We start from the raw sequence: 72089 nt of genomic DNA, 5'->3' as shown, positions 1-72089 counted from the left end.
AATTGAATTTATAACTGTTTTTCTTTTAACTGTTGCATATCTTTAATGTCTTTCTTAGAACACACTTTCCTCTTAGAACACACTTTCCTCTTCTAAGGAGATATTCATATTCTCCTACACTATCTTTTACTGCCTTTTAAATTTTTATTCACTAACATCTAAAGCTTTTAAAGAGTTGCATTTTACATTTAAATTCCTTTTCCATATCAGAGCTTCTCAATAATGATAATATTGACATTTTGCACTTTCAAATCTTTTATTCTGGGGGATGTCCTTTGCATTATTGACTTCTACTCAGTAGTTGCCCCTCAGCCCTTCTCCCCCAATTGTGAAAACCTCTAGAAATTACCATCACATCTTATGGATGAAGAGTTGCCAGACATAGCACATAAAATGTAAGACTCCTTGTTAAATTTAAATTTCACAAAACAACACATAATTTTCAGTACAAGTAAGCCCAATGCAATACATCATATGAACAAATCATTCATTGTTTGTCTGACATAACTGACATCTAGTATGTTATGTGAGTATATCCACTTTCTTACATATACCTTTGATGAGGTAGGGACTTCATACCCTGTGATAGTGGGGCTGGTCACACACCACGCCCAGCACTGAAAGGATGAGACCAACATTAGTTTATTATTCACATACACACACAGCCCAGGCAGGAGGCTACGGGTTGCATGGAGCCCATCAGGGTCTCCATGGGAGTATGAATTTGGCTGAAATAATTCCACAGGCTGAGAGGGAAGGAATCCTTAGATTCAGGGAGTGGTAGAAATTGTGCCTGCTCCCTTAGGTAAAGTTTGCCCATAAAACATCCATGGGGGCAAGGGGAGAGGCGAATGTGTACTTTAATCATTCTAGATCCTTCTGGTATCACCAAATGTCAAAGCAACCCATAATCTTGAGTTCATTTTAAGCTGTGAACTATGGCGGGGAACAAGATTGCTCTCCCACCATCAGAGAAACACTGAACTGATCCATCTGAAATGATTTCTGAGCATAACGTCATGTAAATATCCAGTTTCATTTTCTTTACATGTAAATAATGAATTGTCCTAGGATAACATATTTACTTGTACTTCTCCCTCCTCCTTTATAAGTCAGGTCTCTCATACTCATATATCCATAGTCATTTTCTCCATCATATTTGTTCTGCTATTCACTTTGTAACAGGGTGATATCCAGGTTTCTTGTCCCACCCAAGGAAGGATGAAGCGGAGTGGGGAGAGCTGAGAAAAGAGAGGAGAGTTAGAGTAAGTACCAGGGGCGTGGGAAGAGACACTTGAAAGAGACAGAGATGTGAGGAGGCTGACACTGGCAGCCTTTTTTCTTAACTTGCATTTTGATTTTGCTCTTTACCTTCAGACTTGCCTGGAAGTCCCTTCTGCCTCTTTCCTATGGGTCTCCATCTGAATGTGCCTCAGATATGTGGCAGGATTTTGGGCCTCAGTGGCCTGGATTTGGGCCAAACCTGTTTGGCTGGGCATTTATCCATGAGGGGATGGGTAACTTTGAGTGTTTAATGGGAGAAACGATTTTAGCTCTATTCTTTTCTCTTTCTTCTATTGCACAATAGAAGAATTCCAGTATTAATTATTAATATTAATTTTTTTTTCTGTTGAAGGTCTTACACACTAGAGTATATTTTGTCTTGATGAGGTGGATGGCAAAGCTTATTGAGAGTGGGCATGTTTGGGGGTGCTGGGGGTACCCCTCACCCTGTCTGCTAACAAATTGGTTTTTTTCCCCAACACTTGAAAGGTGTTTCTCACTTTGAAGACAACTCCCTCTGAATGAATATAAATAGCCCCTACCCTCAGCCACAAGGGAAACATTCCAAGACCCCAGAGGATGCCTGAAAGGAGAGCATATAAAACCTTACCTGCAATATTGTTTTTCCTACACATGCATTCCGCCACTGTTTTGAGATGCCCACCTTCAATCTAATCCATCTAATTGTCTTCCCTTGTTAGGCAATGTGTCTCTTTTCATTTTTGGTACTTTAAGATATTTTTGTCTTGGGTATTAGTTAGACTTGAAAGCTAAACTTCTTTAATTTAACTAAAAATTTGGAGACAAATGGGATATGGGCACTGGTGGGTTAGTGGAGGTTGAGTGGAATGCATGCATCTATGAAAGAGCAAAAATGTAATTCCAAAAGTTAAAATCAAAATGTCTAAAAATTTAAAATGAAAAAAAAATCTAAATTTAATCTAATTTTGAAAATTCCAAAATTAAAGAAAAACTCTATAATTCAAAATCAGGAAGCTCTGGTAATCCCAATAAAGGATTCAGTCAATATTTATGCTTAGATGTATTTCAAATATCTTTACTTGAAATTATAGGAACACGGACATTTGTATCTGCATGTGATTTTATTTTTCCTACTTTGTATTAGTTGAGCTTTTTGATTTTGATATTTGGTGTTTTTCTTCAAATTCCCTGTTATGTCCTTTCACTCCCTGTTATTTCTTTCAAATATTGCCTCTCACCCATTCTTTCTCTCCCTCCGGAACTCCAACTAGATCTACATAAAGTTCCTTAGTTTCCAGCTTCGACAACTCTCAAATTCTCTACTGTTTTACATTTGCTCTCCTGGTATATTTGTGCTACATTATGTACAATTCACTCATATTTATCCTGAGTTTTAATTAATTAGGCATCACCTGTATAAAATGTATGGCTCATTTAATTCACTTGCTTCTCTGTTCAAATACTGTCTGACAACCACACCTTCCTGAGCATCCTACAGAAAAGAGAAAGCCGCCCACCCACTGGCAGATCGCATCACCTTTACCCTCTGTTTTTCTCTGCATCACCTTCTTCTAGCTGTCATCCACATTAATTTAGATGTCTATTGTTTTTTCCTCTAATGTTAGCATTAGAACGCTAGAACTTTTATTTATTCCTTTTATATTCCTAACACGTAGAAAAACACCTAACTTGTAAAGAAAATGTGCAAATAACATTTGTTGAATAAATTAAATCTATTGAATTTCTAAATTCAATAGAAATGCATTTACCTTTTGAAAAAGTTCTTTGCTATCATTGTTATTAGCTTTTATTACATAAATGTCTGGACATTTTTGATAACATAGCTTTCATCAAACCTTTGACTGAGCATTCTGTAACACACTATAACTACATATGTATTATGTTCTTATAAATAATAATCTGTTATCTTTGTATGAATGTTTCTGCAAATTGACTTGTTTCTGTCATTTGCTCATTATGGCTTATTTTCCAGGTGTTAGTATTTAATTGCCAGTTGATGCCCTTTGAATCTAACTATGGGAACATTTTGAAACCTTTAAAATGACTTCCTTTAGTCATGCTTTTGCTTTCCAAGTTTCATTTCATTTATCATGATTTCTGGAAATGGTGTAGCTAATAAGATATTTTGAGAGCACGATGACATTCATGTGAGTTTTATTAGGATATTGTAAGTTGTTTCATGTTATTATTAGTTATTCCTGTAATAATAAACATGGAGCATTCACATAAGGCAATTTGACAATGCACACAGCACTTTCACAGCTAGTTGGAGTCAACAAACGTCCTGAGGACAGTGAGGGTAAGAGGCAGTGGGAAGGGAAAGGGACAAGGGGTGAAAAAGTAGAGGAAAGATAAAGAAACATCTAGAGAAATGAAAGCAAGGAAGAGGGATGAAGAGCCTCCAAATTAAAATTTAATTGAAACTGGGTTAAGATTAGCAGAAGCAAAGGCAACTCATTCTGAGTGAATATAATCAGCCCCCGACTTCACCCACAGGGAAACATTTCAGGACCCCCAGTGGATGCCTGAAAGGAGAGAGTACCAAGCCGGACCTGCAATGTTGTTTTTCCTACACATGCATCCCTCTGATAAAGTTTAACTTATAAATTAAGCACAGAAAGATGTCTATTTAATCATCCTGTATTTTATTTTGCTATATAGAAGCTTGAGGGCATTCCAATTTTTTTTTTGCTTGTTTTTACTTACCTTTTTATAGGGATTGAGTCAACAAAAAAATATATTTATTGTGGAATGTATTTATTACATTGTGTAATGTATGGCCAGTGTTTTCTTCAATATATTATTCAATATATTTTCTTCAGTATATTATTGAATAATATTATTCAATATATTATTGTTGATCTTATAGCTAAAACATTGGCCCATTTGGAATATGTTTTTGTATATAATGTTAGAATGTAATCCAACTTCATGTTTTTATGTGTGGCTTCTCAATTTTCCCTGCACCCAGTTTTCCCAGATAGTCTCTTATTGAAGAGACTATATTTTCCCTATTTTATGGTCATGGATATTTTATCATAAATTAAATGCTATGTTTTATTTCTGGACTTTCAATTCTGTTATATGTTCTGTATTCGTGTCAATGCCCTATTTTTAATATTGCTGCTTTATAGTAAAGTTTAAAGTCAGGTAATGCATTTTTTTTTCCCATTTCTCTTCTTTTCCTTAAGGTTGCTTTTGCAATTTGAGGCCTTCTGTGGTTGCATATGAATTTCAGTATTTCTTGTTCCATTGCTGGGATCTTGCTGGAGGTAACATTAAATCTGTATATCATTTTAGGTAAGGTCGTCATTTTGATTGATCTGTACTGTTCTTCTGTCTTATCATTTCTGATTTTGTGTGGGTTTTGTAGGAATAGATTTTCAGCTGTTGTTTATGCACCTGTTGGGGGCTGGGAGCAGTGAGGCAGAGTAGCATGAAAGAGGACCACACTTCTGCTGCACGTGGGAGCTTGAACTTCCTGAGGTGAGGTAGCCTTTGAGGCAGCTGCTCCAGTGCCTTCGCTGTAGCCTTTTCTATGAGAACTTGAGGTCCTCTGTGGGGATTCCCGACAGCTGTCCAGCATCAGGAGCCTTTGCTGCTCTCAACTCTGCTGCCCTGGGTGCCTGTGGGTGTACCTCTTTGCTACACCTGGGTCTTAGAACTATATACACCCATGTCGGTGTGTACCCCAGTCAATAGCTGAGGGTGGGGGTTCGCACTGAAGTCACCTTCCCTCTTATGTATTGCTCTAAACAAAACTTTTCCTACCTTTTTTTGCTTTTTGCAGAACTGATGCTAGTAGCCTGTGTGCTGATAATCAATTTTTCCTCAGGGGTTTTGGGCCCAGTTTGCACCAGTTCTGTGGTATAAGTCTGGAAAGGTCTCATTGACCCAATCAATACCCCAGGTCTCTTCCCCCTCCTCCTCCTTCCCACCAGACTCAAGGTTGAAAGTGTCTTTAGATTCAAGGTTTTCTCCACAGGAACAGACTTACTTTTTCCTACTTTGCCTATTTGAGGTTATGGCACTTTGACGATTCTGGCTTTAGCAGGAGTCTTTAACTCCACTTCCGGCCCCATTAAGGCCTGGAGTTTAGAGTGTCCTGTGCGCTGGTCTGTTATAACTCTGCCTGACAGTTTATTTTATCTACTCTGGATTCACACTTTGGAATTTTACTTTTGTTTGCCTGTGAGGATTTCCTTCATTTCCTGTCAAGCTCAGTCATCTGTTTTAAAAAATTCTACTTTCAGTCAGTCTATTTGTTGTTGTTTTTGTAGTCTTCATTTCAGAAATTATTTTAAAGCAGCTAGTCTGTCTTATTATTAGAAATAAAAATCTTTAGCTTTAATATATGTATTTTCTTACTAAAGAGAACCTGAATTGGGCTCTGTATGCAAAGATTGGCTCCTGCAAGGTCAGTCATGTAGATTATTAGGGCTGTAGGCTATAGTCAAAGAAAAGCCTTTTTTCCCCATTTGGAGGCCCCAGACAGTGGACACTGTGGGGATACCATTACTGATGTTAAAAACTAAGCCATACTCTTTGCCAAGCAAATTTGGGAGACTCGAATAGAAGAAGGACATTGATAAGGTTGCTATGAGAATCCAGCCCAAGGACCCTTTGACCAGGAGAGCTGAAGCATCACCAGGACCGTTGTGTATCAAAGACCAGTGCCCAAGACCAGACATCCCGGCAAAGAACTGGCTAAACAGGCATCCGAAGTAAGAAAACCTGGGAAAACAGTGTGAAAGAGCACCTCAAATTCTTTGTTCTGCTCAGACTTCTCCCATCTTGCCCCCTACTCCCTTGCAGGGTATTTCCATAAATTCATCTTTTCTTTTCTCCACTGTTTCTGGTGGGTTCTTTCATACCTCCTCATCCCCTTTCATCTCCCTTCCTTACACCTCTGGCTTCACCCTGATATTTAACTACCACAAACATTTCTGTTTTTGAAGATGATACTTTTGACAGAAGATTATGATAGGTCAGTGGTCAAATAAATTCGTGTAAAGCCTTTTTGTCCACTTCTTGAACTTGTGACCATGAACCTGCAAATTGACTCCTATTATTTCATATAATTCCTCTATACATAGGAACACTTATCTCATAAGGATTTTATCAAGAATGAATGAAATAATGGAATATAAAGGGTCTTCCAAATAACAGTTACTTAACATAAGGTAAATAATAGTAACAACACCAGATGATTCCCCTGCTATATTAGGTAGACCAGATGATCCTGTGCAGGGCCACCTAGAGAATGGCTAAAGATGCCTTTCTTAGCTCCATTGCAAGTCTGTTCAGATTTACACTGATGAAACTAAAGCAGCATATTAAATTGAACTGAAATATTAACTCATGAGATTATGATCTTTATCATATCTATTGCTGATTTTCCAGCACATAGTAAGTTCTCACTAAATATTTCTTGAATTAATGGAAGGTAGAACAATTTAAATCAGCAATTACCCAACTGTCATTAAAAAAATTCCCACAGATGACTTCTGCTGTTGGAGACACCCAATCTTAGAATTACAGTATTATCAGCAAGACTGTATTTTTTAGTCAGTATATATATTTCCTTTGTATTTATTTTATTTATTAATGTTTGTTTCTATATTTTTACGTCATTATTCATTTGTGTACAATGCATGCATGTTCATCTTGGTTATTATAGTCCCCATGAAATTCCTACCAGTAGTTCACTTGTGCACCATCACCATAGTCCCTTGTGCTCTTCCCCCCCCCCTTTGTTTTGATATTCGTCCCTGGCTCCCACTGCAGAATGTCTCTGGTTTATGGTTATATGTTGATTTTGATATTTACTTTATTATAATTACATTTTCCCCTCTAATTCCTTATTTGCACCCTTTACATTCCTCCTAAGAGCAAAAAAGCAAAACCACCTGGTGTTTCTCTTTCTTTCTTTCTTTTTTACTGGCTTATTTTACTTAGCATAATCCCTTCCAGTTCCATCCATGTTACTGTGAATGGCATGAGTTTATCTTTTTTGATTGCTGAGTAATATTCCATTGTGTATCTGTACCACATCTTCTTGATTCAGTCATCTATTTTTGGCATTTGGGTTGTGTCCATAGCTTACCTATTGTAAATAGTGCTTCAATAAACATAGGCATGTGGGTGCCCATTTGAATTAATGTGTCCTTTGGGACACACAGATTCCTAGGAATGCAAAATGGTCTAACCACTATGGAAAGCTGTTTGGAGTTTCCTCAAACGGCCAAAAATAAATCATCTGTGTGATCCAGCAAAGCCTGAATTTTTAAAGTAAGAAATAATGAAAGAATTGAATTCCAGTTTTAAAATAATGCTGAACTCTACTGTGACATTCTGTTTAGGAGGAAGAGCCAGTGCAGATCAAACACCATCTCGATGCCCTCATTGGCAAGCACAGTCTTATTTCAGGAACTTGACTCTTTTCATTAGATCCTTGTAAAAATAAAATTTGCCCAAGGCCTTCTTTATATTTGCAAAATCGAATATGCTTTCTATAACGAAATCTCACCAACTTTCACCCACCAAATAGTTTTCTTATAATCAGTGATTCTCAATGTAAAGCTGATATAGAATGCTTTCTTGTCACATGTAGGCAAGGTCTAAGTCACTTTCTGGTCTATTAGTCACATCTGTGTACCACTCCATAGACTAGCTGGCAGAAGTTCAGAAAATGTAGAGCAGTACATTCACAGCCCAAGGAGAGATGTGCATTCAGGGTATGGAGAGGCACAAACATTAGGGATGTGTCCGTTCATTAAATGGGTGAGAGAATCAAACACCCAGAGATGAGTCAGTCCAGAGGCTGGAGTCTTGTGATACTGTGATTTAATAAGATGAGGTATATATGTGATCTCCATTCTCATTTCTGTTACAGAGCTTCTAAGGAACTGGAATTCCCTAAAGGATGGGATTGGCAATAGTATCTTTAGTTCTGTGAAGGAAGCAACTTTTGTGCCACTCCTAAGAGTGGGGATTGATTGCCAGAAAAACCAATGCTGCATTAGGGGGTTGAAACATTTAGTCTTATCCCCCTGATTACTGGAGTGAGTGGCTGGAGGTTAAATCAATGACAAATAGTTAATGCTTTACTGAATCATGCCTATATCATGAAACTGCATAAAACCCTGAAAATGTAGGTTGTTATTTGGGGTACTTGTAGGTGATTTGGGGAGAGTGGTGCACACAGATGGCATGTGAGGTCTGCGGCACCTAATCTACCTGGCTGTTCCTGAGTGATAACCTTATTATCAGTAGCTTAGTGATCAAAATGTTTTTGTTTTGTTTTGAGCTTTGTGAGCTGCTGCAGTAACTAATTGGACCGGAGGAGAGGATTGTGGGACTCTTTCATCTATAGTATGTAGGTCAGAAGCACAGGAACAATTTGGACTTGAAATCAGCTTCTGAGGTGGGGTTAGGGGCCACCTCATAGGATGGAGTCCTTGACTTGTGAGGGCTGATGTTATAAGAATTGAATCAAACTATAAGACACTCAGCTGGCATTGGAGAATGGTTTTATGAGAAGAAAAGAAAAGAATAGGTTACTAGAATATTTAATGTCCAAGTGTTTAAAGACTAAGTAGTTTCCAGAGATTTCTACAGGGCTGAATACATACTTAGTACTATCATCAGCAAATGTGTCATTCAAGAAATAATTTAGCCTCAACAATGGAAAAAGTGCCATTAAATAGCAGTTTGTGGCCTTCACTGACTTTTTGGGAGCATTACAAATATAGTTATGAGGAAACAATGGTTACTTGAAAGAAAAGCTTATGATAGAATGTAAATTAAAAATCACATTTGTGGCCCTCCCTGGTGGCACAGCAGGTTAAAGTGCAGCTCTAAGAAACCAAAGCCACTTCAGCATGAGTTTGATCCCGAGGCCCAGAGGTGACCCACATGGTGTGGCAGACCTCTCCTGACCCTCCCACTGTTCTCCTCAGCAGTGTACTTCATCTATCTGCCTGTTCTGCTCCCCACTCTATCTCTGGTGAGTCTTCTCACCACCCCTGCACCTCTGTCCTGTACCCCAGTTCTATATGCATAAATAAATACATCTTTTAGAAAAAAAATCACAGTGGAAATAGAAAAATCAGAAAACTTCTGTGTCCCTGCATGACTTACTTGCCTCAGATATTGCAAACTTCTGTCTCCAGCCATAGTTGAGAGACCCCAGGGCTGAATCCCACATTGGCTTGACCGGTCAGATTTAATCATGCCAGAATATGAAGGTGGAAGTGAGATCTTTGGAGAGGGAAAGAGGGATGGGGTTCTCTATGGTTTTGACACCTTGGGATAGTTTCTCTGAGTTTTGTGAAGATCAAAGATCTTTGGAGAAGACAAATATCTTCCTGGAGCTTCCTGGAATCTGGTGAACCAGCTCTCCTTTACACCCAGAGAGGCCCTCTTGATTCCCAGGAGCATGGAGTAGGTCATTTACTGAGTGTTTGCTATGTGCCAGCTTTACCTACATCATCTAGTCAGTCCTGACAAAAGCTCTCTGGTGCGGGTGTTATTATTAGCCCATTTGATAAATGAGAAAAACTCAAATTCAGAGAAGACATATAACTACCCCAAAGTCCCTCATCTGTTAATTAGTAGACTTTAAACTCTGGCTTCTAATCCTACTTCCTTTTCTACTTCCACTTGAGCCAGATATAAAATTGGAGGATTGCCATAATGCAAACAGGAAAGAAACAGAGGTAGATGAGAGAAAGGCCAAGATGAAACAGGTCAAAATACTAGCAATTTTTATGTTAGAATCTGGGAAGGTTTTCTTTATTTTCTGCATTTTCCTAATTTTACTTAATGTACGCTGGTAGCAAACTGAGACCACAATGTGCTTGGAATATTTCAGGAATAAGAGCTTTCCCTAGATGTCGGTCAGATAGGCATGCCACTTAAGCTGTGCTTACAGCCTGGGTTAAGATCATTTCTGAGTCACCTTGTTCCAGAGGCAAAGTAGCTTCTTTCTTCAAAAGACGCTGTGATTTAATCACAAATAATTGCAGCTCAGAAGGATCGGAATTTTTCATCCCTCAGGTTTCCTGTCTCTCAAATCAAACAGTTGAGTGAATCATTAAGCAAGTCAGTGAAATAGAAATCTATCCGTTTAAAAACCCACCTCTCTTCTACGTGCTTCCTGAAGTTACTTTTCCTTGTATTGATTGATCATGATGGAAATACTTCTCTCCCCTATTATTATGCTGTTCAGTGTGTTGAGACTCGGGGAGCTCAATTCCTCTCTAGGTTAGACTGAAGAAACTAGAATGTATAAGCACCTGCTTTATGCCCTGAGCTGAGTGCTCTAAGTATAAATTGCATTTACCACAAGGACAGCAGGGAGGAGAGTGGAGGGATTGCCACATTCCTGGTGGGGACACTGAGGTGTCCCTACAAAGTGTCCCTGCAAAGGTGTACAGCAGGCAGGTGTCAGCTACACAAGGTCTCCACCCCTGACGGTGACTTCAGGGAGAAGGCTCAATTTCTTGCACCCTCAGTGACCTCACTGGTAAAGCAGGGAAGAAAAATGTCAGTCCTCACCATCATCACAATGCCATGAGAGTTAACCTAGGCTGCTGTTGATTTAATGGCATCAGCACAGTGACATTTAAAGTGTTTTTCCTTAGGGTTGTACTTTTCTCCCTAGATTTATTTTTAGAGATTTTAGCTTTCTCTTTTGGTTTGTGAATTGCATTTTCCCCCATTATATATTTAATTAGTTATTGTTTGTCATGGGGGGGGGGGTGACTGTGCACGTGGGATAGCATAGAAAAAACCATTTTTTTATGCTCACTGCTATGATCTGAATTCTTAGAAAAGCATCTGGCATAAAATAGGCATTCATTAAACATTTGGTGGATGGATGGCTTTTATAAAGTGTAGTGAATTCTCATTGATTCTTAGGGTTTTTTTTTTTCAATTGATTCTTTTACGGTGGTTGACCAATATATGCTATTTTCAATTAAATGATCAATAAATGATATGCTTCTATTTGAGATATGTGTAATTATGTCTGCAATATACAAACACTGGAAGAACTATAGAGAAATGAAAATGATTGGTCCCTCCCTGGTGGTGTAGTGGATTAAAACACAGAACTATGAAACTATCTGCAGCCACTGCAGCACGTGTTCAATCCCTGGCCAGGGAGGTGACCCATATGGCGTGACAGACCTCTCCTGACCTGCCCGCTGCTCCTCTCAGCAGTGTATTTCAATCGATCTGCCTGTTCTTCTTCCTACTCTGTCTCTCATGAATCCTTCCACCTCCACCCCTGCATCTCTGGCCCAGTTTTTATATGCATAAATAATTAAATCTTATAAAAAGAAGAGAAATGAAAATGATTTATATGATAAAACCGTGGAATTGTGTATAATTAAAATATTTTTTCTAGTTGTTACAAAGATGTCATAATAATTTTAATGACAATTCTATAAATCCTTTCTTAGGAGTGTAGAGCTATGGAACCACAGGACTATAGGACAATGCTGTGATAAAACAAAATGTTTCCAGAACCCTGCAAAGGGTTGTATGTTACTAACAATGAAGAGGAAAAACATGAATGTGCTATGTAAAACTTAGTTTCAAAGATCAATATCTTCCAGATTTTTCTTATTAAACTCACATACACAAAACATATTTTATTACTCCTTTCGACATGGAGTTAGAGCAGAACCCCACCCTCATCCCCAACGTACACCCCCTAATGGGAAAACTTCCTTCCTGGTCTGCCCCTGTTTCAGACACCCACAAAACCACAGAGACACTCTGTTGAGACTAATTTAAGAGAACAAATTATCTTTTAGTTTCAATTATTGAGATAAGTTTTCTTTCGTAAAAAGATTTGTTTATTTATGCATACAGAACTGGGGTATAGCCTAAGAGGTGCAGTGGCAGTGAGAGGATTTACCAGAGACAGAGTGGGGATCAGAACAGGCAGATTGATGAAGTACACTGCTGAGGGGAGCAGTAGGTGAGACAGGAGAGGTGTCAGATCTCTGATGCTGGCTAAATCACGTGGTACCATACTTATATTACTTTTATTCTTGTATTGACTCAGTCAGCAAAGCACTTCTGAGCAGGGAATGAGTAATAAATAGTCCTTACCAACTTGTGAATTAGAGATGGGTAATTGCATAACAAGTTGTCTCTTAGGCAAACAGAGAGACTTTGAAGGGGAATTGGAGGGTGATTTATTTGGACTCAATTCCTTCTAATGTCAAGGAATGCATGAAAGTTGAGTTGGGGGGAGGCTTAAGAGAAAATGTCTACTAAAAATTTCTACCCTGAGATTCTGAAATCCAAGGTTAAATCAAGAAAACTTATCTCAATAGGGCCCTCCCTGGTGGTGCATTGCAGAAGAGCACAACCTTGCTAAGCTAGCTGTAGCTGCTTCAGCATGAGTTCAATCCCCGGTCAGGGTGATGACCCACATGGCACAGCAGACCTCTCCTGTCTCACTGCTCCCTACTGCTCCCCTCATCAGTCTACTTCATCAATCTGCCTGTTCTGCTCCCCACTCTGTCTCTGGTGAATCCTCTCACTGCCACTGCACCTCTGGGCTATACCCAAGTTCTGTACGTATAAATCAATAAATCTTAAAAAAAAAAAAAAAGAAAGAAAAAGAAAAATAATCTCAATAACTAAAACTAAAAGATAATTTTTTCTCTTAAGTTAGTCTCAAATTTAAGTCAGATGTATGCATATGTAAATGTACATATAATACACATGAATCATTTCTACTCACTCCTCCACACCCTTCAACTGTTTCAAATAAGAGATTTCACTGTACTTTTAATTCTTTCTCAGAATTCCAGTACTGTATCTTTAATGCATATTTTTCTCAGAAAGGACATAATTAGGGATCTAAGTTCTTATTCTCTGACTTCTCTTAAAAATTATAGATTCCAGTTTTCTTGGTCTCATTGAAAAGTTATGGAGCATCTATTGTGTTCAAGGAATGAATCTTGGCAAGTGTAAAAGTTGATTAGGGGAAGCAAATGGATATGCCACTCTGAATAATATATAAGACATAGTTGAGCACAGGTGAGATTAAACTGACATCATGAGGCCATGCGAAGGCCATAGTTCCTGGCATTAATCCTAACAAAGGGTATCAGGAAAGCTACATTGTTTGATGGAAAAGAAAGAGAATGGCACCCCCGACTGAAGCAACTACATGAACAAAGACAATACAGTTTCAGTGACTGGGTATTGCAGAGTCAGGCATTTACTTTTCTTTATGTGCCTCAGCACTTCAGATCATACCTGGCAAAGGATGAGGACTCAGCAGGTCAAAGCCCATGTCTTGCTTATTCAGGTATCACCAGGTCCAGACAAATCATGGTACCAGATTGCCACTGCATAATGCTTTCATACAATTAGTATAGTTAGGATCACAAAAGTCATTACCTACAGGGCCAAAAAGGTAATTAAAATAAATGAAACAAAACTAATAGAAGATATTAGAGAATGATGGGGACTTGGGTCAACCAAAGAGTGTGACCATATTGGAGTTTGAACTTGATGTTACTGGGTTGCTTAACTTTTCAAAAGTAATTTTTAAAAAAATCCAGATTTGTCTTTAAATTTTTCAGATTTTTTTCAACACACGAAAGTCAGCGGCCTTCCTGTACACAAACAACCAGTCAGAAGAAGCAGAAATAAATAAAAAAAAAAAATCCCCTTTTCAATTAAAAAGAATCAAATACTTGGGAATCAACCTAGCAAAGGAGGTAAAAGACCTACTCACAGAAAACTACAAAACACTCTTAAAAGAAATACAAGAAGATATCCCCTGCTCATGGATTGGGAGAATTAACATCATCAAAATGGTATCCTACCAAAAGTGATATACAGATTTAATGCTTTCCCAATAAAAGTCTCAATGACATTCTTCAAAGAAATAGAGCAAATATTGATGAGATTGATATGGAACAACAAAAGACCTCAAATAGCCAAAACTCATGCCTAAAAAGAAAGAGAATGGAGGTATCACAATCCCAAACTTCAAGCTAAACCACAAAGCCATAAAAATCAAAACTGCATGGTATTGGAACAAGAACAGACACACAGACCAATGGATTCAAATTAAAAAAACAGATATAAACCCACAGGTTTATGGGCAACAAATCTTTCACAAAGGAGTAAAGAAGATACAATGGAACAAAGAAAGTTTGTTCAACAAATGGTGCTGGGAAAACTGGGAAGCTACATGCAAAAAATGAAACTAGATCACTACCTTGTACCATGTACAAAAATCACACTACCTTGCACATGTACAAAAATCAACTTGAAGTGGATTAAAGACCTAGACATAAGAATGGAAATCATAAAATACCTGCAAGCAAAGATGGGTGAGACACTACTGACATACACTTCAGTAACATCTTTGAAGATACAGCACCCAATGCAATGATAGTGAAGGAAAGGATAAACAGATGGGACTACATCAAATTAAAGAGCTTTGGTACAGCAAAAGAGACATTACAAAAAGCAAACAGACCTCCCACTGATTGGGAAAAAATTTTCTTACACAAAACTAGTGATACAGGATTGATCACAAAGATATACATAGAACTGATGAAACTCAACAAAAATAAAGTAAATAATCCCATCAGAAAATGGGAAGAAGAGCTAAAAAGACACTTCTCCAAAGAGGAAATGCAGATGTCCAACAAGCATATGAAAAAATGTTCAACATCATTTGTAAAAGGGGGATGCAAAGTTAAACAACAATGAGATACCATCTCACATTAGTGAGAATGGCACATCTTAAAACAACTAGTGACAACAAATGTTGGCGAGAATGTAGAGAAAAAGGAACTTTCCTGCACTGCTGGTGGGAATGCAAACTAGTACAACTACTATGGAAAACTGTTTGGAGGTTTCTCAAACTGCTAAAATTGAAGCTTCCATGTGACCCAGCAACCCAACCCCTAGGTATCTACCCAAAAGACACAAAAGCACTGATTCAAAAAGATACCTGCATCCCCATGTATATTGATGCTTTATTTACAATTGGAAAGACATGGAAACAATCCAAATGCCCAAAAGTAATGACTAGATTAAAAAGACATGGTACATATACACAATGGAATACTACTTAGCAACCAAAATAAATAAATAAATACATGCCTTTTGCAGCAACTTGGATGGAGCTGGAAGGGATCATGCTTAGAGAAATAAACCAGAAAGAAAAGGAAAAATACCAGATGGTTTCACTCATAGCAGGAATATAAAAGACCAGGGGAGAAAATAATAATAATAATGAACAACTATATACCAGAGACATTTTGTGGAGATGGAATGAGGAATGGGATCAAAAATGGTTGGGGCAAGGAAGTGCACTGGACTATGGTGATGGCATATGGGTGATTCGGTGATGGGAAGCCCACGGGAATTACAACTGAGATGGAAAAAGGCACAAAATGATATAAAAATAAACTATTACATAATAAAAACAATTTCATATTTTTTTAAGTGCCCAAAGACCAGATTCAGTTCATGACCCAACCAGAGACTAGTTTGTGTAGTTGTAAGTGGAGAGAGATAAGACTGAAATTGTTATTCACAACCATATTTGCAAGGGCGAAGGGATATTTCCTATGGAGTTTGGTTCTATGGGTAGTTGAGAACCTTTCAACACTTTTGTAACAAAGAAGTAGCAGCAGTGGATGCAAGCTATGATGTCATTTTTGAAGTTAGGGGTCCTTGGGTTCACTCTGGGAAAGGTTTCACCAGAGCTTCCCTTTCAGCACACGGTGAGTTTCTCCACAAGACAGAGACTCAGTTAGATACATACATACATACATACATATATATATAACAACAGTTTATTTTTACATCATTTTGTACACTTTTTTTCTTTCAATCTCAATTGTAGTCCCTGCGGGTTTCCCATCACCAAGTCACCCGTGTGCCATCACCATAATCCCGTGCACTTCCCTCCCCATCCCCCCACCCCGTTTTTTGGTCCCATTCCCCACTCCACCCCCACAAAATGAGACTCAGTTATATTTAAAGAGTAAGTTTATTAGAAAGAAACAGGGGAGAAAAGGACACTTGCATAGGCACAAGTGGGCAGGAAGTGCTGCCCCTATTTGGGGGTAGAATTTAGTTTTATCCTCTTCTTCAGGTGAGGGGAGGGGCATTTTTGCTAGCAGTCAGTTGCTGTTTAAATATCTATGCAGAACTTGGGAAGATCAGAGATTCCCTCATGATTTTCATCTCCATGTCCTTATATTTTACCTTTTGAGTCTGAGCTCAGGCACTGCCCCCAACAGTCTGTTATCTGCTGGGACCTCCCCCAGACCCCCTCCTCCAGCCCCACATCCTGGCATCCAGGCTTTGGTGCCTGAGGACCTTGATTTTACGGCTGTGTTATTTGCTAAGCTAGCCCCTTCTACCCATCCTCCTTGTGTGGATCAATCTTGTGACGCCTTCCCCTGTGTTCCTTCCTCCATCAGTATTCCTTCCTCCATTAAGCTAGAGCAGAAATACAGCGAGAGAGGGAAGACATCAGAGGATGGGATACCTGCTGGTGTATCCAGATGAAAGATGGTAACGGAATGCTCCTGCACAGTGATGGTGGGGGCTGCAAGCGTAGGAGAGAAATTTAGGAGGCAGAATGGAGACGACTCAGCACGCAATGGTGAGAGGGAGAAGGAGGCAGTAAGACTGCCTTTGCCTTGCAGCAGACCAACAGGGCAATGGAACACCACTCACAGGCCAGGGCGGGCACTCACATAACCTGCTTTTGCCAACATGTCACCAACAGAGTGCTTTCCTTGCTGCTGCATCCCCAACAGCCTGCCCAGGAGAGGACCGCCTGCTTTCCCCAATGCCTCTCTTAATCACTTCCTCTTACAGCTTGCTATTTTAATGCCACCCCACACTCCCAAGCCCCATCCCTTTGTTTTTCTGTCCCTCTCTCCTTTCACTGCTCCATTTCCTTCAGTGAGTTGTCATTTCAACTAGCTTCTCCTCTCTGTGTGCCTTCCCTCCTACGGGCAGCCCCACCTACATACCCTCCTCCTGCAAATGAGGCTTTTAAAGCTAATTATCTAGGTTTTTTGATCCAGCACAGAAGCCATGCACTTAAAAAAGTGAGACCAGGTGACTCTGGCCTATTTTTAGTGGCTGCAATTTGTAGACTGTGGCATCGATTGTCACAGCAACACTTGCGAGACCAGTGCTCAACTCCAGAGCCCCAGTGCCTGAGGATTTGTAAAATCTGCAGTTAGTTAACAGAGGGGCTGATCTAGTGATAATGTTATAGCCTGTGGTGTGTGGGGAGTCAGCCCTTCCTTCTCTACCTGGTGAGGGTAAGAAAGAGTCAGGAATAGATTGCAGGCAGGCGGGCAAGGAGAGAGCCAGAAGACACACGTGAGCTAGTTTGCGCAGTGTGCCTGGGCCACCCTAAGGCAGACAGCCAGAGCACTCCTTCCTGGGAACAGACCCAGGCCGCCATCTTTTATTTTCCACATGAATACCTGGGGCCCCTTTGTTCCTTCTGGGAATGAAGGAAAGAGGATAGTATAATGGTTGCTTCATCCTCATGACGTTTCTCAAATCTAGTTCATGCTGCCCTCCCTGGTAGCGCAGCCGGTTAAAGCCACTTCGGCATGAGTTCGATCCCGGCTCTGGAGGTGATGCACATGGTGCAGCAGACGTCTCCTGACCTGCCCGCTGCTCCCCTCAACAGTGTACTTTGTCAGTCTGCCTGTTCGCCTCCCCACTCTGTCTCTGGTGACTCCTCTTGATGTCCTCTTTTGAGTTCAGGGTTTTGGGGTTCACTCTGGGAAAGGTTTCACCAGAGCTTCCCTTTCAGTGGCACACAGCAAAATGTTTCACGAGACAGAGACTCAGTTATATTTAAAGAGTAAGTTTATTAGAAAGAGACAGGTGAGGAAAAGACACTTGCATTGGCACAAGTGGGCAGGAAGAGCTGCCCCAAAGGGACAGGCTTGCAGAGGGAGAGGCCTGCATAGTGGCAGGCAGACGGCCTAAGGAGAAAGCGGCCTCCGCTGGGGGAGGTCAGTGCAGAGAAGTCCTGGCATGGTCACAGGCAGACAAGGAGGCTGCTGCCCGCAGAGGGAGAGAGTGGGTGGAACGAAGCACCGCATAGTCACAGGTGGGCAGTGAACAGCTGCCCCATGCTGGTGGAGAGACTGCCCTGATATAAGCAGTTTCTCCTTGGGAGGGGCTCACTCCTTGTGAACCTAGGTAGAACTTGAGAGGACTGGAGATTTCCTGATGCGCTTTGTCTCCATGTCCTTATCTTTTACCTTTGGGTCTGAGCTTCAGGCACAGCCCCCAACAGTCTGTTATCTGCTGGGACCTCTTGGAGACATCCAGGCATCCCGGGCATCCCGGGCATCCTGGACATTTGGTGTCTGAGGACCTTGATGTTATGGCTATGTCAGTTGCTGCACTAGCCCCTTCTGCCTGTCCCCTTTGTGTGACTCAGTCTTGTGACGCCTCCCCCGTATTCCTTCGTCCATCACTCTCACCGCCCCTGCACCTCTGGCCTGTACCCCAGTTTTGTATGCATAAATAAATAAATCTTTAAAAAAAAATCTAGTGCATGCTCAGATTGAAGAGACCCCACCCCCTGAAACCATGGGACTTATAGCTCCTGGAAAACTGTTTTCTTTCTTTATTCATTACAGAGGCATCTCTGTGAAAAGAGTGGGGGCATTTCGGAGCATTCAACAGGTTCTGCTTTCTCCATCCCCATTTGCATACGCCCACCAGGATAGGACCCACCAGTCCCAGTGTGCCAAGGACTGACTTCAGCTTTGTGAGCAGGGGCAGAACTGAATGAAAGGCAGGAGCCCCTCCTCTGGCTCCCCCAGTTTCAACTTGCACCCAGGGACTTGGAATAGACAGATGGAGGAGAAACACATGGAAACATTTGGAAAAGATATTTGGACATTTGGAAAAGAGATGTGTGGGTGAGATACACTTGGGGAGGCTCCTCCTAGTACTTCGTAGAGACAAGGGCAACCGTTGTCCTGACTTCATAGTGGATTATTTGGAACATTTTGATCTCTGAATCTACTCTTCACCCCCCAGCTTTTTGGGACCTGCTTAACCTCTTCTTGTGATTCCCTACCCAAAGACAACTTAGATTTGTGGAAACTTTTGGGCCTCAACAACCCTGCTTTGAGTTGATGAGTAATTTGGGGGATTTTATTGGTTAGTAGGAACATGCCTTCTTCTCTTATTTCTGTACATACCAATTCTGTTTTTAAAAAAATCACTTACGGCCCTCCCTGGTGGCGCAGTGGGTTAAAGCACAGCACTGAGAAGCTAAACCCACTTCCGCATGAGTTCGATCCCCACCTGCCCTGGAGGTGACCACATGGCGCGGCAGACCTCTCCTGACCCGCCCACCCACCCACTGCTCCCCTCAGCAGTGTACTTCGTCGATCTTTCTGTTCTGCTCCCCACTCTGTCTCTGGTGAAGCCTCTGGCCGCCCCTGAGCCTCTGGCCTTTACCCCAGTTCTGTACGCACAAATAAATAAATCTTAAAAAAAAATCACTTACACTAAGAGTCTGCTTTCTTTGCCTCTGTATGCACAGATGACCTGGGCTTTTTCAGCTCATGTACCCTTTAATAGTTTGGGGTCCCTTGGGGCTCCTCAGTCAGGCACTAACATTTTTACCTCTCCTGAAGTAGAGCTGAAGTCTTGTCTATTCCGTAGAACATTATTCAGCAATGAGAACAAACACTTGGTATTTGGGATAAGATGAGAACTACTCCCAAATGCCTTATGTTACATAAAAGAGACCAGATCACGAAGGTTCCATACTATTTGATTCCATTTATATGAATGTGGAAATGCAAACTCATGGAGGGGGAATTTCATCCATGCTGAAAGGAGATGTGCGTGAAGGCAGATGACAATGTGCACGGAGCACAGGCAAGTTTCTGGAATACTGCAATGAGGATGGTTATGTGACTGCTTATATTTTGTCAAGATTCCTGCATCTGTGTGCATATAGGGGGCATATTTTGTGACGTGAATTAAGAAAATCCTCTTCCCCCCAACGAAAAGAAGAGCTAGAAGGCCTGCTCACATTTTAGATCCATCCTCCAAAACGGACTCACTCATCCGCACGGGAATAGGACTTCGGAGCTCAAATGAGTTGTAGCCAACGCAGATGTCGAATTCCTCTCCAACTCTGCCTCTTGCCATCTGTTTAAGTTTGGGTTCACTACCCCACCCATAATTTACAGTGCCAGATTTAAGTTATTCATCTGTAAAATTAGTATTATTATTTTGTAGCAATCTTGAGAAAACTAAATGAGATAGTACGTGTGAAGGGGTAAACCCTGGGCCTGGCATATTGCAAGTTTTTAATAAATGTTCTCTGGAATTATTATTGGCAAGCAGCCACTATTAACTGATTAATTTTACTCTTAAAAGCAACCTGCAAGGTTGGAAATATGACTTTCCCCCATTTTAAGTTCTTGGGAGAGTCTTAATTGGCACTGAGGAAGATGAAGGATTTACCTGGGGACACACATCTCAGAAGTGGCAGACAAGGATCTTGACCTTCTGGTTATGAGGTTCATGGGTTTTCTATTGCACCACAGCTTCTAGCTTCTGAGGAGCTTGTTTGCATGTGAGATTTGGGCATAATGTTCCACTGCTATTTATGCCGAGATGGAAGCAGAGATCTGATAGGTGAACTACTGGGCTTCTGGAAGTCCGAACTTGAAACCTGGCTATGGCAAGGTGCTCTCTGAATTCCTGAACAGGTGACTTCATGTTTTGATGTCTCAGTCTCCTTTTTCCATAGACAAGGGATCAACATTCCCACTGTCTTCCCCGAAGGATCTGCAGTAAGCATCAACTGTTCAACCATGACAAGTGGCTATGAAATTTACAGTACTAATGGCTCCCTACTCAGAATCTAGCTCAGAGGGAAATACACACATTTTTTCTCTTTTACAACATGAGTCATTTGGCTACATGTTCACAGATCCCCTGTGGTTCAGGGCACATTAACACCCTCCAGAGAGGAAGGGATTTGCATTCTGCTCTTGGTGTCCCAAGTGGAGCTCCTAAGATCTAGAACTTGCAAATCTTCCCTGCTCACTTCTTACTAAGTCCATCACCTCTATTCTATGCCCTCAGATCAGAAATTGTGCCAACTTTGTCTTTGCAGCTGACAAAGTGCTTGGCATAGATGACTGAGCTGATAGGAAAAGACATTTGAGCTGTTAGAAATTCCACACCTACTTTTCCACTGATGTGCTTCATTTCAGGCATTTACTCCCCAGCAAAAGCACCTACTCAGCCAGCAGGACTCCATTTAAAATGCCCTCCTGGACCATACCCTCCACACTTCCTCTCCCAGCCACTAAGATGGCAGCCCCATCCCCTCAAGCCCGTTCTACCCTGCGTTGTCCTTATTAGTCCGTCTTCCCTGGAGGAATGAATTTGCCTTCAAATTAAGAAGCACAGGTATCCAATTCACCTGTTTCCCCCACCCAGAGAGATCTCATAATGTCAGTAGGTTCTTGGAAGCTGCAACTTTAAGCCAAACAATGTCTAATAGAAACGGGTCCTCAAATATGGTCATCTCTTTCAACATTAGCTGGGATTCTTTTATTATCATCAATGTTATAAATGAAATGATGTTGAGCCAAATACATTATTCTAGCTCCTGCTGTTCTTGCCTGGCACAGGTCAGAATGACCTTCCCCACTGACTGGCTGCCTAACTAACTGAGTACAGGAGAAAATGATTATTGTCTTCTAGATAGTGGTCTTTAGGTTCCATTCTAACATTGCTCTCTCCTTTGGTGACTTCCCATGGTTCTACTAAGTCCTCCATTCTTCTGGGGGCAATATTATTGTTGCAGCTGAAGAAGGGGACAGTGGTCCTGGAGAAGGTGCTGACTACTGACTGTGTCAGCAATTTGGCTGCAACTCCTGGCTGAGGCATATTTTGGACCTCCCTTCAGAAGGGTTCTCAGAACACAATACTCATAATAGTAGGGATGATAGTGTGGGTACAGAAGTACCCAAAATGGCCACGAGGACAAGACTGTGGACCCCACTCATGCTCAACCCTTTCCCCTCCAATACATTATCCACACTGTAGTCCGAGAAGATTTATCAAAAATCCAGTCATGTAGCTATATGATATCAACAGATAACCTTTCCAAGATATCAACAGATGATGTGCTGACAAAACAATGCTAAACTTACTGGGATTTACTGTGGTAATGGAGGCCATATTGAAAAATTCTTTAGTCTGTTCAAAGAGTGAAGTCAGCACGGGCGATCTGGATTTAAGTAGTTGAAGGCAAGGTGTGAGGGTGGGGAGGGACTAGGTGAGCACACTTTACAGTATGCCAGGGTGCAGTGGAAGTATAACAACACAGGGTTTTGGTAAACCACTATTGAACAAGTAAACAGTTTTCCAAGTTCAAATGCCATGCATCAGATACATTGATCTGTAGTGAGTTCCTGAAGCAGATGGTATGTTAAGTAGAGGGACCAGAGTGAAGAGCCAGGCACTCTGGCTTCAAAGCATACACTTACCTATGACATCATTCCAAGCCCTGCCTGTTTCCCGGCGGGGAACTATCTCCTTGGCTAATTTTGTTGTTTTCTTTCTTTATCTCTCCTGAACCCAAAGCTGCCATGACTGGGCCAGTAATGGAAAAGGTGGGGAATACTGGGAGACAGAAGTAAGCCACTTTGGAGCTAAGGAAACTTCAGCAGAGACTTATTAAGAAGTTGTCTGACTTGGAGGAGGTCATGAAGGGAAGTATTGTCTGAAGAGAATTTAAAAGCGTAACAAAACGAACTAGACAGAACAACTGACCTTTCTTTTCACCAACTTCTGGCAAACTAACAGGTTGGTGAGAGACTGTTTCTGCCAGGGTAGACTCTTCCCTTTGCCCCCCTATCTTGGTAGACTGGAGTGTGAACTTTGGGGTCCCCCACTTACACAGGCTCCTTTGCAGACCTGTGGACAGACCCTAAGAATGTGTTAACAAGGTAGATTTTGCAAATTGAAAATGTGATATATTTAAACTACAATGCGATAAGATTACCATGTCTTTCTACTGTAATTCATCAGTCTTCCTTCCCCTCATGAAGTGTCTCTGGGGTCATCCAAGAGGTGAGTGAACATAAAGCTGAGATGGGACTTCCCAGAGACAGAGTCAGGTCCCACAAGTTAAGGTCTCAATGCTCTTAGATTCACACCCACTCCCCACTTAAAAATCAATTTCGAGCCCACCCATCATACGTTGGACCAAGGAAGGTGACTTACCAGAACTTCTTTATTCATTCTAAGCAAATATCTACCGTCACACTTTATTTTGTAATTACACCTATATGTATTTTTATTTTATTTTTTAATTCATTTTTTATTTATGTATACATATAAGAACTGGGTGTAGGGCAGAAGTGGGGGTTGAGGGGATTCACCAGAAACAGAATAGGTGAATCCATGGAAATACACAGCTGAGGGGAGCAGTGGGTGAGACAGGAGAGGTCTGCTGGGCCATGTGGGTCAGCTCCTTGGCCAGGGATCAAACTCATGCCACAGTGGCTGCATATAGCTTTATATCACTGAGAAGGCCCCTGTGTGCATTTTTGTAGAGGTCCCCTCCATCTGTGCAAAGACCTCCACACCTAGCTCTACTCCTGTGTGGATTTGATCTATGCTTTTGTCTCCTTTGATTTTTCATATTGATCTTGGAGTAGTGTCAGTACTTTCTTTGGGCAAAAAGAATCCATGACTTGATTTCTGTTATAGTTGGTACTGGGAGGTGATGTTTGCCTCCTTTTCATAGAGGAGGTGGGGGGGGGAGGCCCAGAGAAGTGAAGCAACTTGCCCCATGTGCACAGAAAAGATGGAAGTGGATTCAGACAATGCTTGTCTGCTTCTGCAGCACCATCCTCTCATCATCTTGAACTTTGACCCCCTTCCCCACCCTCTGTTGCTATCCTGCATTATATCTTTGGCCTCCTCCTAAAGCTATCTTCTCCTTCAGAAAATCAAAACTTAGGGATACCAGTATCTACAGAGTTCCCATTCTGCCTATCTGCCTGTCTTGAGAAGCCACAGCAGATATGGCAAGAGTCCTAGGAATGACTGTTCTTGTCACCTCTGTTCCTTGGAGAAAAGACAAGTACTTGTTGACTTATGAGTCATTTTTAAATTTTACCCTAAAGGGTAAAATGCCATTGGGATCAGCTCAGTCCCCTGGTAAACTGAGCTCCCAGGAGCTGTTTTGTTGGGCACTTCTTGCCCGATTTGGACAGACTCCTCTCAGTTGGACTTCAGAATTCAAACATCGTCTCATTAAAAGTCGGGTGCCCATTTGAGTCATAAATCCTCTTGCCCTAATACTCCCCGATAAGTCTGTTCTTTGCTATTAATCACCAGGCTTGTGGGAGGGAGCTGCCGGCTGTCACTGCCTGCCTCTTAACCCCGTGTCTGCCCACGTCCGGAGCCTAGAATAGAACACGGGCTTCCAGCATGAGGTGATGCTTTGTCCTGTGGGCCTCGAGGCCCAGTGGTTCTGTGTTGTTAAGGTAATGCTTGGGCTTCTCACCATGGCAGCCAGATACTGGTGCCATTTCTCATTTCTTTCTTTTCTTTTTTTTTAGATTTATTTATTTATTCATATGGAACTGGGGTACAGGCCAGAGATGTGGAGGGTGAGAGGATTCACCAGAGACAGAGTGGGGAGCAGAACAGGCAGATCGAGGAAGTACACTGCTGAGGGGAGCAGTGGGCGGGTCAGGAGAGGTCTGCCGCACCATGTGGTCACCTCCGGGGCAGGCGGGGATCGAACTCATGTGGAAGTGGCCCCAGCTTCTCAGTGCTGTGCTCTAACCCGCTGGGCCACCAGGAGGGTCCGCCATTTCTCATTTCTTATGACACCCCCTCTGTGAATATACCATCCCCATGTTGTAGATGAGGAAGATGAGGCTCAGAAGTGGCTTCTGGATCATTATATTGAGTATGGACCCAGTGAGGGTGGCAAAGTATGGAGGCTGTTCCCCATTTTTCTCTGCAGCACAGCATGCCGCCAGACCTGCTGGCTCCCCTCTTTTTGCCCATGAGTAGACGGGGGAAAATATAGTCTTTAGAGTCAGCAAGACTTGTAGGAAAATCCCAGTTCTGCTACTTTGGGAGTACCCTCCAATGATCCTAGGGTTGATCATTAAGAAGATAGGAGTGATATGTTCTCACAGACCTATGAAGTTTCTATCAGTAGGAAATGCTACATGGTGCCTGGCAGGTCTCAGAAGTTCCACAAATGGAAATTTTCTTCAAATCCACCTACCCCTGCTGGTAGGGCTGCACAGTGGTCTCCTGCAAAAGTATCTGACAGACTCCTTCAAATGGCAAGACTGCAATGCCTAGTCAAGTCTCTTAACTCCCCTTTGACACAAAGATCGGCTACAATGTTCAGGGCACCCACCAAGCCCCAGTGCCTTTGCACAGACTGTGCTCTCTGCCTGCAACACTCAGCCCCCCACCTTCCATCTACCATTACCCGGCAAGTTTCTGCACATTCTCCTCCACATCCAAGTCAACTCTCTTCTCTGCCAATCCCTTAGGACCCCACTAATTGCAATTAATTGTTTTCTCAGACTCTAGGAAAAAGAAAGTAGGTTGATGTAAAGCTCACTAACAACTGGACAGACATAGCTCTCCCTCTCCAAGAGTTTCCTTAATTAATTGCCTAGCAGAACATGTCTGAATTATCCTGGATCAATAGGAACTAATGAGGTGTCAGGGAGCAGGGCTGCAAAAGGGAAACACTCTACTCTTTCGTTTTAATTGCTTGGTAAGACTCGTGGACTTTTCAGCTCACATTTATCCTGGGATTTGCATTTCAAAATACTCTGATTTTGAAAGGTTACAAGCCTTCATTCATTAATTAGTTTACTCACAGATTCGTTTGTTGTTTTGACAGACATACAATAATCACCCTGTTTGTGCCAGCCTGCCCAGCCAGCGTGACGGATGAGCCCTGCGGCGCTTGCCCCTTGACCCGGGGCTGGCCAGCATGAAAGGAAGGTCCCGCAGCAAGTCACTGACCTCTCATTCCTCAGGGCTTTCTTCGTGGCTTAACGGTGATCCCAGGAGAACATGCGTTTGGTGAGGACACCACAAAAGTGACTTTTTAAGTCATTAGTCTTTTCAAGTCACTCAGAATAATTTGTCTTTGTGGTTACACCACCAGCTGGACACCCTGTTTAGGTTCATTTGTTTATTTAACCCTGAGTTTTGGGAATTTATTTTAAGCTTAATTTTACCACAGCAATATGTAAACTAATATGCATGTTTTCAATGTCAAGTCTATGGAAATGATGCGAAGAAGTCTAGTTCCTCACCTTGGCACCTCTACCTGGTTCATGCTTCCCTTTCTTAATTGTGGTTTAAAATTTTTAAACCACTATTTCTCTTACATATGAATAGCATATCTCTATACATATATTCATACATATGTCTAGAAATATATTTTAATAGATTGTATAACACATGCACACTCATATGAAAAAGACATGTGCTTATTTTTATTTGAGTTTATTGTGTATGACTTATCCTTACCATTTAATAGATATGTGCTCATATTTAATAGGTATGTATTCTTTTCTTACTTGTACCCACCTTGTCTGCCTTACAATTCTCACCTATCAGTAGGTCCATGAGCATAAATGGAGGCATCACTTTACTTTTCACTGCTACACTGGACCATGTCAGGGCTGTTTCCCACTCAGTCAAGTTAATGGACTGTCCAGGTTTTTCAACTCCTTTACTGTATTTTATTTTTATCTGTATTTGTAGGGATCATTTTTCTTTACCTATTAAATTTGCCTATTTTGTATTCTTCTCTTATTACTAGCATAGCATTAGATTTGACTTATTAACTGATATCTAGAAAGCCATTTTGTTTTAGTAGTTGAGTTAAAGCCATTTGAATTTATTGATGTTCAGTTTTGTACAATGTTTGTTTTCTCTAAGGTTTAGTCTTCGTACAGCCACCACCACCACTTTGCCCATGCACCATCACCACAGTCCCTTGTTTTATTCCCTCCCATGTTTGATTCCTTTCCCTCCTTTTCCTCTGAAGAATGTCTTTGATTTATAGTTGCCTGTTAATTTTTAAAATTTACTGTTATTAATTTTTCCCCTGATCCCATTTTTGGTTCCTCTATATTCACCCTATAAGAGAAACCATCAAATATTTTTCTTTTTCCTTCTGACTTATTTCACTGAGCATAAAACCTTGCTCCATTCATGTTGCTTTGAATGGCATAAGTTTTCCTTTTTGATTGCTGAGTAGTGTTCCATTGTGTACATATATCACATTTTCTTGATCCAGTCATCTATTTTGGGGCATTTGCTTTTCAAAATCATGAATTCAAAAGGATCCCTGCACCCCTATGCTTATGGCAACACTATATATAATAGGTAAGATATAGAAACACCTTTGTCATATTATATTAGTTTTTTTTAAAGTCATATACGTATATGTGAACTTTATTCATGTGTATTTCCTTTTGCCTGATTTTATTTTCACCTTCATTCTTTCTCCTCAAACTCCATTCTGTCAATAGGCATCTTGATATTTAGGAAATTTTATCTTTGAATTGTGTTGTAATGGTTACTTTTATACATTTATGTGATTGCTTCATTTTTCCCCTCTCACCTTTCTCTCTCCCCTTCTCTCCCTGCTTCCTCCATTTTCTCTTTTCCATGCCTTCCCCTTTATTCTTCCTTCTCTCTCTTTCCTTTTGTTACTAATTACTGGATCCCTACTATGAATAATATTGAAAGTTGCCTGAAGACTCATCTTCCCTTTTCTCTCTATCCAGCACATCACTTTATACCCAATAAATACCTGTAAAGTTTTCCCTATATCTTCCCCATTTTCCCTCTATTTTCCTCACTCTAGATAGTATCTTAGTCTCAGTCACCTGAGATATGAAGGACTACAGAACTAAAGTTTACCACCAGGTATATACATATACACATATGTGTAAGTAAAATACATAAACTGGTAAATATATGTTCATGGGTAAATATAGATCCTTAGGTGTATATGATTGTATATATTATAAATTGGTAAATGTATAACATGAAGAAAACTTAGGTAAAGAATATAAACCAAAAATGTTAACAATCTTTTATTCATCAGGGATCCAAATCACTTAAAAAGAAAACCAAATTTTCTCAGACTTCCTGAAAGTACTGCTTTGTTCTAGAAGAAATGAATAAACAGATTCAAGATACTCAAGAAAATAAAAGAGGTAGTCACAAATCTCATACTTAACCATACCAACTTCTAGTGTGAAGGGCTAGGGGCCAACTGTCAAGAGCAGCCAGAACTCAAGGCCCAGGAAGTAGCTCTGTATAACTCTAAGGGGCAAAGACCACAAGCCACGGGGCTGGTGCTGAGCAGCAAATAGACACTCACCAGCCATTAGAACTTGTTCAGTGCCTTGCTTCTAAAAGCATTGTTTATTGTCCAAGTCTACAACTTCCTTTTAGTTCTTTTAAAATTCTTCATTTCCTTTTGATTTTTCATGTCCCCTTCTTTCATCTGTCTCTCTTATTTACATGGACATCATTTACTTCCGGCTCCCTTCTGGCTCACCCTCATTTACAAAATAATTTCTTTTACTCTTAATTCTTTTTTCACTACTCTTAGCCTTCTTCAAGACTTCTGTTTATTCAGAAATCTCACTTCCAAGCACTTCTAATTCTAATGTGTATTGTCATTCCATAATTTCCAACATTTTCTTGATCTCTTTAAACTCATGTTAAAATATTAGGTGGCAGGCCCTCCCTGGTGGCGCAGCGGGTTAAAGCACAGCACTAAGAAGCTAAAGCCACTTCAGCATGATTTCGATCCCTGCCCCAGAGGTAACCCACATGACACGGCAGACCTCTCCTGACCCGCCCGCTGCTCCCCTCAGCAGTGTACCTCGTTGAGTGCCTGTTCTGCTCCCCAGTGTCTCTGGTGCATCCTCTCACCTCCCCTGCACCTCTGGCCTGTACTCCAGTTCTGTATGCATAAATAAATAAATCTTAAAAAAAAAAAAAAGGTGACAGTGTTCACCTACGCGTGGTATGCATTGGTGGAAGGTTCTCATTAACTAGAAATTGAATATTGCTCACTCCAAGAAGAATTTGAGAAAGGTTTAGTAAATACGGTAGTCAGTAAGCAAAACTTTTACTTCCAATTCAAATGATCAATTGATGATATGATGCCAAATAAATAAAACAATTTTTATGTGAATAAGATAAAAAAATCCATAAATGTGAATGAGTGAGTATGGAAATAGGTGAAAGAATTTTAATTTCAGATTAGTTGGTCAACATTTTCTCGGGAATTGTCATGTAAGCCATCATTGTTATGTGTGTATAACTAAGAGAATTTCATTTATTTGGATAACAGTCATGTTTCTGGGAACCTTATAATCTCTGTCAAGGAATATAAAATTAGAGACTTGGCAAAAAAAAAATATTGACCATTCAAAGCACATTTATATGAACTTTCTCTTAAAAATTACATTTTTGGGTCTTTGAAGGAACTTTTATGTGATGACATTTATTTATGGCATTAAATAAATTATTCTATTCCCAGGTACTTTGGAAGCTGATAAATGAATGTGAATTCACTTTACGTAATTTTGTTTTGAGGAATATCAAGTTTCACTTACCAAGCATCTTACTATGGACCAATGTCTCTGCTAAGCACTACACATACATTGTCTTATGAAAGAAAGTGACTCAAGCAGTGATGTTAAAAAATTTATTCTGCTTTATAGATGAGGAAATTGAGGCTTTGAATTTTTTTTTTTAAGATTTACTTATTTATTCATACAGAACTGGGGTTCAAGCCAGAGATGCGGAGGGTGAGAGGATTCACCAGAGACAGAGTGGGGAGCAGAACAGGCAGATCAAGGAAGTACACTGCTGAGGGGAGCAGCGGGCGGGTCAGGAGAGGTCTGTCGCAGGCACCATGTGGTCACCTCCGGGGCAGGCAGGGATAGAACTCATGCGGAAGTGGCTTAAGCTTCTTAGTGCTGTGCTTTAACCCGCTGCGCCACCAGGGAGGACCGAGGCTTTGAAAATTTAAGGAAGTTGGTGAAGCTTACACAGTGAGTACAGTGGCACCATCAATATTTGAACCTGGGTGTGTCTGAACCTGCAATGGGGTCCTTAGTTGCACGATCACTACCTTAGTTGAGATAAAGATGAACATGAGCATTTAGTTCACTTAGTGGTGACAAAGCCATATCTAGAAAATCATTTGTCTATTATGTCCCTATTCTCAAGATCATAAATTCCCCACTCCCCATCTTCCTTCCATTCTGTTGCCTTATGCCCCTTCATTCTGGTGTGTAAACCCTGCCTCTGTAGGGTCACCCAACCCACATCAGGCAGAATAGGTTAGGACAAGGAAGACTAACCTCGACTGGTAGTGGCTATGCATTTTGGGGTCAACTATTTAATCTCATTGAGTTTCTGTTTCCCACTCTCATCATCATCATCTACTCTGTATGATGATTGGAGGATTAAATGAATTAAGATAAAGTATAGAAAATACAGTGCTTTACATGTGGTAAGTGCATTGTGAATAGGGAATAGATTTAAGATTACTTGTCTATCTATCTAGCTATCTAGCTATTACCTATCTGTCTATCTAGCTATCTATCATCTATCTACCCACCCATCTTATTTCATGTCAGATTTACCTAGGAAACATTACAGGAAGCAGAAATAAACTGTATCTCTCTTTAAACAATGTCTGTCTTCACTGGTTCATTTAATAAAAGCCAAGTTTCAAAATGGGCTTACTAGCCATTCTTTTCTGAGATTCAGACATCCTATTTCAGTATTTGATTTTCATTCATTGAGGTCTTTGCACTTTGTTCCAGGCAAATAATTGGGAAGGTGGGCAGGAATAAAAGGAAGGAAGCTAAATGGCATTGGGGTATAATTTGCATCTTTCTCAACATCCCTGATAAGATGGTTGCAAACATTTCCTGGGGTTGAAGGCAAGGATGACTCCCTCCCAGTGTACATAGCATGATAATACTGGATTTTTAATGCCCATTGTGACTGCCTGTTCTCTTTGTTAAACTTTTTAATATCCTATTTGGTTCTGGGTGGACTGCCTGGCCTGTGTCTAGAACTTCTCTCCCTCAAAACACATGTAGTTAGATGCACTGAGATTTGGCCAAATGAGCAGAAACCTAGAATACTATTCAAGTGTTTCTGTCTGTACAGTAACTGAGTTTGTGGGCTCCATGGATTACACATTTTCAACTTTATCAACTCTCATAAGCATGCTTTTGGGCTAGAGTTTTGACATAACTAGTGTCCCTAGTCTCTCGGTGACCCTCTTCCGAGAGACCATCACAATTTAGAATTAAGGCTATTTCAACAAGCTCTACTCATTTAACGCTCCCTGGGAAGCTTGTTAAAATGCATGTCCTAAAAAAAAAAAAAATGCATGTCCTGCAGCCCCACCAGACTCTGATTAGTGTGCCTTTGCTGGGAAGTCAGAAACACATATTCCTAATAAACACACCAGGTTTTTTCTTTTTTTACTTAGGGTCTCAGGATCACTTTGGGATACCAATTTGGCATATTGTCTTATTTTGTAGAAGAAAATTGTTCAAGGATATGTACTCAAAGACATCACAAGTGAGCTTGTGATGGGAATAGGATTCAAGTTGAAAAGTTTCTTGGGTTTCAATTAGCATTCTCAAAAGGCTAGCACAGGACTCTGAACAGAAACCCCCAGATTCTGTGTCTTAGTTGAGTAGCAGCCAGTCTAGGAGATAAGAACAGATAAAGAAGCACATGAATCATGAATAGGGATTGCAAAGTGAGATATAACTGGGAGCATGAAGGGGCCCTAAATCTTACTTAGGACTCACCCTGCCCTACTTACTCCTCCTAATGGTCCTAAAAGATAACAACAGTTTGATAAAGGGTAATGAGTCTCAGTGAAAGTAATCTGCACCAAATATTGTAAAAGCAATACAGAAATGAGTCAAGAAAACAACGGTGATGGTATGGACAATGAGCTGATGGTGGTGACACTGAAAATATTAACGGTAGTGGTGATAACAGTGAGGCTGAAGATGAGGATGTTAATGATGACGGTTGTGGTGGTGATGATGGTGGCAGTGATGATGGTGGCGGTGATGGGAATGACAGCCAGAAGGATGGTGATAACGATTGATGATAGTATTAGCAAGTAATTTAAAAACTGGCATTTCTGGTGTTTGGCTCTGGGTCAATCTCTATGTTGATTCATTACACCTATTATTTTACTTACTCCATCTCCAATGGCAGGTGTTAAGCACCAAGCATTTCTACTCCAATTCAGGATTTTATAAAATTTATATTCATTTATAACAAGGGAAGAAGTCAGGGAATCGCCATTCTCTTGCTCTTCTTTAAAACTTAAAGAAGAAATAACTTGAAGTCAAAATCTTGAAGTTGTGACAACTTTAGAGGCACCCAAATGAACAGAGGAGCTGATCTTGATGGAATCTGCTTGCCAGGACTATATAAATAGCAACTTGCTCCTACACTGCACCTCATCTGCACACATCAAAAAGCACATTAGAAGAACATTAAAATGTCAAGTGGGTTAAATATGAAATGTGACCTAGCTTATTATCTTGTGAGGGGGAAAAAGCTGTCAAGCACACAAATATTCCCAACTGATTTGGTTGTTCCGGGCTGGGCCTCTTTTGGAAGACTTGCCCATGGCCATACCTAAGGAAGTCGGAGGTAGCTAGGGTTCTATCTAGTTTTACAGCCATAGGTCTGGCTTGAAATACCAGGACAATCGCTCTGGATATCTTTTCTAAGAAATTACATGTTATTTCCAGTAATTTCCTTCCCAGATGCCCCTTCCTACTGCTCTTTGCTATCAAGTCTTTGGATTCATCTCTGATCAAAATCACATCACAGATTGCTTTGGGGAATTCTCCCTGGTGTTTGTAAGTTACCAGCCAGAGGCACTGCTGCTTCTGAACAGCTCACCCAACTCCGTAGCATGCCTCCTGCTGGCTAGTGGCCACCAGAATCCATTGGGGAGTTTACACGTTCAGCAGACTCAAACTTCTGATGCAAGACCTGAACTAAATAGCTTATAAATTTGAGAAATCTCCTAAATATGATTATCTAGTACATCTGGCAGAGGTAAACCCCAGATAAATGGCGCATCCATTGGCTGTGACTCCGAGGGTCAAGGAGAGAAACAAGGGATGTTGAGGATTACTGGGTTATGCCTTTGCTGGCTTTCCCTGTGGGAATTGGGCGGGGTTGGGGGGATGCGGGTGAGCTCAGCTTCTAGTGAGGTGAGAATGGAAAGAAAGGCCAGTGTCTGGATAGGGCCTGGGGCTTGTGAGGAAGGGTTATATGCCTACTCTCCACCTCAAACAAGCACCTGTCCCACAAACACGAGTATTGGTGGGCTCAGCTCACCTCCAGGAAGAACCTTGAACACCATATTATTGAGCATCCATCCAGCACCTGCTTTGGATGCTCTGGGTTCAGTACACAGCTATAAAACAAAACAAATAAACAGGGCCCTCACTGGTGGCACATGGGGTAAAGTGAGGCACTATGAAGCTATCCACAGACATGGTAATATGAGTTTGGTCCCTGGCCAGGCAAGTTACCCACATGGCACAGCAGACCTCTCCTGTCTCACCCTCCTCTCCCCTCTGCAGTGTATTTGAGTCAGTCTGCCTGTTTTTTTCTTTCACTCTTTCTTTGGTGAATTACTCACTTTCCTACCCTGCACCTCTGGCCTGTACCTCAGTTCTTGTATGTATAAATAAATAAAAATATTTATTAAAAAACAAATCAACGAAAAATGATCTGACTCCCAGGATTGAAAAGGTCTAGAAATAGGAATTGTTTCAGATGAGACTTGCCCCAGTGTGTCAGCAGCCCTTAGCACCAGAAGTGCATATAGTTACATTTACTGAATGACAATCTTCAAAAAATTATTTATGCTAATTCTCAGGAAAACATAATGAAGTAGCTATTTTAAAAATTGATATATCATTGGTTTATAATATTTATATTCTTATGCAACTTATAACACAATATGTTTTGGGAGTATAGCTTTACATCTCTATAAAATGTATATTCCACACTGTACCCACCACCAAAGTTCTAGAACCCTTGACATAGCCCCTTTACACAAGAAGGCAGAGAGGTTAAGTAACATGCTCAAGACCACACAGCAACACAACAGAGAAGCTGGACGTCAAGCCTCTCTTCTTGGGCCAGGATTCTGACCTCAGCTATCCTACTGTGTCCCCTCTGCGTTGGGCTGAATTGTAATTGCATGTCACGCCGGGAGAACTCATGTTTCAGCATAGGTTGCAGAAAAAGGAAATGATCACAAGCAATGTGAACCATGCAATGGTTTGCTGGGGCAGGGGGCTTGGGTGTGAGGGTCACACAGCAAAGCAAATCGATCTGACAGCTCCACCCTCAAAGCAAACCAAATCCAAATTGCCCAAGACAGGCTGACTTTCAACCATCTGGAGAAACCTTGGTGGTAATGACTTTAGAAACCTTCCCAGTTTTTTGTTTAGGCTTTTTTTTTTTTTCTAAAGGCTACATTGCTCAAATTACTTATGTCTCCTTCAAGAGAGTAAAATCCCTTGCCCCTGGGGTGATGTGCGTGTATCCTCAGATGTTCTCAGCAGCCTCCTCCTTGCATAGTGGGGAGCTGCGGCTGAGGTCATGGGCTGCCACAGACCAGACAGGTGCAAGATGAGCATCCACAGTATAAACTAGAGATGTGGCGAGGGCGGTGCCTGGTGTCAGATCATTGTGAAAAGGAACAGTCATTGAATAGCTCTTGACCTTGGGCAAGTCCTGTCTCTCCCTTGAGTCTCCCTGTCTCACTGCTGAAATAGGACCATAACAGTTAGCTTTAACAGATCAGGATTAAGGATGGTAATATACACAGGCATGTTTGTGTCTCTGCATGCTGGTACATATTAAATATCCCATTAATGGTTGTTATTGTTGAGGCTTTCATTTATGACCTGAAACACTGATGACCTAGAAGCACAGCTCACCCTCATCTTTCTTGGCCATAGCTTGGGTCAGGTAACATGTAAGTTAATTGGCCCAGCAATTGGTGGTGCTGCTTACATGTGGAATACTGAGAAACCAAACAAAGGGTCAAAGACAAACACTCAAACCAGCCCTTGAAGCCTTGAGATCTGCAGCATCCAGAGGTGAGGAGGAGGTAAGAATGGAGGGGGAGGGCCCTACCTGGTGGCACAGCGGGTTAAAGCACAGCACTAAAAAGCTAAAGCCATGTTAGCATGAATCAACCTGGCACGGCAGACCTCTCCTGACTGGCCCACTGCTCCCCTCAGCAGTGTACTTCGTCAATCTGCCTGTTCTGCTCCCCACTCTGTCTCTGGTGAAGCCTCTCACCGACACTTCACCTCTAGCCTGTACCCCAGTTCTGTGTACATAAATAAATAAATCTTAAAAAACAAAACAAACAAACAAAAAAAAAACAGCAGAATGGAGGAAGCACAGGGACTGAGGCCTGGGGGGCGCTTATGATGGTGAAAAACAACAGATGACCACACCTGAGGGGAGAAGCCTTTACTGTCAAAATATTAATAAGGATATTAAGTGATGGCTCTTCATTAAAAAAAAAAAAAAGGATTTGTTAAAAACAGAATCATGAGGGCCCTCCCTGGTGGCGCAGTGGGTTAAAGCGCAGCATTAAGAAGCTAAAGCCACTTCCACATGAGTTCGATCCCGCCTGCCCCGGAGGTGACCACATGGCGAGGCAGACCTCTCCTGGCCCACCCGCTGCTCCCCTCAGCAGTGTACTTCATCAATCAGCCTGTTCTGCTCTCCCTCTATCTCTGGTGAATCCACTCACCGTCCTTGCACCTCTGGCCTGTATCCAAGTTCTGTATGCATAAAATAAATAAATCTTTAAAAAAAAAAAACCAGAATCATGAAAAAAAAAAAAGATACCTTAATCTGGTTTCATTGCTCAATAACTCACAGTTGTGAATACAGAAATTCCTATTTGGAGTCTGGGAGGATAATTCAAATCATGCATTTTAGTGAGAAAGTCTGTTTCAGCTGCATTCATAAATTTCTGAAAGTCTCATAATTCACCCTGTATGAATGTCAGTCACCTAACTGACCCATGAATGAAGCATATTATGCCAATGACCTCGGTGGCTGAGTTTAATTTGATAATTAGTTCATGAGGGACTGTTTACTGAGTATCTACTCTGCCAGGTGCAATTCTTACTGCTGGGGACAAGGTAAATCTAACAGGCTCACTATGTTTAAGTTTTTCTATCTCTGATTTTCCAGAGGTAGGTTGGAGGGTCAGGGAGGCTGGCCAAGAGGCTAACTGTGGGAACACGCAAATTCCAAGTGAGATGCAGTGTGGTGCAAATAAAGACAACAGAGCTGGGGGGCAGGTGGAATGTCAGCACCGAGGGTCAGGAAGAAGGAACATGTACCTTTCTCCAGTAGGTTATCTTGGGGTTCCAGCCGGCATGGTGGGGTAGGGAAGCTCCCACTGACCTGCATCTGTACTTGACACAGGAACATGGGTGGGGGGAAGTTTGGGGAGTAGATATGCAATGGGAACCTCAATTTCCAAGCTAAAACTCTCATTTAAAGCAGGAAAAATACAAGAGACCATACTAGGTTCTTAAACGGTTCCACAAGGAAATCCATATTGATGTTCATTTCATACTTAAACATATTTATTTCCCCACCTCCTGTCTTGCCATGGGGATATGGCCATGGCCCCCATGACCAGTACAGGCTATTGAGAAGTCTGGGAAATGCAGAAACAGGGCAAACAGAGCCAGGTAGGATACCTCCTCTGTGGAAGGCCCCTTAAACCTTGATGTCCTAGCAGATAGCAACTGCCAGAGGCTGATTCCCGCCGGTCATGAAAAAAACTGAAAACAGTTCATAAAGGAATCATTCCACGCAGGTGTTTCCCATCTTGCCCCCTGCTCCCTTGCAGGGGATTCCAATAAATCCACCTTTTCAATCCTGCACTCTGGGTGATTTCTTTCACCCCTGCTCCTCTGGCCGCATGTCTCTCTCCCTCCAGTTTGTCTGCCCTTTGGGTATCTTTCTAAAGCATAAATTTAACCATGCTGACATCTGTTTTAATTTTTGAATGCCTCTGGAGAAACATGCAGCTCCCAGGATATATCATGCAAGGTTTCACTTTTTGCCTGGCCTTGTCCTCCAGTCACCTGGCCCCACTTCACCTGTGCCTGGCCACCCAGGGTCACTTACCATAGTTTCTGTTTGCAAGACTCTGCCCCACTGGGAAACCCCTCTTTACCTCTCAAGACCTAAGTCTAATTGCTCTCGAGGAAAAACTTCCTCAACCCATAGCAAGCAGAGCTCAGCCATTCTCTAGTTTGCTTCTCCTTGGGGTTTTTAATTATTCAAACCCCTCAGCAGACATTTCTCTGCTATTCTTCTGAGCTCACTGGGTGGCTGCAAATAGTTTGCAGGGCATCCTGGACCAGAGGTGTATGTGGTGTATGTGGTGTGGTGAGTGAGCAGAAAAAGAACAGGTCACAGTGAGCCATGACAGCTAGAACGGGGGCCCAATACAGATGAGCAGGAGCAGCGGACTGAGAGTGGCATTGATGTCCTAGCCCTTAACCTGGTTCTTCCAAGCTCAAGCAGGTCTCCTTGGCCTCTGCACTGGAGCTTAGCTGTTTACTGAGCTGATGAGTGTCCCTGCTGTCCTCACATGCCAGAGCTCCAAACCTCTTCTTGGCTCACCAGCTCTTCTCCCCATGTTACAGTCACCCACTTGTCCAAAGGCATGATAGCAAGTATTTGCTCAAGAATCTCAGAAAGCAGGGCCCTCCCTGGTGGTGCAGCCATTTAAAGCACAACACTGGGAAGCTTGCTGCAGCCACTTCAGCACAAGTTCGATCCCCGGCCAGGGAAGTGACCCACAGGGCACAGCAGACCTCTCCTGTCTCACTGCTGCTCCCCTCGGCAGTGTATTTCAGTACATCTGCCTGTTCTGCTCCCCACTCCGATCACTGGTGAATCCCATAAATAAATAATTTTTTTTTTAAAGGATTCTCAGAAAGCAAATTGGTGGGCCCATATCAGGTGCTTTGGGAGCCAGGTACATGCCACACCCTGTCTTTTCCCTCCAGGCCTAACCCTAACTCCCTGGAAAAGGGGAGATGAATTGCTGTGGTGCAGGTTTTAAGTGTTTCAGGAGTTCATGCTCATTTAATAGTGCAAAGTCACTGGGTGGGGAGAGTGTAGAGTCCCAGACCTCTTGATTCCTGTGGTTTCATCTTACATCATGGTTCAGCTTCTCTTTTCTACCCCTAAAGTATGTGGCCTCACACACACGTTCATTTAATAAATTAAAGTAAATCCAAATGATGTTGGAAATTGTTCAGTCCTGTGAGATCAGTGAACTTCATGTGAGGGTCACATGCTCATGAGCACGAAGCAGAGGGACCTGTCAAAGCCACTTTTCCATCCCCACAGCCACCCTCCTGGGCTGAGCCCGCCAGTCCTTATTCAAAGGCTAGTGCTGCCCCATCTTCATGAGAAAGGGCAAGCCTGCTCCCTTCTGAAACACAGTTACTACTTTGGGGCTGTGGGAACAGTGGTTGGAACCCTTCCTGCGGGTGAAGGTTGAGGCACACAGACAAGGCAGGCTTGCAGCAAGCTACAAAAGATTGCTACAGAAGGGCGACTGTTCATAATACAGTCCTAGTTCCTGCAAGAGTCTCATGCTCATTTTCTATACATGACCTCTTCGGTATCATAGAAAGTGGTGAGCTGGGGAGTTTGTCCCCTCATGTCTGAGCTAGAATAACTGTATTCGCTTGTAAGGAATGCTGTCACAAAGTGCCGTAGATGGTGAGGTTGAAAGCCAGACATTTATTTATTTTCTCAGTTCTGAAGTCTGAACATCCAAGCTCAAGGTGTCAGCAGGGCTTGTTCCTTTCCACAGTCCCTCTCCTTGGCTGGCCACGGCCACCTTCTCATGTCATATGCGTGTGTGTGTGTGTGTGTGTGTGTGTTTCCTAATCTCTGACTTTATAAGGACACCAGTCAGACTGGATTAGGTCCACCCTAATGACTTCATTTTAACTTAGTTACTCCTTTAAAGGCCTCAGCTCCAAATACAATCACATTCTGAGGGGCTGGGGATTAAACTTTGTAGTCTGAACTATGGTTAGGCAATCACGGGGTGGAGATGAAGGGGGTAGAAATCCAGCCCCTAATCATAACCCAGACAGGAACTGGATAGTGAGCTCCAGTCCTCTGGTAGGAAGGGCATACTAGGGTGGGGGTGCGAGGCTTAGCAAGAGATCCTTGCAATTTTCTTCACCAGGCTCACAGCCCAGCAGTGGACATGAAGCCAGCCCCTGCAGGCTCCAGTCACCCTTCAGTCATTTTTGCTGGAGATCTAAGTTCTGCAAAATCTGCTCGATTCAAAGGTGCTGCCTCTGTCATACCTTCAAAGGACTTGCCGAGCAGATATCTCTGCTGCAATGAATGATGAATCAGAGCCCACAGTAGAGGAGGCCGGCATCCTTGGCTCTATCCAGCTGCACAGGCTTTCAGCCCTCAGAAGGGCTGAAAGGAGCCGAATTAGAGTTCACTTGGAGGATCAAAAGCTGGAGATGAAACTATTTGAGGATTTTGTCTTTGGCTTCCCCCTGCCCACGCCCCCAAACCATTACTGCTATAGGCAAAACTTACAAAGAGCAATTTTCCTTGCAATAGCATCCCTTTCCTTGGAGAATAGAAAATGCAAATTCTAATTTGCTTAACATTCTTAGAGAATCTATTTCACGCCAGGTACTGTGTTCTAGCTTACATTCCTTTTATACCAGTTAATACTCCAAACAGCCTTGAGAGAGAGATGAGAGGATTCTGATTTTACAGTCCTGGGGAAAAACCTTCCCAACCACCCTCCTCTGCATGCTGACCGAGCCCAGCCATGACTATGGGTGTGGTTCCACATTTTGTGTTTGGTGCACTAGATTTTGGGGAAACACTTTTTTTTTTTTTTTAAATATTACTTGGCTTTGCTAACATTCTTAGCACTAGAGGCCCTGGGCATGCATCCACCTGAAGTTGGAGCCAGCACAAACCAAGGGCAGGGCCCCGAGCCCACCTGTCAGCTAGGGGCAGAGAAGCTCTGTACCTGTTCCCATCCGTGTGTTCTCAGCACCTTCCTGCATTTTCCGGCTCTTTAACCTCCTTATGTTCTTTCCAAACTGCAACAGCTTGAGGATGTGGGCTCAAATGCATCCGCTTCTCCTCGCACTGCTACTCTAGGGACGAGATTTCTCAAAATTCTCTATAATTTGAGGGTCTGCGTTTCTTATTCAAGTTTGTCACCTCCTTATCATAAAATCAGAAATGTGTTCTGGGGAAGAGATATGAAAAAAGCAGAAAATGAAAGCGTTGGGAAAACACCTGTGGTGAAGAGGAAAGGAAGGAAGATTTAGTAAAGCATGATTATTGCTAGCAAAAGTCAATTTGGCTTGATTTTACTGTTTTCTGCTTTGAGAATAACACTGATAATATTAGTCCCAATGCCTAGACAATAGGCTTCACTATTCAGTTCTCATTCTCAAAACTAAATTTTGCCTCTACCACTCTGTCCAAGTATTGATTTCTCTGTTCCTCCATTCTCTGTCTATTCATTTAGCACACATTTGAGAGTGTTATGTGCAAGGTTTTGTTCTCGTTTCAGGATCTATGAAGTGATACACTTTTATACTTTTCAAAAAATTTCACTACCATCCTTTATGCCTGTTTAACACTTTTCTCTCCTTCCACCCTCCTCACCTCAGAAGACTCACTTCATTTACTGGTGTTCCATAGTTTTACTAAGTCTTTTACTTTGCTAAATTGTCTACTATGTACGTGTATACTATTTGTCTTTGTGATTCTGACTTGCTTTCACCATATATAATTCCCTCAACCACCTTCCATTTGCTGTAAATAGCTGCATTTTGTCTTTGCTTGTGACAGAAAAACATCCCCACATGCATAGACCACTTCTGATCCAGTCCTCTGGCAGTGGGCATGCAGGCTGTTTCCATGGCTTAGCTATTACAAACAATGATGCAGGAAACATTAGAGAGCATATAACTTTTAAAATTGATGTGCTTCATGTTCTTTTTTTCCCTTAAGATTCTATTTATTTATGCATACTGAAATGTGGTACAGGCCAGAGGTGCAGGGACAGTGAAAGGATTCACCAGAGACAGGGAGGGGAGCAGAGCAGGCAGATTGATGAAGTACACTGCTGAGGGGGGCAGCAGGTGAGACAAGAGAAGTCTGCTGCACCATGTGGGTCATCTCCATTGGCCAGAAAGCAAACTTGTGCTGAAGGAGATGCAGCTAGCTTTGTAGTACTGTGCTTTAACCTGTTGTGGCACCAGGGAGGGCCATTTTTTCCAATTTCTATTGGCCCTCTAGAGCTCTTTTATATCTACTGCCTATTTACTAACTGAGATTTTTAATGTAAATTGCATTAGAATTTTATTGTGGATATCTTGGATATTAAGCTCCTGTCACTGTGTATTATGTATTTTCTTCTATTCATTAAGATGTCTTCTTAATCTATTTACATTTTCTTTTATTGTGGAAAACCTTTTTAATTCGAGCTAACCCCATTTATTTTTGCTTTTATTTCCTTTGTCATAGGAGTCGATTTTCCAAAAACATCTTTATTATCTCATAAAATGCTCTTTCATATATATTATTTTTATAGGTCTTATATCTAAGTCTTTAATCCATTTTAAACTTATTTTGTACATAGTTGGAAAGTGATCCAACTTCATCCTTTTATAGGTGGTTGTCCAGTTTTGCCAACACCATTTGTAGAGACTCTCTTTCCACAATTGCATGGTCATGGCTCTCTTATCATTAAGTATTGACATGCATGGATTTATCTCTGGGCTTTCAGTTCTGTTCCTTTGATAATATCTATTTTTATGCACACATCTGAGAGTGTTATGTGCAAGGGGCCTCTGGGGCCGGGGATCAAACTAGCATTGAAGCAGGGAAGGCCCCATAGTATAGTTAAAAGTCAGATAACTTGATGCCTGTTTCTCTCCTTTTTTCTTAGGATCATTTTGCCATTTTTTGGATCCATAAAAAATTTAAGACTTGTTGTTCAATTTACCTGAAAAATATTGTTGGTATTTTTATGGACATTGCATTAAATTTATGCATCAGTTTGCATAGAATAGTTGTTCTGACTGTATGGATTTTCTTATTCATGAGCATGGAATATCCTTCCTTCTCCTTATGTCATAATCAAAATTTTTAACAGTCTTATAACTATTTTAATTTATTGTATTGTATAAATATTTTACCTCCTTGGTTAAGTTAATTTCTAAGTTTTTTTAATTGTTTTTCAGGTAAATGAAGTTATTTTACTAATTTCTTCTTCTTTTCTTATTTATTGTATAAAAATACAACAGATTTTTGTATGCCGAATTTGTAATCTGCCAACTTTCTGTATTTGTTTATTGTTTCTAATAGCTTTCTTGGTGAAGTCTTTAGGGTTTTCTATAATGTTTCATGTCATTTGCAAATAATGATAGGTTTACTCTTGTTTTCCAAACTGGATCCCATCTATATCTTTTTTTTGTCTTATTGCTCTAAATGATACTGCATTAAACAGAAGAAGGGACAGTGGGCATTTTGCCTGATTCCTAATCTTAATGGGAAGGCTTTCAGTTTTTACCATAAATTATTATATTGGGTATAATTTTTTTTTAAGATTTATTTATTTGTGCATACAGAACTGGGGTACAGGACAGAGGCTCAGGGGCAGTGAGAGGAACTCACCAGAGACAGAGTGGGGAGCAGAACAGGCTGACTGATGAAGCACACTGCTGAGGGGAGCAGCGGGCAGGCCAGGAAAGGTCTCCGCGCCATGTGGTCACCTCCGGGGCAGGCGGGAATTGAACTCATGGGGAAGTGGCTTTAGCTTCTCAGTGCTGTGCTCTAACGCACTGTGCCACCAGGGAAGGTATAATTTTGTGACAGATGGCGTGTACTGTGTTGAGATATGTTCCTTCTATTCCCATCCTATTTAGAGTCTTTTTTCATAAATGGATACTGGATTTTATCAAATGTCTCCTCTGTATCTACTAATGTTACCATAAGATGTTTGGTTAGGAAAGGCAATTGCCCATCCTCTAAGGGTTTTACCATATAAATCACCTAATATACATGGTTCATAACTAACTTTTAAAACTGAGTGTTTCAAAATCCAGGAAAGAAGAATAAAAATGCAGAGTCAGAGTAGGAAAGGGAGACTTGTTACTTGGAAACATTTTACTTAGAAGATATAAAAACTTAAACACTTTGAGCAATTCAGAAAGAGGGATCCTTGATCCCTGATCCTACACCAAACTGTTGTAACCATGAGTACACATGTTGAAACCACAAAGTATTCTAAATCTCCTTCCTTTGGATCTAGCCTTCCCAGGGGGGCCATTCCCCTGGCTGATTCATTCATTCCTCTGGCATGCTTTCCTTATATCATGGAGGAAGAAAGCTATAAAGGACATCTCCCAGAATCCCTTGCAGCTGGGTTCACCAAGAAGAATCTTTCATGCAAGTCTAGGAAGCACCTAGCTGCAGCCAGGCAGTTATACGTGGCAGCAGGGAAGTTGGGATTTTCTCAGGCAGTAATGGTGGAGCTTTTTGATCAAGTTTCGTGATGCCTAAAGAGCACCAGGGAATGCAATGGAGTTTCCTTTAAAAACATGGTATGGGGCCCTCCCTGGTGCTGCAGCCGGTTAAAGCACAGAACTAAGAAGCTAAAGCCACTTCTGCATGAGTTCGATTCCCGCCTGCCCCAGAGTTGACCACATGGTGCGGCAGACCTCTCCCGACCTGCTGCTCCCCTCAGCAGTGTACTTTGTTGATCTGCCTGTTCTGATCCCCACTCTGTCTCTGGTAAATACTCTCACCGCCCCTGTACCTCTGGCCTTTATCCCAGTTTTATATGCACAAATAAATAAATATCTAAAAAAAAAAACCTCACACATGGTCTGACTGGTGCTATGGTCTGACTGTTAGTTCCTTCACTCCTGTCCTCAATTCACATTTGAAATCCTAACTTCTAAATAGTCGCACTTTTGGAGGATTAGTTTCCTTATTAGGAAAAAAAAAAAAAAAGCAGAGAGCAGTCCCAGGGATCTCCTTTTACTGTGTAAGGACATAATGAGAAGTCTGCAACAAGAGGTCCCCAGCTGACCACACCAGCACACTGATCTCAGGCTCCCAGCTCTAGAGCCATGAGAAAAATAATTGTTTTTACATTGGGTCTAGCTCTTGGTAGCTTGCACCTGGATGTGTAGCATCTAAACAAGTCTCCTGATCCTTCTAGAAATTCGAAGATTTCTTTAGGGTAGCAGTTGATGCTGTGACAGACAAGCCCCCAAATGTCTCAATGTTTTAACGCAAGGGAAGTTTATTTCTCTTATGTCCAAGATAAAGATTCCTGATTAGTGCTTTCCTTCTAAGAAGCATTTTAGGAACCCAAGCTTCTTCTTTCTTTCAGATGTGAGCACGTAAGGTTACCGCGGTTGACTGCATCTAATCCACTAAAATGGAGAGGTGGAGGTTTGTACATGATCATTTAATGGGTCAGGTCTGGCAAGAGTGTATTCACATGGCCACACCTGATTAACTACAGTGGGGTTAAATGGAGCCTAAATGTAAGCCCCAAAAGAAAAAAAAAAAAAGGTTCAGTGATTATCCAGACAAACTCTACACTAATCTCTGTAATCCACCACTGCTCTGTAATATACTCTACTCTGCTCTGAGGCTGTGGTTTGACTTGGGTCTTTGCACAGTCTCTCTAATGGGGAAAGTGATAATGCAATTCCAGGCTTTGTGTCACTCAGGTTTCACTGTAAATAAAAGTCCTCTTATTCTTGTTTAGATCTGAGTCTCTTTTCTATAGGCTTATAAGTATTGACAAGCTTGGGGGTATGGTTTTTTGTTAATGAAGTCGATTTCTTCCAGTTTTCTGGGTAGCCAAGTAGTAAACAATACTGGACAGAAAAACTTTTACCTGGACTCAGCACCCAAAGCCTTAGCAATCATTTAGCATATATCCTTGTTTCCCTGGAAGCTAGTGGGTTTTAACAAGCTCTCTAATGCCAGTAGGCACTTTGTGGAGCCCAGACAAAATGAGGTGTGTCCCTCATTCAAAAAGCAGAACATCACACTGAAGGTAGCAATATATAAGGTTTTTCCTTTACATTCTCTCCCTTGTCAAGATGGTTTTTATTTGCTATTAATATCCAAACAAAGGGAAATTAAAATTCTAAATAATTAGCATGGATATTGCTAGTCCATCCAATGTGATGCCAATTTTAAATGCAAATATCAGAACATTTGCAAACCTGAACAAATCAGAACAGAACACTGTTACTCAAACTATGCATATTGGGGGGTTTGCTTGTGCCTATGTAGTTCCTTCTTCCCAGTATGCTAGAAACAATGCACAAAGTCTACTACTTTTTTTTTTTCACTTCTTGAGAAGTGCACATTTTCCCATCACTATTTGGGTTTCATGATGAATAAAGAAGAGTGGAAAAGGAAGTTTACTATGGGCTGCTCTGTTCAGTGTCAGCAATTGGCTAAGGTAGGAAGTAAGGGTGGATAAGTATAGAAGTGAGTGCCTTGATGGTCCCTGTTTCTTAAACCTCCATTGCTTCTTTGTGCATTCAAAGCAAGTTTTGAAACATAGTGGGGTCTGTCTGGGTTCTTTAGCACGCTCTGGCCATTCTTAGAGTGAAGCCTGGGACATGATGACTAGTGGCTTAGTGAGATACAAAGCAAGTACAACAAGGTAAGCAGGTTAGGAAATGGAGATGCCAGTGCCATGGTGCCATTTGTGAGTAGGGTAGCAGATAAGCCTGACATATTGTCTAAATACATATGTGTGTGTGTGTGTATTTGAAATGAATAACACCAGTCTCTCTCTCTCTTTTTTTTTGTCGTTCTCTTCTTAACAAGCATTCAGCTTTTCTTATAACTAACTTTTAATCTTGTCTCCTATTTTCAACAGTGATCAAAAGTTTTTATTTTTATCTCTACTACATGATATTAGATGATTTGACACTAATAACTCTGTTGTGAAAGAAATAACACTGTCATTTATTGAAGACCTACTGTTTATTAGATCCTAAGCCACACGCTGCTATGAATGTGAATTAAACCATATGATTTAATCTTGAAATTATCAGTAATTTTGGGGTATGAGGATGGTGGGTCCCCCCACATTTTTTGTTCTCTGAATTATAGTCCTACTATTATTTCTTGTAGTTAACTTCATTTTATTACTCAAAATTACTTGTAAAAATTACTCATTTTTACAAGATTAAAAGTTAGTTATAAGAAAAGTTGAATGCTTGTTAAGAAGCATTTTTATTACTCATTATTATTCCATTTTTGGCAATTGGGAGTTCTTTGAAGTTGTCTTTTGTGTTCTATTGATGTATTTCCATCATTTTACAGACATTTTGCACTTCCTAATACTACCAGTTGTTCAGATTCATCTTGTTTTTACTTTCCTTCTTTTTTGAAATTCTTGTTCTACCTTTACAATTAATTACTTCTGGGCCCTCCCTGGTAGTGCTGTGCTTTAACCCACTGTGCAAAGAAGCCAAAGCCGCTGCAGCATGAGCTCATTCCCTGCCTGGAGGAGATCCACATGGCACGGCAGACCTCTCCTGACCCACCCGCTGCTCCCGTCAGTGGTGTGCTTCACTGATCTGCCTGTTCGACTCCCCATGTCTCTGGTGAATCCTCTCACTGCCCCTGCACCTCTGGCCTTTACCCCAATTCTGTATGCACAAATAAATAAATCTTTTTTAAAAAATCACTTCTATAAGGAGACTTGGTTCCTTTTATTGGAGAATAGCATTGAATTTTTTAGTTTGATACTAATTGAACTTTTTATTTTACATTAATTATAGATTAACAGTTAGATGAAATAATCTATCTATCTATCTATCTATTTTACATAGTGTTGATTCACCTATTTAGCCTGACAAGTCTCAAGACTACAGGGTGAGTGAGAAGCCAGAGACCAAGGGTAGGCAATGGTGTGCTCATAGTGTGAATGCCAACAGGTTCAAGGCCCAGAGACAGCCAATGTTTCAGTTTCATTCCAAAGGAACCCATGTCCCAACTCAAGGCAGTTGGGCAGAAGGAGCTCAAAATAGACCCTCAAAAACAGAGTGTCTGTTCTATTCAGACCCTCAACTGATGAGAAGAAGCCCAGGAAGGGTATTCTGCTTTACTCAGGATACCAATGTTTAAATGCTAACTTCATCCAGCACCACCCAGAATAATACTTGACTAAACATCTTGGGCACCTCATAGCCCCATCCAGTTGACACACAAAATGAACCACCATGGTTATGTAAATATAATCACAGATACATAGCTTATAGAGAATGTGGTTTTTTTTTTTTAACCACTGAACATAATTCTCTGAAGTTTCATCTACACTGTTGTTTCATGATGGATTATTCCTTTTTATTGCCAAGTGGTAAACTGCAATGGGGATTCAATTTCACTAGCCAGTAAGGAATTGCAAGTTAAAATCACAGTGAGTTATCACAGCACACCTATCAGAATGTCTAAAATAAACACTAGTGGTAAATACTATAGGCTGGTGAGGAGAAACTGGATTATTCACATACCACTGAGTGTCAAATGGAATCCACACTGTAAAAGCTAAGCCAGCAATTACTGTGAAACCTGACAATTATAATCTTGGTGACTACCCCAGTGAAATATAAATGTTCACACAAATGTATACAAATGTCCACAGAAACTTTATTCCCAATAATCAAAACCTGGAAATAACCTAAAATACTTTTTTTTTAAAGATTTGTTTTATTTATTCATACAGAAATGGGGTATAGGCCAGAGATGCAGAGGATGAGAGGATTCACCAGGGACAGAATGGGGAGCCGAACAGGCAGATCGATGAAGTACACCGCTGAGGGGAGCAGCGGGCGGGTCAGGAGAGGTCTGCCTCGCCATGTGGTCACCTCCGGGGCAGGCGGGAATCGAACTCATGCGGAAGTGGCTTAAGCTTCTTAGTGCTGTGCTTTAACCCGCTGTGCCACCAGAGAGGGCCCTCTAAGATATCTTTTAACATGTGGATGATTCTGTCCATTTTATGGACAATCAGGTTTAGAAAAATCAAGTATCACGCTCAACATGCCAAAGCTGGACTATAGTAAATCAGATGCAATCCTGCTGTTTCACTTCAAGCTCAGTTTCTATCTACAGGACAAGGTATCTGTGACTATGATGATGACCTTGAATTTCTGTAACAATTTACCTTCTCCTCTTAATCAAAGAACTGTAAATGTTATTAAGTATTTACAAAATTGCCTTACTGTGTAACCTTTGGTAACTATAAGCTGAAGTATTAGATTCATTAGAACTTGTTATTCTTGATTGGATAAATTAAATTTTCACAGTTAGCATTCTTCCTGCTTCTTCTGGAGTTTCTGTTTCTAAAATCACCTTTTCTGCTCCCCACTCTGTCTCTGGTGAATCCTCTCAGAACCACTGCACCTCTGGTCTGTACCCCAGTTCTGTATGCATAAATAAACATTTACAAAAATCACCCACTGATGTGCCTGAATTTTCCTAGCTTCCTAGGTCTATATTTTCTATTAGTCCTTGAGCTAAAGGACTTCATTCCAGTATGGTTGAGGAATAGCATAGTGAATGAAATCCATAAATGTGGCTTGAAAAAAAAAGCCAATACTTTGTTTTCTATATTCTGAAATTACACAGTTACAGGGTACCTCTCATTCAGATACCTGGAGTGGAAGGCAATTCAGCAGCCTGAGCACTGCCACCCTAGGCCAGCCTGCCCAGGGTTAAATCTAAGGAGGTTCCTGAATTTGCCAAGATGCCCTTCCTTCCTTCACTCAGCTTCCTCCTGGCAAAATGGCCCCATGAAAGAACCGACCTTATAGGGCTGTTAAGAAGATGGGATGCATTTTGCACAGTGCCTGGCACAGGGCACTGTGAACTGTTGGTATGTTTATACCAGAGAAGAGAAAAACTAGCAATAGAGCCAAAGCAGGCAGGGATAGAGGTAGCTGAGGGGATGCAGCCTAGTGAGTTAATGAGGCAAGACCTATTAGGAAGCTTAGGAACTGGAGAGATGATTTCCAGAGACACACAAACAGATCTCAGATTTCCATTTGGAGATCACACCATTTAGCCCTTTTCTAGTTCATGGCTGGCATCTCCAGGAGACATTTCGGAGGAATTCACTGCTCAAGATGCTGAACAGAAAACGATAAGGGCTGGAACACACAAAAGATGATTCTGGTTAACCAGAACAAATGGAGGCAATAAGACTGAAGGAGCTACTTGGTAAAGTAGTGAAGATTCAGAGCGTGAATAGCTATTGAAGAAAATGGGAAAAGTATCCACTACCTACGTAGCCAGGGTTGCACTGTAGAATTCAAGTCGGTGGTGAGTTATGCCAAAATGCTGATGGAAAGAATAATGGTGCCACCAATTAAGGACTTAAAGTGTGCCAGACTCTTTAAATGTTCTCTAGCGATGATTCCCATTTCACAGATGAGGTGCCCAAGGTTAGAGGAGGTTGGGGGCCAGGCGCCCAGCATCCTGAGTTTCAAACACCAGAATGTGTGGCCACGCTCTTAGTTCCTATGTCCTCGGGAGAGCAGGCAAGAAAAGGGGCATCTCTGGAGGAGTCCCCCCACCTCCTAGAGTTTCAGGGATGTTATTCCAAATTTGTCACTGCAACTGCCTGGCAGGGAGACATCTGGAGCACTCTCAGAGGAGGTGTACTAATGACAGGGGCCTGGAGCCAGGGACCTGGGCTGCTGGAGGCCAGGGAAGGAATGGAAGTAGCAGTTGACAGCAAGAATCAGGAAGTTATCATTGCCTGGATGAGCCCAAAGATTTGAAGGGCATGTGGTAGAAATACTATTGTCTTACTTAAGGATGAAAGATAAATATTTTCAGATAGTCTACTTTTGGGGATAGAATCCAAATACATCCACAGAGGTCATTTAAAATGGAAAACAAATGTGTTGTGCATAGGTCCTACAGCCCATCCATTTGTTTGCCTCTAGGAAGCTCTCCACACCTCCCAGGTAGCTTGTTTCAGTCGGTTTATTAAAAAAAAGAAGAAGAAATAGAATGGTGTAAGAACTACAAACAATATGTGAATTCAGAATAATCATAGGGATTTTGACAAGGATGATTATTTACCCTCCTGGTAAATAAACATTTTGGCCTTTACTATTGAAAAAAAGGTACCCCCCTTTCCCTCCGTAAGGATCCCACTTTGGACAGTTAAGTTATGCTCCTGTCCAGTGACCTTGGTAAAAAGGTTAAGCCCATGTCATAGGTGAGACCTAAGTCCACTGCCATGAAAGCACAGGCCAGGGTGGTGGTCATTCCCAGGCAGGATCGATCTACACCCCATAGCCTTCCCCAGAATGTGTTTCATGCTTGTAAAATGTATGGTCTTGTGTAAAATCACTGCTTGGAGCCACTAGCCAGCACACAGACAGAAACTGAGGGGTGGGAGAGAAAGCAGGGGTGTGGGAGGAGACTACTCTGGGGACAGAAGGACCTCCTTCATCCACACTGAACCCTAATATCACCAGTTACATCAGTCAGTCAAGTTACGTTTACTTTTTATTTGGTTAAAATGCATGCCTGCAGCTTGCAACAGAAGACAACTGAGGGATTTGAGGGAACTGATATGTCTCCAGATCCTTCTCAAAGGCAAGCTCTTGTGCTGAGCACTTTTTCTGATTTGTGTCATTAAACCTTGGTGAAAGTCATGCCAGTTGGGGATCCTGCCATAACTGCAAAGTCCAATGCTCAGACATAAGTAACTTGTTCAAGGTCAAGTGTGGCTAGGATGGGCCTCACTGGGTTGTACTGATGGTAAGTGCCGAGCCCAGGCTTCCTGATGATGCCACGGGGGCCAGTTCATCAGGGGGAGAAAATAACGCTGCTGTGCCCCTCGTGGAGCTGCGAGACCTCACCTTACTGTCCCAAGCCCTCACACCTCCATAATTTTTTTCACCAGCAATTTTCTCCTTAAGGAAAGCGTGTGTGGCATTTGCCCACAACTTGACCTTGAACATATCAGTGAAATCTTGGACCCTCAGTTGCAAGCATCAGAATGAATCAGAAAGTGAAATGTTTGGCAGCCTGCAAAGTACCCCGCCTGTGGGTTGTGTTGTCATTGTTTTTTAAGTTACAGATAGTCAGAACAAATCCTTATTTCACTCTGTAGTAAGCAGGCAAAGCTGTGCAGCAGGCAGACTGCCACCCAGGTGGGCCCTCATGTATTTTTCAGAAGAAGATAATTTCAGTAATAAATGAGGAATGTCCTGGGCAAGCCAGGTGGCTGGTGACCCTGTCCTGCACCATGTGGGGGAGGGGCCCTCACATGGTATTCCTTGCTTGTGCATAGAAGATGGGAGAAGAGAAACTATATCTTACTCAACTCTGGGTCTGGATAGACCCTTGACTTAGCACAGATCTGACATTTGTTGAATTAACATTGACTCATGAATAAGTGAATAGGTGAACAACTATGACAGTGTAGCATAGAAACTCACACTTGTTACAGAGAGGCATTGGCCAGGAGGTGCTGAGGCATAAAGGAGAGATTGATAGGGCACACTGTAGTTCAATGTAGGCTTCAGAGGCATGGAAGGCACAACAGGAGTATGTCTAGAATTGTCCCCACTCTTTACCTACTTGCTAGGTTGCCTTGAATAAATAATTTTATCCATTAGAGATATTTGTGGCTAAGCATTGCTTTCTTCGTTTCTGCATTTATACCATGGAATAATCACACATCCCTTCAAGAGTATGTATAGGAGTTTAATGAGGTCATGTTTGTATGGGGCCTATATTAACTATTAGTGGTGGTGATGGAGATGATGTATGTTACCTATAACATCTACACCTGAAAAGCATTCGATCACCACCCCCCCCCCTGAGTCTTTAATGTCACCTTTTGGCATTGACAGTGGTTCTTCTAAGCACCACCATGTGATAGAACTTGGGCTTTCAAGACCTATGGTGAGAAAGGCAAGGATTCCAGCCCCCAAGATTCCATCTTTTGAAATTGCATGGCTAACCCACTGTCACACTGGGAGGGAGAAAGGAGCCTGCACTTCTCTCAGCCTGCCCTAACTTGCTGTGAAAGATCCTGTCCAGACTTCTGTTTGTATCACATCACATTATCTGCTCACTGAAATGAGATGGGACAGACCTGGAGAGGCAGAGACCTCCTCTCCTGAGCAAGGCATCACTTTATATGGACATCACTCAAGTCTCTGGATTCTGAATCAAAACACACTCAGAGGCAGAGCTGGGTAATATCCCTTTGGAAAAGGAGTCTCTGGAGATAAGAATGATGATGTTAGATCTTCCCTCCATGTGTGACTATCCACCGCTTAAATGAAAAAATTCATGTGCTTTTTATGAAGGCGTGGGAAGCTGGGAGCATGAGTTAGTGTTTAGCTTGTATGTTTGTGAAGGTTTCCTGGTAAACACTAGGAAACGGAAGATGAGAGGTATTTTTTCAACTTCTGGGCCAGTAGTATTATCTTCAAGATCCAGGCATTGGTTTCTCCACACTTTCCAAATTCCCAGCAAAATCATCAACAGGCTGCAATAATACAGGAAATCTATGTACTAGTAATAATAATAACAATAATTATTACTATTACTGTTGCCATGAGGTCAAGAACATCCCTTAACTTCTATGCAAATTGTAGCTCATAGCAGTGGATAAATGGATGGATACCACAACTGAGTTGCAGTGAACAAAACCTGCTTAGGTAGAACGATTAGCAAGGCAGGATGATGTCTAAACTAGTATTCTGAGATATAGCACTAATTGTGTAGTTGGTGCCTACCTGTTCAACATGCTGCAGGATTTTTATACAAATTCTTTTGGTGTATATTGGGTGGATTGGCAGTGGGCACCGAGAATCTGCTGCCCTTCTAGTATAATTCTAAAGGTTAATGATGCTCAGATCAAGGATGTTGTGTGTTCTGCATTCCTACCCCCTGAGCATCTATTACATGCCAGAAAGACACAGTTAGAGAAGAGGGGTAGCAAGGAGTGTGGATGTTCCTTCTGCTACAGGGCAACCCAGCATGAATCGGGTTGCCATTTTGGGGGTTCTCACCCATGTGCTTAAGATTCAATTGCACAGATTAAACTGCACTGCACACCCACACACAAGAAGGTCAATAATGTTTACATGGGAAAAAGAAAAGGAACAACCCAGAGAAAGAGAGAGAGAGAGAGAGAAGTCAACTAATGCATCCTACTAATTCCGCTGACTTGGAACCCCAATAGCATGCTGAGAGCTGACCAAGAGCCAAGCGATCAGCTGCCAGTCATGAGGCCAAGAGAGAAAGATAGACCCTCAGCCCAACATGTCTGTTTATATATTCAAACTCCCCAAACGACTGCTTAACTCTGCTCTCGGGTCCAGCAGCCCTCCTTTTGGTGATGCTGGGATTTGTAGTTCTGGTGTCTGGGGTTGGGGGTGGAGTCCATAAAACCTGAATCTGTAGTTTGTTCAGGACATCCTTTCCCCCTAACACTTCTAACTGTGAACTACCACATCAAAATCTGAAAAGGTATGATTTCATGTAAGTAAGTAAACCATCTCCTTCCTTCAAAGGACTGCCCTTTTTTCCCTGACCCCCAAAGATTACTCAGTTCAAGCACATTTGTAGGTGGGCAAAAGAAAAAATTCTCAGCAAAACAAAAATTCAGAAAAAATAATGCCAACATATTCTTCTCTACCAAGAAATGCTATTCTAAAATAAATCAAGATATAAAACTCAAGTTAATAGAAATGCGAAAGAAATGACTGTGGGCAGTGACACTAGAAAAATAAATGGAGTCTCTTTTTATGATTGCTACTTCATATAGGTTACCCCAGACTAAATTCATGAAAATAGTACCTTGAGAGCCCAAGTGAGTCTTTGACAACTCAGCTTGGCTGTGACACCATTTGACTTGCATGTCTTTGATAGAGGCACAAGGGTTACTTGCTGAGTAACCAAAGGGAGGAGAGTGTTTTGCAGGTGGGCAAAAGGCAATGAGACTTTCAAATCCATAGTGTGAAAGAGCATATAGAAAGTGCTTCTGCTTAGACTGGAATTTGATGTGTTTTTATTTCCACTTTCTACTGAAAGCCTACACAAATATAAGCCAAGGAATTTAAAAAACAGGCATAAATCAATAAAGACTGAGTTTGGGGGAGAAGAACAGTAGAAGAAGCAACACAAATTTGGAAGATTGAAGGCAGAAAATGAAAAGATCTTTGACTTAGCAGAGGTTCTTTGATTCAAAGAAATGTGAGTCAGGCACAGGGTTTGAAAGTGGAGCTGCCAGTGAGGTTAAAAACAAAAGATGAACCTAAGCATTTACGCTAAAAGAAGTTAAATTTGGACACCTGGCCAAAATTGTGACAATTGCTCATGCTTGAAGAAAAATGACGCTTATGCCTGTTGATGGTGAACTGGACAATGAACAGTCTGGAATCCCAAACATAAATGAGTACAGGACTGTCATGCTGATCATGGGAGTTAACTGAAAATTCAGACCAAATGGTGAGTGATACTTCCCTCCATGGGACAACTTTTTCAGGGATAAGAATACACCTATCCAGGCTTATCTAAACCAAAGCAAGATATTGGAAGGCTAGTTAGGGAAAGACAGATTAACCTAAGATAAAAGACCTACAGGAAATGACAGTTGTAAGAAACTTCCCACCTCACTACCCCCACCCCAGAAATAAATCACCCCAAGCAAAGCCCTCCAGCTAACAGGGGTACAACCTGTCCTTTCCACATACACCAAGCTTCTAATCCTCTTTTTGGCCTCATGATTGTGAAAGGTTTGCTGTATCTCCAATGTTTGAACATTTTCAGAAAAAAAGACAACTAACGAACTAAGCAGACAGCCAACCATCACCACTACCACCATCACCAGTGTCATCACCATCACCACCACCACCTTCATTATCACCATCACTGCTACCTCTATCATCAGCACCATCACAACCACCAGCAGCAGCAACAACAACAACAACAAAAATCAACTAGAAGTGAGGAATATAAGGAATCAAATAAAAATATACTTCATAAAATAAAAGAAATAGCATTTGTGAAACAAGGAGAGAAGGCTATAAAGCAAATATTCAAAGAAAAATAAAGAGTTCTTGAAAATTAGAAACTCACTGAAAGGTTTAAGAAGATAATGTGAAGGACATTTCTCAGTATATACAGCAGTAAAAATAGGAAGTGGGAAAAAATATGAGATTCAATAAAAGAAATGTATAGCTTCAATCTCAAAGTCAAATATTTTAAATTTAGAGTTTCAGAGTACAGAAGATTAAAAATAAAGAAGTATCATGGTAATGATACAAAAATTATTCCAAAAATGATATCCAAATTGATAAGCCCCAGTAACTGTGCATCATAAAATTAAAGAAGGACTGATCAGCTCATTAGAAAATTTATATTGCCAGATGTTAGGCTGTGGTGCATGAAATGTATTGGTTGCCTTTAGGGAACGTAAAATTAGAATGGGATTGCACCCTCAATAGCAACACATACACACATGAGTACTCACACAGTGGAGCTGAGTTCTCAAAACTCTAGGGAAAAACAGTTTCTATTCTGGAATCCTATACATCCATCCAGCAATCAAATATAAGTGTTGGGAGGGGGGATGCATCCTTTTTCGGGAATTAACTGAATGGTGTGCTCTCCTCAAATGAGAAAGAGAAAGTAAGACCATGATAGACATGGATCCAGAAAGCATGGACTCCAAAAAAGAAAACAAAAGCAGCAGAATGCCCAGAAGAGGGTAAAGGGAGAACCCAAGATCTAGTCATGCAGCAAGAGCAAAACATCACTTAAATCAGTGTCAAATGACAGTGCCAAGGTGGGGACACCTCATTGTCTAAGGGGTATCACCTGTGCACTAATACTCAGGCTCAGGAAACAGCAGTATGAGGCTTATTTAACAAACAGGAGATTGGGGAAAAGGAAAGCCTTTCTAAGGCCACTGATGGCCAGTTACTCATCCCAGATAATGTCCAGATGTCCTAAATAAAGGTCACTCATGGAAGACAAAGTAATACTGCAGGAGCCCATGGTTACAGTCTGATGTCTGGGCTGGATGCTAGACTGGATAGCCATGGATTCAACTGCACCAGGAGCTGGTGCTGGACAACCAGAGAATGTGGATATCTCTTTGAGATATCCAAAACTGAAAGTACCCCTTGTTTGTGATGTCAGTAGTGATACAGGCTAGCAAGGGACACTAAAACTGAACAAGAACTCTGTCCAAATAATTTACTGGTCATTGGGTTCTTCACCCAAGTTCACAATTGCAGGACTACTCAGGCTCAGGAGACATCAACAGTGGGATTTATTAAATAAACCAGGGTAAATAGAGAGTTACTGAAGCCAAAAATGGCTGTTCACCTCACCCAAAGCAGTGTCCAATGTTTTTCAGTTCTAAATAAAAGCAGCTAAGATGGAATCTTCCTATCAATGAGGATGCAGAAATCTGCTCCCTGATAATATGCCACATGTCCAAAATGTCACCTTCCTGCTTCTGCCAATCTGGAGCACATGGCAGCTAGACTCTAGGCCAGGTTCCAACTCATGAAGATAACAGAAGACACAAGAGGAGACGCTCCCAGAGATGCCTCAGTGCAACACCAACAAGCAACACTCAAGACAGTAGCTTGCAGTGCTGAATTTTAATTTTGTGATTTCACAAATTATATAAATTTGACCAACAAATAACTATACTTATGCAGCTCAGTGAGGTGCCTGGCTCCAGCCCCAAGTCTTTGCCTTTCCTGCTAGGCTGCAACAGCAGAAACACTGGGAACAGTTTCAGTAACTCAGCTACTTGCAAAGCCTCTGAACTTTTCCTCTCTGCAGTTGGCTACTGGAGGCTTCCACCTTCAGAGGCCCACAACAGTCTTGTAGAATATGGGCATGGTTGGGAGTATAATTGGAGTGGAAATCCACTGTATTTGGGGAAATACTGAATCCCAAAGACTGAATGAATCCACATTCACTTCTGCGTCACTTATATTACTTACTGGTAATCTCACATCAAAAATGCCATACTTTTGAACATCTTCCCTGGTGTTATCTCTTCTCACCTTCTAGGAGACAACACCTGTATTAGTGTTTGTCTTCAACCACCAGTTACAGTAAATCATAAGGAAGGTGCAGTGACTGAGTCTCCAGAAAGGTCTATAGAGGTCTGGAGGTTTAGAAGTCTAAATGCCTACAGAGATCTGGTGAATTCCAAGGAGGTCGCCTGCTGAATACTTCTCTCTTTTCAGAGGGTGCCTGCTGACTGATTCCTATGCAAAGGTGGTCCAATGAGTCCTTCTCCTTCTTCAGAGGAGAGCTGTTTACTCATCCCCAAGAGCAAGCCAGCTCTTGCTCTCTCTTACATTCTTTTCAAGATTCCTTACCCTACAAAATGATTGGATTATTTTCAAGCCCAAGCATCTGATTGAGATTGAACAATTTAACACCAATCAGCTCATTTTCCTTTTTCAATCCAAATAAATTAACTCAAGGTTGAGAGACAGCTGCAGAGTTCAAACCTAATTGGTACATTTAGGATCCTAGAGGCAGAAATAAAAGGAGTGAAAGCCCAGCCTCATCTGCACTCAGGTCAGAGCAGGCTTGGGGGCCTGCCAGCTCCCGGGGGCCATGGCCTGTGCTGGCCTCACTGGGGTCAGAGATGGGGGAACAACCACAGGTGGTGGGCTGAGGTGTGTCTCTCCCCTAACAAATGCCTGGCCCTCTAGATGTCAGTGGCTTCCAGACATCACCGCAATCTCGTTACAGGAAGAGACTGTGATAAGTCCAGCTGGGAGCAGACAGAAGGTGAAAATGATTGAATCCCAGATGAACATATTGGAAAAAATTTACAACACATTGGGAAATTCTAAAATGAATTAGTGATAGTCATAACAAAAAACTAAGCTCTTAAAAAAAAGATAACCTCAGAAACAGCAAATAGTTATAAAAACATTACAATCATACTGTTACAGGGCAACCCCCAGGTGAATTTGGTTGCCTGACTGTGGGTCCTCACCCACATGCTTAAAAGGACTTATTATAAGATTTTACTGTAGGCACACAGAATAAGGTTAATACAAGGGAAAAGGAATAACTTAGGGGAAAAGAGAGTGAGAGATAAGTTGGTTAATGCATCCTACCAGTTCTGCTGACCTGGAATCCCAATAGCACACTGAAAATCAGTGAAAAGCCAAGAGAGCTCAGTTTCAAGACACTAGGCCAAGAGACCCATTCCCCAAAGCCCCAAATGTCTGGTTTTATATCCAAACAAAATGGCCGTTTAACCCCTCCCTCCTAGTAGCCCTCCCTTTGGTGATGTTGGGATTTGTAGTTCTGGTGTCTGGAGTCCACGAAACCTGTTCAGGACATCCGTTTCCCCCTAACAATACAATTGCATCTGTGAATAATTCTGATCTGAGCAAAATAATGTGCACACAGGAAACTTGCTCTAATTAAGCAAAATGTCACAACCTCGTTGGGAAGGTGGGTAGAAAAATCAACTCATGCTGAAATCGAGAGTGTGCAAGAACTGATCCTCATAATCTTCCATTAGAAATCCCAGAACAGGGCCCTCCCTGGTGGCGCAGCAGGTTAAAGCACAGCACTAAGAGGCTTAAGCCAGCTCCGCATGAGTTCAATTCCCGCCTGCCCGGGAGGAAATCCACATAGCGCGGCAGACCTCCCGTGACCCTCCCACTGCTCCCCTCAGCAGTGTACTCGTCCATCTGCCTGTTCTGCTCCCCACTCTGTCTCTGGTGAATCCTCTCACCCTCGGCATCTCTGGCCTGTACCCCAGTTCTATATGAATAAATAAATCTTTAAAAAAAAAAAAAGAAATCCCAGAACAACATCTAAATCAAGAAATAGTCATAGAACTCATGGCTTAGAAACAAGTGTCAGCAGAAAGAATACCACCATGGAAAGTTCTTCCCTCTGGGAAGCAGAAATCCGTGGTAAAGAGAATAGAGCACACTGTTCTTTTATGTCTTATTTTTTATGCCACCAACCATGCGTTGCTATCTGACTGCTTATGCATAATTATAACTTTAATGAAAATGAAAATTAAATGTATTGTTTAACTTTATTGAGGTATAATTAATATACAGATATCTGTGCACCTGTAACTCCTTCCTCTTGATGAGCTTGGACATTGCAGTAAGTTTGGTGTGAGGAGTCTCTAGGGTGGGGTGAGTGGAGGAGTGAAGTTTCACCCAAAAATGGAGATTTTTTTTATTGATGGTTTTGAAAAATTTGCTGCCCTTCTATCCCTGGCTATCATGATTTCCTCTAGATTACAGGTGATTAAGCTGAAATGGTATAGAACAGTTGAAATGCATGGAAGCACATATAAATCATCAATCTAGAATGCATTCAACAACAATGGGAAATTTTGCTTTGATGAATGATAAAAGCAACACATGATGTTTTAAAAAATCAAATAATACATAGACAAAAGGGAATGTCCCCCACCCTCTGCTCTGGACCCACACTGTCCTCCCCAGAGCTCCTGAGAGTTGACAACTTGGTGTCTGTCACTTTTTTGTTTTTGTTTTCCACCATCAGATTTTTATTTAAAATGCCCAGGTTCTATGCTTCTGATTATCCCAATGTCCTAAACACAACAAGTAAGTAAGTGGGCATATAACACAAGATAGAAAACAAGAGCTATTCACAGAGCTATTTTCTTTCTGTCCTATCCTAAGGCAAACTGACGGCCTCCCCTCCCAGTGTGGGACTGGGGACAGGGGGTGTGGGTCGGGCTTAGACTGTAGCAAAATTTGGATACTGTGTCAGCAGCAGAGAGGAAGTTGCACAGACGTTCCTCTTGGGGCTGGCACCATAAAGCAGGAGCGCTGTTTCCATGGAGACCAGGACACTAGTGATGCTCTCTGGAAGTGCTCCTTGGGGCTTGGCGACAAATAGAAACATTAGCAAGCAGAGACCTAAATATAGCTACATGCATGGTGACTCATCAAGACCAAACCTTGGCTAGAATGTGGCTTTGGAACAAATGCACTGAGTACGACACAGCGATGTTTTCAATATTTTATGGTGTTTACACTACCGTCAGAGGAAGTATCACACAAAGACACAGAAATGCGGTGGCACTTGGTCTTGTCCTCCTGAATAAGTCACCATCACAATCCTGCCTGGGGGTGGCAGCAATCAACCCAAAGATGTTTTTGTGATCAGGAAGTTTCTTCACTGCAGAGATACCCTTTGAGAGGCCCCACAGGAAAGAGTTTTCTCCTGTTGCAACGATAGACTATTGCCTGTAATTAGAAACATGGACATTTCCCCTTTATCACTCTGCCCCAGGTGACTGTAAGTGCTGTTGTGCATTGTTTTGCAGAAACCATTTTGCTCTACCCTGCTCTAGACCCAAATTTGCACCTGTAAACGTACACGCCATCATGCATTGTCAATTCACAGCACAGCCAGCTCACAGCTACCAGGATGCACTTCCCTAAATTTATTCACTCAGTAGTTATTCAATGTGCCTGGAACTAGCATGTTCCAGGAGAGATGCAGCTACATGGAGAAGAAAGTAAGACAGCAAAGGTTTCCAGCAGCTTCTTTGCCCATGGGGGTGACAGATGACAACCAATAAGTCAAGCAATAGGCGATTTCAAATTATAATAAATATCAGAAAGAAAATAAAACAAGGTAATGCCACAGTGAGAGAAAGGTTGGAGAGGCCCCAACTAGGAGGTCAGGGTACCTTTTAAAGATTTGACCTTGGAAACGAGAACTGAAGGACACGAAGATCAAAGGGAAGAGCTTCCCTGGTGGAGAGAATGGCAAGTTCACAGACTCAAAGGCTAAGCTGGACTTGAAGATTGAAATCATAAGCATAGAGTTGGGGTAAGTTCAGAGACTAGAGGGGACAGGTGATTAGGACTCTCAGTTTGTTCTAAGATGTTCCCCCAGAAGCAAGCAATTGGCTCTGGTAGCAACAACCTCCTCCCATAATAGTCTGGTCAAGTGGCCCTCTGACAATGTTTCCCTAGACACTGGCTCATCATGTGAATGTGTTAAGGAGAAAAGATGTCCTGAAGGAACTTTGCAGAGTTTTGTGACCCCCTACTCCAGTAAACTACAACTCCCAGCAATACCACAGAGAGAACTGGGAGGACCCAAGGGCGGAGCTAAGCAGGCATTCTGGGACTTTTGTGGGTATAAAAGGGAGCCATATGAGACAGTGATACTCTATCTGGACTGCGTGGCTGGTGGCTGGTGGTTTGGCTCTTGATGAACTTTCAGTGTGTTATTGGAGTTCCAAGTCAGCGGAGCTGGTAGGATGCTCTAGTTAACTTGTACCTCTCTTTCTCTCTTTCCCTGGGTTGTAACTTTTCCTTTCCCTTTTGTAAATAAACCCATTATTGACCCATTTTGTGTGTGACTGCAGTACAACTGAATTTTAAGCTTGTGGGTGTGGACCCCCAGACAGGCGGCCCAGTTCACACTGGGCTGCCCTGTAACAAATGGGTATTTCCAATTCACAAATGCTACCTCTTGAAAGAGAACAGAATTTTCCGTTTGCGGCTGCTAGTAAGTTCAGAGCTGGATGCAGAACCTCTGGGTATGTACTTTTCTATCTCAATTCCATTTTTTGACTAACTTTACTTTCTCTTTTATTTTCCTTTAGCATCCGCTTTAGCTTTTTCTGTCCATTGCACTCCAAGCTTCGTGGAACCTATCTCATGCATTTTGGAACAAGGGATACAGATGAATAAATATACATCTGATTCCCATTCCACACAAATGACACCTTCTTCCTGGCCTGTGGGAATATTTCTGAAAAGCATTTGTCTTCAGGGCTCATAAAGGTAGGCTGCATTATGGGTTGTGGACCCTGGCTGTTTTTTTATTATTATTATTATTTATTTATTTATTTATTTTAATTATTACAAAAGTTTATTTTTACATCATTTTGCACATTTTTTTTTCTATCTCAATAGTAATCCCCGCAGGTTTCCCATCACCAAATCACCCATGTGCCACCACCATAGTCCCGTGCATTTCCCTCCCTTCCCCCCCCTCCCTGTTTTTGATCCCATTCCCCACTCCATCCCCACAAAATATCTCTGGTATATGGTTGTTCATTATTTTTGTTATTTTCTTGCCTGGACCCTGGGTGTTTTTTAACTTTGTGGATCCCCTATCATTTAAAACAAAGAAACAAACAAACAAACAAAAACAAAATTTAAATAATATTTTATGATTGTTGGAGTAAAGAGATATTAGTATCCTTTTAAAAACATTTTCTGTGGAGGCCTCCCTGGTGATGCAGGCATTAAAGTCTGTCTCAGCACTATCGAGCTATCATAAGCATCTGTGACTCAAGTTCAATCCCCAGCCAGGAAGCTGACCCACCAGGCACAGCAACCTCTCCTCTCTCGGCTGCTGCTCCCCTCAGCAGTGTATTTCAGTACTTTCATCTTTTCTGCTCCCCATTCTGTATCCAGTGAATCCTCTCAGCCTGTACCCACACAACTTTAGCCTATACCCCAGTTCTTGTATGCACAAATACATAAAAATAAAGCTCTATAAAATTTTTTTTCTTTGACTTATTCTTTTTTTCCTCTTGCAATTAAGAAATAAAAAGTAGAGGGTCTCCCTGATAGCCTAGTGTTTAAGTCTCATCACTATTACCACTACAGCCTGAGTTCAATCCCTGGCCAGGGAGCTAACTCACATGGCACAGCTGATCTGCTGTTCCTTTCAGCAGTGTGCTTCACTAAATCCACCTGTTCTTCTCTCTAATCTGTCTCTGGTAAATCCTCTAACCTCCCCCAGACCTCTGGCCTGTACCCCATGTCTTCTACAAACAAACAAACAAAAAAAGAAAAAATATTCCATGGTTTTATGGAGATCAGTCAGTCTTATACAGATGAGGATAGATAACTATTGTAAATGAGGCAGAGAATGAAAATGACTCTTCAGCTTAGAAACACCGCAGCTGGCAGTGATGGTGAAGCCACTTCTCAGTCCCCTGAGAGGGCCTTTGCTGTGGCAGATGGGGTGGAAGCATTGGGGGAGGATGGGGCTGGGAGTCAAGGGGCTCAGTCTAGTCTTATCTCTGCCATCAAGTAACTTGGTTGGTTGAAAGTCATTGATCCATAGAGGGCTTCAGACAAGTTCAAGCTGTTGAACTGGGGGAGTTTTATTTTTAAAGACTTAGTTATTTACGCATACAGAGCTGTTGTACAGGCCAGAGTGGTGAGAGAGAGACAGAGACAGAGTAGGGAGCAGGACAGGCTGACTGACAAAGTACACTGCTGAGGGGAGCAGCAGGCAGAACAGGGGAGGTCTGCCGTGCAATGTGGATCACCCCCCCTGACCAGGGGTTGAGCTTGTGCTGAAGCGGCCCTAGCTAGCTTTACAGTGCCTTAAACTGTTGCAGCACCAGGGAGGGCCCAGAGTAGGCCAAGATTTCTAAGGAATAAATCTCCATCCTTCCAGGAGGGGTTCTCTAGGGTCCCTGTTCCCATGATGATGATTTTGATGGTAATAATGACAACATTTATTAAATGCTTACTACTATGTACCTGGAAGTGTGCACATGTAATAAAAATGTCCTCATATTTGAAAAGGTTGAAAAGCTCTGTTTTTTAAAATTTTTGCATATTTTTAGTTAATTGTGACCCTTAAAACATACCAGGTGCTTTGGGAGGGAACCACCTTCCTGTTCAAAAGAGTAAGCTTCCTAACCCGCTAGCATGTAAAATTATAGAATATTCAGTTAAATTAGGATGTTCAATAAACAAAAAGAAAATTCTAGTATCAATTGCATGCAATATTTGAGTTATCTGGCAAACTTTAGTAGGGCCCAAAGGGGACATGTAAGTGAGGGTGGAAAGCACTGGGTTATGGCCACAGTGAGGGTAAACTTCAGGGCACTTATACAGGAGAAACTAAAAGAAGTTAAATTGTTAGGTGAGCTAATATTTATAAAGTCAACTTCTGAAAAATGTTATCTACAGTCAAATCAACAATTCCCAAACTAATCACAACCAAGGAACCCACTGATTTCACCCCCCACCCCCCACCCCAAGGAGAGCCCATAGCTATTCAAACATCACTCCTCTAATTGGTGCTTCCCTCAACATCTAATCAGACTTTCTGGTTAGCAGGCGTCAACTGCTGATCTGTTGAAAGACTTATGCTAAATTAATATAATCCAGCTAGAATAAATTGAGGCAGTCTGAGTAATCCCAACGGGAGTGTAGACAACCCACATTTGGGTATCCTCAAGTATTGAAAATCGTTCTAAGACCTTGAGGACCCCCAAATTCATACATGTGATTGTAGTGTTTTAACAGGAGGAACATTTAATACATTGCAGATTGTACTAACCAGTTTCAATGTGTTACTTTGTACCTGTCTTCAAGTGACAAGTTATCAAGCTTTGTTTCCAAGTAGCTCAACAAAATTGGCCAAGTTTTCTATTCCCCCTCTTAGAATACTCCATCAAAGCAGAAATACCCAAGTGCCTGAGCATGGGGACAGACTGGTGGTTTTAAAAAAACACGTGGGTAGATTCAGAAAGTCTGTTAATTCAGTAACAATTATAACCAAGACATAAGGATTAATTAGCTAGAGAAAAATCTAGTGTCAGCATAAATAGCTTTAAATTGCAAAATAATCTTACTCCCAATTTAATTGCTTATGTAATTAGAGTTAATTGCAGAGTAGAGGTTTGGTTAACATAATAAATTGTTCCTTTTTTTTTTTTCAAAAAAAAAATAGTGATCAGGTTTTTAGCCAGAGTGTTTAAAGGAGTTTATATTTCAGGGGATGTTGGAAGACCATGTTGCAGGTTTGGTGCATGGAGTCTGGAGGCAGGCAGGTCTTGCTGCTAATATGGCCCCAGAGAAATCCTTGCGGTCTTAGGGTCTTGCCCTTCTCTGGAATAAAACTATACTGAAAACACTTTCACTTTCTTTTATGAGAGGTTTTGTTTTTCTGGAAGTTAAGTGAGGACTGGTGGGTCAGGGCGCGGCTCATTGGAGGAAAAGTGGGTGGCCATAATAAAGGGCCCCTATACTGAAGTCCTTGACTCCCTCTTCATGGTTTTTCGTCTGACTTTACACCATTATGGAGCCCAGCTTCGCAGAAGGCACTGGTACCATGTATCATCCTTATCTTTACTCGCTTCTTCCTCTGTGTACGTAGTCAGCCTGGTGGTGGCTGTTTGTGACAGAGTGTGTCTGGTCAACACCTCCATTCGCACCAAATGCATCTGGGGTAATATTTCACTGATTTCCCCCAGAAGACTGCATGCCAATAATAGAACCATGGAGGGACATCAAGCAGATGAAGTTGCCTACAGTGCTAATGGAGTGGAAAAGGGATCTGTGAATTCCCCCCACCAAGGCCCATGAGAGGGAGCAGCTGGCAAGTAGATATGGAAGAGCTTCAGTGTCTGTTGGGCTAGCCAAGTAGCTGCTGGTGCTGGTGGCAGTGATGCTTATTCCCCTACCTAGAGTTTTTATAGAGCAGAGAAACACAGACACTGCCCTTACTTTCCCTTCCATTCTTCCCTTGATTGGTGAGCTTGGAATGTCATTTCTTGAAACCAAAGATCACTAGTAACACACAGTTCATTCAACACCTTGAGATTGTTACTCATGTATGTCAACGATGGTAGAAAGGAGGTGGAAAAACTCAGGAAAGAATGATGGTAAATATGTAAGAAATGTTAAATATCAAAGCTTTGCTTTAAGCCTGGGGGACTCAGTCTCTCTGGTTCTAAGACTGTATCAAGGTGCTTTTCTCTACTAAGCAACTAGCAAGGACAGTTGAGCCCTTTAATTCCTCCACTTGCACCTTGTAGGAATGTGTCCTTTGCCAATGGACACAAAAGTTTGGTTAGTCAACAAAATCAGTGCAGTTGGTTTGTCAGGCATGTCCAGATGATTGGACAGAGCCAGGGAGAGCCAGAGAGTGCAGGCTACGTGAAAGGAGCCAAGGGGCAAAGAGCCTTTACCCTGTAGTACACCAGGTGGGCAGTACTTGGGCATTGAACTGTTCACTATGTTATAACGGCATTTTCTGGATGGAAGATTTTTGGATTTTTTTCTTTTAAATTGGAGTAAAATTAACATAAGGCTTACCATTCAGCCACTTCTAAGTGGTGGTGTTAAATATACTCACATTGTATACACTCAATTAAATGCACTCAATCTCCAGGGAAGTTATACTTGTTCTGCGGGTGGGACTGTAACTAGAATTCTATACTCATTAAATAATAAGCCCTCTATTCCTCCTCCCCTGGCAGCCACCATTCTACTTACTGTTTCTCTGAACTTGACTTCTCTGAGTACTTCCTCTACGTGGATCCATACAGCACTTGTCATTTGTGACTGGCTTATTTCACTGAGCAGAATGTTCTCAAGGTTTGTTCATTCTGTAGCATGTGACAACATTTCCTTTAAAGGCTAAGTAGCATTCCATTGTATTTATAAGTCACATTTTGTTTAAACATTCACACATCCACCCATGGGCCGTTGGGGTGCTTCCATATTTTCGCTATTGTGAATGATGTTGCTGAGATCACAGGAGCACAAATATTTTTTCGAGACCCTACTTTCAGTTATTTGAGGCACATACCTGGAAGTGGAATTGGTGGTTCATAAAGTAAATCTACATTTACTTTTTTGAGGAAATTCCATACTGTTCTGTATAGTGTAGCGCTTGCCTGTTTTACATGGCCACCAGCAGTGCACCAGGGTTCTAGTTCTTCATACTGCACTGTGGGTATTTTGTGTGTTCCAAAGGCAGCATTCAAGGGCAGGCGATGGGACCCCAAGGGCTCTCTAATCATTAATTTTTGAACTAAGTCAAGTGTCTAAACTTTTGTTCATAAGCAGTGAGCAGATGAACTGGGAGGGAACCTCTTTGAAGGATCGTATTTTATTTATCTTTTTATTCCCAGGGCAGATCCCAGTGTCCGGCTGGCAATAAATGTTGAATGATTAAATTGAACCCACAAAGCTGTATGTGCATTAAGTAGTGGAGAAAAATAGTCCATTTTATCAACTTACTTTGAAAGGGATATAATTTTATAGGACATCTCTTACCACTAAGTTGTGTGGGGCTCATTGCTCTAACTAGCTGAGGGCCAAGGAAATTGCAACCAACCCACAGATAGTGGTGGAATAAATATGTCTATGTATTAATATCTTTAAAATGCAGGGCTTCTGGGCCCTCACTGGTGGTGCAGTGGGTTGGAGCTGCAAAGCTGAGCCAAGCCTTAGCCGGTTCAGTGTGAGTTCAATCCCCATTCCAGGGGTGACCCACATGGCGCAGCAGACCTTTCCTCTTTTGCCCACTGCTCCCCTTAGCTGTGGACTTTGTCAGTCTTCCTGTTCTGCTCTCCACTCTGTTTCTGGTGATTCCTCTTGCCTGCACCTCTGGCCTGTACCCCATTTCTGTAAGCATAAATAGATAAAATATTAAAAAGCATACATTGTCTTTTTTTTTTTTACATTGTCTTTTTAAAAATGATGAAATGCAGGACTTTTGTAAAACTTCCTGAAAAAAACAAAAACAGATATATCAGTCTCTTGGACTATGGATCATTTGAAATTGCCCTCAAGCTGTCTTTACCTTGTGACCCAGAAGAGCCCCCTTCCCCATTCCAAGGCTGTGGCAGATGCTGGCTGAGAATGCCCATCTTTTTCTTGCTCTTTTATGTTCTGACTTTTCCAGATATCTGGAATTTCTGGTGGGAGCAGCAATTGGTAGGTCAGATGGAATCTACCTTCAAGAAATAGATACTTCTGTCTCATCCTGGCAGACAGGCAGGGAGAAGCCCAGGAGTGCCTGCTCCCCTGCTTTCCTCCCATCACACCCCTGCCCCAGGGCTCTCTCCCTAGACTTTAAGAAAAGTGCCAACAACACATAAAAAGTTAGTCTCAGTTCTTTTACACATGACACTCGCTTGAGTTTTGGTGTCAAACAAGTGATGAGAAAGGAAAACATTGGAATGATTGGAAAACTCTTATTGGTGTTCTTATGGCAATGCCTACATCCGTCACCTCCCCCACAAAAATAATTTTATCCTCCATCAAGCCTACCTGAGTCTTGTTTGGACATCATGGGCCTGGCATGTTTTGTTTCAAGAGGATCATATTAATAAAGACAGCCTTCAAGCTGTCTTTACCTTGTGACCCGGAGGCAACCCCTTCCCCATTCCAAGGGGATGTGGTCTCAGAGTGGTCATTCCACGGGATAACCTGCTTCCCAAGGAGCCAGGCCTCTTGTCTTAGACCAGAGTCAGTCCACAGACAGCCCCATGGACACCTTGGAAAGAAGAAGGTGTCTTCTTGGAAAGAAGAAGGTGTCTTCTAGCTAGAGGTCTGTGCTGGACCAGTCACGTGGGGGATAGAAAATGGCCTGGATTCTAATCCTATCCACCTCTTTGGTCAGGTTTTGTGTGTGAAACTCCTGTACCCATTGAAATTAAGTATGCCTACCTTCTGTGTGTTATAGTTCCACAAATTAATATAATTTCTTTCCTGTTGTTCTCCCTGGTACATTTCTTTTTTAGTACTTAGAGTGCATATACACTTAAAGTAATTATTGGTATGCTGGCTTTAAGTCTACCAATTTGCTATTAATTTCCATTTGTTCTTTGTGTTTTGTTCCTCTATGCCAACATTTGTGTCTTCTTGGGAACTAGCCAAATATTTTTAAAAGCTTACTGTATTCACTGTTGTCTATTCATCTCTAGAATATTTATATATTGGATGCTATAAAGAATATAATATGTACCTTCAGCTTATTATAGTATATTTACAATTAATGTTGTATCAATTCATTAAAATGTAAGAATCATACAATTATATAGTCATATTGACTGCCTTTATTCTGTGTGCTATATCATAATTTTTTCCTCATTCATTGTAAACCTCACAATGACATTAAGGAAGGATTCTTTATATATATATACACATATATATATGTATATATACACATATATATGTATATATATGCAAATATATACATATATATACACATATGTATATATATACATATACACACACACACACATATATATAATTATATATATATATATAATTAATGGTCTTTTAAAGATGTTAGAAAAAGGAAAGGAAGAATTGTTTTAGATTTTATAGTTGACATTTCTGTGATTTCAATATCAGTCTCATGTTGCTGCCCTTCCTTCTAGAAACATCCCTTGGTTCTTCCTGTAGTGAAACTCTGTTTGAGAAAAATTCTTTTAGAGATTGTTTATCTAAAAATGTTTGTATTTCACTTTATTTTGTTGTTTGCAAATACTTAGAAAATGTTTCTCCTGTCTTCCATTGCTCCTAACAGAAGTTAGTCATCATTTATTTGCTTTTCCTTAATTTATAAGGTGCCTTTTTTCTTCCTTCTGAGCCTTTTTTACAACTGTCTCTCTGTATTTTCTTTTCAATAATTAATGGTCTTTTAGTACTTCAATACTGGTGAATTGAGACTCTTCTTTTTTCTGCCCTCTGTTTCTTTTTCCTGTTCTCTGGTAGGTAATACAATTATACATATGTAGGTAATACAATTATACATATATTAGACCACTGATATTCTTCTACAGGTCACCGAAACTTTGTTAATCAGCTTTTCAATCTCATCCTTGTCCAATAATTCCAACACCTGAATGTTCTCTGCATCTGTTTCTATTGATTAATTTTACTTCTTGATTATGAACCATATTTTCCTGTTCTCTGCATATCTAACAAATCCTTACTGGTTTTCCAGATATTGTAATTGACATATTGTAGGAATTTGGATTATGCTATTACTTCTTAAAGGATGAAGGTAATTTGCTTTGGCATGCTAAATAATGAATTTAAGCTGACTAGACCCATAGGCATCTGTAAACACTTACTAAAGGAGTTTGTGGGGTTTGTTTTGGTGGGCACTTAAAGTACTTGCAGACCCCTCTAGGTCTACTTAACTTGAGTGTACTTTTTCATAGACCTACAATATATTCCTTGCTTTAGGGACATAATCTAGTCTTTACTTCTAAGACTTATTCTTTCTGTGGACCTCCACTGAATGTGTGAGGTGTTCCTGAGGTCTTTTCACTTATGGAATCTGGTCAAGTCTTAGTTGGTATGTGCAGGCACATCCTTTGTCCGGGGAATTCCCATACAGACATTAGGACTCCCCTTGCTCATCTCCTTTCCTTTTGTATCTTGAATCCTCTTTCCTCCTGTATCTGGCCTGAAAACTCTAGTTACTTCAGTAGCACTGAACTCTGAGCTTAACCTCTTCAGTTCAGTAGGATTGCCTTCCTCTTTGGTTTCACCCCATGAACAGTGGCCCAGAAAGGGATCCCAATACAAAAAGCCCAGGCAAACATGGGCATTTAATTTACATGTTTTCCATTTCTCAAGGTTCACAATCTTGGACTATCTGCTGTCAAAATGCCTGGAAACACATACAGTTACTTTATATGTTTCACACAACTTTATTTTATGTTAGTGGCAGGAGGTATCAGTTACTCTTCCATGACCAGAAGTGGAAGTGAGTATTAGTGACATATTCTCTTTCTGGTCAGAAGCTTTTAAAAGACAATGTGTATGTCACCATATTCCTCTCCATGCTAGTATGATTGGTTAAATGCCAGATGATGGAAACCCCATTAGCCTGTGTCTCTAAATGAGTGATACAAAACAGAATCAACTAAAACCCTGAGATGGGTTTTAGTATGAGAAAAAAAAAGCTACAATAATTTAGACACATGTCACTGCAACAAAACCTAGCCTATTCATAATAATAAAAATACCACCATTTCTACTTCCCAAATTTCTCTCCACATGTTTCTTCCCTTTCATCCCCACCTAGTTTAGACCTTTGTCATTTCTCACCTAGACTTCCTCCAATATTACCAACTCCTCATGTTCATGAGATCTCCCCTTACTGTCAAGAGTCATCAGGATCTGTGGTTTAGCCACCCTCTCCTGTCTCTCCCACTGCCCCCTTTAGGAGTGTATTTCAGTAGATCTGCTTGTTCTGCTCCCTACTCTCTCTGACAAATCCTCTCACCTCTTGCACCTCTGACTTACACCCCATTCTTGTATGCATAAGTAAATAAATCTTTTTTAAAAAATTATCAGAATATGGCTTTAATATACCATTTCCATCTCTGGCTCACATATGAATTGTCTCATCCTCAAATGTGGATGTCCTCTTTCATCTCCCAGTGCTGTAGTATATGCTGTTCCTAGTGGCAAGTTACCTTTCCTGCTACTGATTGACCAATTCAACTTTCAAAGGCCCATTCAGACTTTATCTCCTAAATCTTTCAATTTGTGGAATCTCTCTTCCCCTTCCATCCCCTCCCTTCCCCTCCCTTCCCCTTCCCTTTCCTGTCCTCTCCTATCCTATTCTCTTCCCTTCTTCTCCTCCCAATCATTTATTGATCTTTATATTTTATGATATCA

Source organism: Condylura cristata, unplaced genomic scaffold (assembly GCF_000260355.1).
Source record: "Condylura cristata isolate star-nosed mole 26May11 unplaced genomic scaffold, ConCri1.0 scaffold00008, whole genome shotgun sequence".
NCBI classification, from domain to species: Eukaryota; Metazoa; Chordata; class Mammalia; order Eulipotyphla; family Talpidae; genus Condylura; species Condylura cristata.
This window is presented reverse-complemented; position numbering follows the sequence as displayed.